At 39.6% G+C, this 72,089-nt stretch overlaps 3 protein-coding genes and 2 long non-coding RNA genes across 5 annotated transcripts; 4 read left to right on the plus strand and 1 right to left on the minus strand.

Annotated features, from left to right (window-relative positions):
* Positions 1–13,670: 13,670 nt before the first annotated feature.
* On the plus strand, positions 13,671–15,308 carry LOC141599591 (uncharacterized). Its single transcript, XR_012523854.1, has 2 exons — positions 13,671–13,781; positions 14,091–15,308. It is a non-coding gene; the product is annotated as an uncharacterized LOC141599591 (long non-coding RNA).
* A 3,868-nt stretch (positions 15,309–19,176) lies between these two features.
* Positions 19,177–22,050, minus strand: LOC141602595 (uncharacterized). The gene is made up of 4 exons (XR_012524547.1): positions 20,588–22,050; positions 20,204–20,353; positions 19,978–20,080; positions 19,177–19,456 (listed from the first exon to the last, which is right to left on the minus strand). It is a non-coding gene; the product is annotated as an uncharacterized LOC141602595 (long non-coding RNA).
* Positions 22,051–23,010: 960 nt separating this feature from the next.
* Positions 23,011–24,228, plus strand: LOC141600870 (F-box protein CPR1-like). The gene has a single exon (XM_074421128.1). The coding sequence runs from the start codon at positions 23,011–23,013 to the stop codon at positions 24,226–24,228; it is 1,218 nt and encodes a 405-aa protein (XP_074277229.1).
* Positions 24,229–28,692: 4,464 nt separating this feature from the next.
* Positions 28,693–29,910, plus strand: LOC141600871 (F-box protein CPR1-like). The gene has a single exon (XM_074421129.1). It carries the CDS (start codon positions 28,693–28,695, stop codon positions 29,908–29,910), a length of 1,218 nt encoding a protein of 405 aa, XP_074277230.1.
* Positions 29,911–31,768: 1,858 nt separating this feature from the next.
* Positions 31,769–32,839, plus strand: LOC141602596 (uncharacterized). The gene has a single exon (XM_074422798.1). The coding sequence runs from the start codon at positions 31,908–31,910 to the stop codon at positions 32,676–32,678; it is 771 nt and encodes a 256-aa protein (XP_074278899.1). The 5' UTR covers positions 31,769–31,907; the 3' UTR covers positions 32,679–32,839.
* Positions 32,840–72,089: the final 39,250 nt, after the last annotated feature.

Here is a 72,089-nt window from a genome sequence, read left to right on the forward strand (position 1 = left end):
CCAAAATCTTCATCTTTCTAAACTTTCAAGAGCTTCCTTTTCTTCCAATCTTCAGAGTCTTTGATCCGGCGAGTGTTTTTCTTCGAGGTAAACAAACAAATTTTTCTTTTATCTTGCTAGTATTTTGTTGTGACCATGTCTTTCGCGATTTGGACCTAGTAAACCTGCGTCGGAGGGCCCTAGGTCTCCTTCTCCTGAAGTTGATCCTCAAATTTTGGAGGAATGGGAGGATGATGATTCTTATGGTGATTTTGGTGATGATTTCGGTGATGATGCGGAAAGTGCTCGTCCCAAAGAGAGGAGGCAGTACGTTATGGATCACGGTGACGTCTGTAAGGCAAGCGTTGACCGAGATTGGACCCATAAGTTGGCCAGTTGTTCTGGTGAGAAGTTTTTTGAGGGCCACTTTTTCTTTGGCAGGGGATACAAGATTGTCATCCCTGAGGAGGGTCAGGCCGTCTGTTGCCCTCCACCGGGCCATACCGGTGTATATATGCGACATTTGGAGTACGGGCTTCGGTTTCCGCTGAACGAGTACGTCATGGCTATCATCAAAGCCATGAACGTCGATGTGGCCCAACTGCATCCGTTGGCCGTGAGGACGATAGTCGGCTTTGTGTGGCTTTGCCTTTTCAAGGGGGAGGCCCCGACGGTGAATTTATTCCGCCGGCTGCATTATCTCCAGCCGTCAATCTCTGGCCGCGTTGGTTGGTACAGTGTGCACATGGAGAAGGGTTATGTCTCTGTTGACAAACTTACTTCTTGCAAAGACTGGAGAGATTGGTGGGTGTACGTTAAGGTGCCGGATGACTACCATCGCCCATTGCCAAGACCAAGTTAACTTGCGGTGTGAGACTAAGGTGGAACATGACAGATGGGTCTCCCGGAAAAAACTCAAGATGGATGCCAGCAGGGTCCCTCTTAAGGAGGATGAGAGGCTGGCGATGAGGCTCTTTGAGGCGGACAAGAGTGGGGTGCCGAAAAGATGGATTCCCCCAACGCAGATCATTCTTCAGGATGAGCCGCTCTGCCATGTCGGCCTCATACCGGCCCTAGCACGGGGTGAGTGGGGTCGGTATGAGGCCCATCACCATTGTCAATGTTTCTGTTCTTCGAACTTCGATTTAATTCCTCTATTTAATTCTTGCTTTGTTTCCTTCGCAGACCACTTTGGACCGGATTTGTCTGAGGATATCCTCCGGAGAATGGGGCTGCACAAAGACAAAACCGTTGCTAACTTGCATCCCAAGGCTCGACCCACGACCACGGACGTCGCCGAATGATCTTATGGACCAAAGAACAAACGCTTGAATGTGGTGGAGGCCGGGCGAAGGTTGTTAGTAATATGCCGCGCCATACGCGAAAAATAAATCCTTCGGCGATGATGGCGTCGACATCGGCTCCGCCTTCCACCTCCCCTGTTCAGAAGGAGACGGTGGAAGTCGTTTATATCTCCAATGGCGATGATTCCGGCGAGGAGGAGGGGTCTCCCCTTGTCCGTAAAAGAAAGCAGACAGCCTTTACCGCTGCCGTTGCTTCTGCTGCTGACGAGGAAATGCACCCTTCGGCCAAGAAGGCCAAGCACGGTATTGAACTATCCGGTGGCTCAGATTTAGCCGGTTCGTCAGGCGCTGCCGATGACAGGCTTTTCGGCATGCCTATGTATGTTGATACTGATGCCTCCCCTTTTTTTAAAAAAAATTTTTGTAGATCCACCGCTGTCGGCCACCGCTCTTGTTGAGCAGCAGACGGAGGAGAAACCTGCGCAGGCTGGTGATCATAACGTCGCTACTGACTCTTCATCCCAGAAGGTTTCCCTTTCCCGTCCGCAAGCTGGTGATCATAACGTCGCTACTGACTCTTCATCTCAGCTTGTGGCGGAAGGCGCGAGGTTGATTAAGAGACTGGCGAGGTGGAACGAGCTGACCGGCGCTCGTATCATGGAGCAGGAGAAGGCCGCGGCTCAATCCGCTTTTGAGCTTAATGCCACTAAGAAGGTGGCCACGAAGGCGAAGCTGGATCTTCTCAATGAGCAGAGGCTTCGGGGGGAGGCCGAGAAGGCGCTCTTGGCTGAGAGAAAGCTCAGGGAGGACGCTGAAAAGGAGGTCCTTGCTGAGAGGGCCAAGGCCGAGACTTCTGCGGCCGAAGTTGAAACTCTGCTGGCGAAGTGTGGCCTCGTTCAGAGGCACGCCGACCTCTATCTCCAGCAGAGGAATGAATTCAGGGAACGGTTTCAGATCCAGGGGAAGGTGATTCGGAGCAAGGAGGCCATCATCAGGCAAAAGGAGGACGACATTGAGATGCTCCAAACCAAAATGCTCCCTGACATGTGCTCCGATTCGGGATCCGGCCGAAGTTTTGCCAGGTAAGTAATTGAGGAGCTCTTCCCTCTTGAAGGTTCCTTTCCGTGGGGCAAATTCGACGAGCTGTTTGACGACAAGCTCGAAGCTAAGGAGAAGGCCGTGGAGGAGAGGGTCAAGGAGACGGTGAGGGTGAAGATAGAGCAGGAGGCGGCCAAGGAGGCAGCAGCCCTTGCTGAGAGGGCGAAGACGGCCAATGAGGAGGCCAAGAGAATGAGGGAAGCTGAGGCTGCCGAGGCAAAGGCTGAGGCTGCCAGGAAAGCCGCTGGGTTACCCACCGAGGGAGACGCTGCTACCGCTGCTGATGGCGAGCAGCAACAGACATAGGGAGATGATGTCTGTACCCTTTTGCCTTTTCGTCTTTGTATTTTGTACAACTTTGGCGGGTTTTCCTTTGGCTGACCCTTATGGGGACGGCCGTCGTTTGTATTTCTTGTAATTTGTTTGAACATATTTAATAAGAGCTCGTTTCTTCTGCCTCCGGCTTGGCCGAGGTCTTTACCTCATTCCCTTTTTCTTGTGCTAATAGTTGAGCATCTCAATCTGTACCTAACGTTTCACTTTGCCTCTGGCTCGGCCGAGGTCTTTTCTCATCCTTGTCTGATTTTTTTTTATGTTATTAATTGGGCGTCTCCTCTGTTTCCGCCTTGGCTTGGTCGAGGCAGTCTTAGAGTGCGTTCCTCAACCGTGCAACGCTTCTAAGGCGTTTTGATCGCTTTGCGAGTATCAACTGCGATGGTCGTGACCGTCGAGGTGTTTATTTCCTGAGGGTGATTGCCATTCTTGCCGGTGTGACGGTGTCAGTCGGCGAGTGCTCCTTGTTACTGACTGCCGCTCTTGTCGGTGTGACAGTGTGAGCCGGCGTCTATTTCTTGATAGCGTCTAACGTGGCGTCTACCACTTGGAGTGACTGCGACGGCGTCTACCTCTTGGGGTGACTGCCGTGGCGTCTACTACTTGGGGTGACTGCGACGGCGCCTATTTCTTGGAGGAGACTGCCGCTCTTGTCGGTGTGACAGTGTGAGCCGGCGTCTGCTGCTTCCTAGTGACTATGGGGAAAATGAACGTTTTGATGGAAGGCTTGGACGATTTTTCATTAGATAAAAAAAATGCGTCGGGGTGCCCACAGCTGTTTTGGACACCTCCGCCGTTACACAGAGTTTCCCCGAGATTACCAGTGTCCTAACAGTTTATCAAAGGCACACCCTCCCGGTCAGCCGCTAGCTACATCCATGAGGTCGCCCTCCTGTTGTAAGGATAGACTTTTCCCTTTCTCTGATTTCTTTGCTACTTTGAGGGATTGCATGTTGCATCATCTGGCAGCTATCTGGACGTTGACCACTTCGTCATTCTCGTCTTTGGAGACGAGCTTATGCGCTTCCCCCCGGTCCGAGACATACATCAGTGTTAGGGCCCGGATGGACATCACTGCGTCAGCCTCGCTCAGGGTGATTCGGCCTATGAGAACGTTGTAGGCGGACGAGCCGTCGATGACCACGAACTCGGCTAGGACATTTTTAGCCGCATTCTTTTCGCCGAACGTTACCGCGGGAGTCTGATTGATCCTAGTGGTACCAGGCCGGCCCCAGAGAAGCTGTATAGTGGGTTGGTGCAGGGGCTCAAGTCCTTGAATTTCAGGCCGAGACTGAGGAAGCACTCCCTGAACATGATGTTCGTGTACGCGCCTGTGTCAATCAGGCACCTTTTGACCAGGTGGTTGGATATGTCCAAGTTGACTACAAGTGGGTCGCTGTGAGGAGCGATGACTCCTTCGTAGTCCTTCCTTCCAATGGTTATATCGGGGATGTTGGAAGTGGGGATCGCTGTGTTGGGCACAAAGTTGATGGCCTGGTATAGCTCGTTCAGGTGCCGTTTGTGCCCATGAGCGAACCCTCCGTTCTCGTTGCCCCCGATGACAACATGGATCACTCATATCCGTTCGAAGACGGATTTCTTACCTGAACTGTCGGCGTCAGTCTTTTGGCCTTTGGCAACATACTTGCCGAGGCTCCCTTTCCGGATCAGCTCTTCAATGGCATTCTTTAGATGCCGGCAGTCATTGGTTAGATGGCCGGTGTGGCCGTGGTACTCACATTACTGGCTCGTGTCACCGTCGCTTTTTGGCTTGGGGGGTCTTTCCCACTTCTGGCCCTCGTTTTTGCTCAGGGCGAAGACCTCGGCGGCTGATACGACGAGAGGGGTTTTGTCACTATACCGCCTCTGGTGGTACGTTCCTGAACTCCACCCGGCGCCCGCCGAGTCCTGTTTCCTGGTGGATCTGTCCGACCGTGACCTATTATTCTCACGGCGTCTTTCATCGGACCGTGACCCGTTGTTGTCACGGCGTCTTTCGTCCGGGTTGTCCTCCCGGCGGCTTTTCTTTTCTGAGTGCTCGGCCTCGCTGGGGCCTACCCAGGTCTTGTGATAGTCCTCTACCTTGATGGCTTGGTCGGCCAACTTTCTGGCGGCGTCCAAACCCAGGCCTCCGCACTTGATGAGCTCATTTTTTAAATCTCCCCTTGGGAGGCCCTTCATCAGTGCGAAGGCCGCCAGTTCGGGATTGATTTCCCGAATCTGCTGGACCTTTCCGTCGAACCTCTTCACATAGCTTCGTAGAGTCTCGCCTCCCTCCTGTTTGATAGTTAGGAGGTCCGATGTCTCTACGGCCCTTCTCTTGTTGCAAGAGTACTGGGCTAGAAAGGCGTCCCTTAGGTCGGCGTAATAGTATACCGAGCCGTCGGGAAGCCCCTTGTACCAACTTTGAGCCATTCCATGCAGAGTTGTTGGGAAAACTCGGCACCAGACCTCATCGGGCTGCTCCCATACCGACATGTAAGACTCGAAAGCCTCGGCGTGGTCGTGGTCTACTGGATCGCTATCTCCCTTGTATGATAGAGGTGGCAACTTGAGCTTAGTTGGCACCTGGACTTCTAGGACGTAGGCGCTGGGGGGCTGTCTGACCACGTGTCGAATGACACGCGGCGATCGGCTCCTCGCATTCCTAATCCGGCTCCTCTCCTCGTAGCGGGAAGGACTCCTTCTTCGGCTTGGACTTCTCCTCCAACTCTGTTGAGTCGGACTCCTCTGGCTCCTTTGGGGTAAGCCTCGTTCGTGCGGCGGGGACGCTGTCCTCCCACGAGTGCGGGAAGGACTTAGGTCTACCGCGCCCACTTTGGGCTCCCCCGGCGTCTTGACTGGGTCAGCTTCTCCTAGTGCTCCGTTCAAATTTCTCGGAGTCACGTTTTGGGCCCTGGTCTCCTGGACGGTTTCCGCCGCTCTTGTCGGCGTGACGGTGTGAGGGCGACATCGATTAGGTCCAGGAGCATTTTCGGTTTGCTACGTCAACCACATGTCCCATGATGGTGACTGGTTGGTCGGGCGGCGCGTGTCGGGTATTATTGGCATCCCGAACTCTGGTTGGATTACTCCGCCGGTGGAGGGCTGCACGACTCCAGAATTGTTGAAAGTATCATCTTGGTAGAATGCGGTTTCGTCGGTCACGACTACGTCTTGTTGTTTCGACACCTTCTTAGCTTTTTGGATGGGTTTTTGTTGTTTTTTTTTTTTTTTTTTTTTGGGAATGAATGTGACTAGCTTCTAGTGTCTTTCCCCACAGACGGCGCCAATTGTTCTGGGTGTAATTCCAGAGCAAGTATCGTTACCACACGTGGCTTGTAGAATAATGTCTTGAGTTGAACCCTTCTTGCCTTTATCGTTCCTCTCGGCCTCTCCTGCAACGATGAACGAACTGAGGGCTTGGTTTTGTGCCAAGCGTACTCACTCCGACGCTCAAGTTAGTAAACTTAAAGGATTAAGTTGTGTTACTTGGCTAGGTATGTATTGTAGAGAGATAAGGAAGATATTACCAGATGAATAGTGTACTTAGGTTAAGTTGTGGGATCCTTTCCTCAATGAAGGTTGAGGAGTATTTATAGGCTTTCACCTTTTGTCACGTAGTGGCCAAGTGGCCAAGTGGCTAGCAGGTGGAAAGACTGGTCTACCCCTCGGCCGAGGGACCTATGGAAGGCCGGCGGGCCATGTTGACTCGCCGCCGAGGGGTCTTGGATATGAGTACGGGGGTATGTGTCCCGGCTGGCAGGTTGTCACGCCGAGACCCAAGCTAACAGGCCGATGGGCTGCATCGGCTAGGCTGTCTAAGTCGTTGACTTGCTGTGGATATCTTTGACCTTGTTCAATATGTTGACTTGGTCAGCGGTGCAGAATATGCCCCATCAGTTGTATTAATTGGGACGTTGCTCCCCCTTTCGTTCTTCGCCTTTGTACTAGTGACTTTGTAGCGGCTATCGAACCGCTCCCCCCGCCCCCCCCCCCCCCCCCAATCAGTTGTATTAATTGGGACGTTGCTCCCCCTTTCGTTCTTCGCCTTTGTACTAGTGACTTTGTAGCGGCTATCGAACCGCTCCCCCCCCCCCCGCCCCCCCGCTCCCCCGATTTCTGTGTACTTTTGTTCTCTTGATTTTATTTATGCACTTCTTTCTTCCAAAAAAAAAACTGAATGGGCCGCTTTCCATCCTAGTGAAATAGCATTGACAATTCAGAAATCATGTGGCAGCGAGACTCCCATACAGGGTCGTTCAAAAGGAGACGTAACAGATTTAAGCATATTCTAGCAGTTCGTTTAAGACAAATTTTGAATAGACAAAAAGAACATGATGAGTCACATTGAGTAAATTTTAATGAATTATACAAAAAAGAACATAATGAGTCACTTAATCTTCCGGCCATCAACTACTACGCCAACAACTTTTTGCTGCATATAACTATGCACATAAATAATTATAGCTAAACATCTAGCCCTAAGAGTCCTAACCGAGGGCTGATACCATCCCTGATTATTTTGATCTTTAAGTTAGGTAGATAGGTTTAAGTTAGATATGCCTTATGAATGTGGTTATAATTAATGGTTCTTGTGTAAGCCAACACTTATTATCAGATTTTTGGACAACTTTGTGCCTTCATATGCTATACTGTTAGAAATAAGCTAACTGTTCTCGGCTGATTACAGACTTAATAGCATGCAGTTGTTGGAGATCAAAGACTGTCAAGTGTCAACCCTCGGACATGACATGAAACTTAGACAATTCATTTTAGACGACAACATATTTTTTTTTTTTCGGAACAGTGTCCGTTGCTTGAACAAGCACCCTTGTTAAATATTTATAATAGAGTCTGAGTAACATATGTTAAGAAATAACATCAGAGTGACATTTGGTAGAATAGAATGTAGAAATTTCTTTTAGTAAACACTGCTCCTTTTTCTTTTTACCATTGTAGCATATCAGTAACAGAGTTGAGGTACCTGAGCTGCTAAAAATCGTGGTACTTGAGCTCCCGAAGCCCGAGATGCCTGAATTATCTAAGTTTGAGGCACCAAAGCTATCAACGTCTGAAGTCTGAACTACCTAAGTTTGATGTGCCTGAAATGCCCAAGCCAACATCGCCTGAAATGCCTAAGCCCGAAGTGCCCGAACTCCCTATGCCCGAAGTTCATGAGCTTCCCAAGCCATAAGGAAATCGCCACTAATTCAATTCCCCAACTGTACAGAATTTGTTTCAAACATTAGGTATGGAATGGAATGGATTCTAACTCCAAGGAGGTATGGAGTTAGAACCCTATACCTGTTTAAAGTTGTTTGGTTCAATCCGGGAATGAGAATAATAATGTGTGGGATGGAATGTTGGAAGTTGGAGAAAGAGGGAGAAAGATGGGTATGAGATTCCAGGGGGTTGGAATGGAGTTAGAATCCATCAGGTATCTAACTCCATTCCAAAATGCTCCAACCAAATATTGGAATGGCTTGAATCCATTCCAAATTTCCAATCCATTCCAAAAGCTCCAACCAAACACCCCCTTAATTCCTCATTTTGTTGTAATCTAAATAGTACAAAAAATAGGTTTTTTAAAGGCTTTTTATTAGTCCCTATTTGTTAGGAGCAACATTTTTTCTTTTTTTTTCTTTTTTTTTCTTTTGCATAGTAGTAGGGCCATTAACTACCAATACATTTAATTAATTGAAGCAATAGTCAAATGCAGATTAAAAATGTGACATATGAAAGGAGTTACAGTGAATATTTTAATAACATGACTATCCCCATTTAATACGTACTCGTAAAAATTAACATGCCAAAATTTTACTTTTTTTTTTTTTTTAAAACATTGAATAGTTTACATATAATTTTCTATTTATAAAAAACATAACATTTAAAACATTACTATTGGCTACTTGAATTTTAGAAAAAAAAAATCCAATAGGTCATGTACCATCCATCAGACGTGGGTTTTAAGATGATTTAATTTCTCCAATCAATACACCAATATTCTCATATTACTATGTCTCTTCCATTTAACCCATCATCAAATATGCCTGAATGAATCCGCATAGAATTTGTATAATACTCCGTAATTCAAATAAAATTTGTACTCGATTCCAGTCACAAAACATATTCAGTCTATAAAAATATTTTCTATATAAATAAAATTAAAATTTGTATTTCGTTTATTAAATAAAGGGCATTTTATTAGATTTATACTCGGTATAAAAAACCCACCATTAAAATTTAGTATATTTGATTATTTTCTTTTCTAAAATCAACGAAAAATTTGTTCTGACCAAAAATTTTACAAAATCAAAAAACAACACTGCACTTAGATAAACCAAAAAGACCTACATGCAACAGATCTGAGCATTTTTGTTATAAAAAAAACCTTAATTTCATGCAAAACTAGTTTTAATCCCGTGCAAAAATTGTACGAGGTTACTTGTTAAACACTTGTTATTATTAAATTATGTATGGAGAAAATGTAGAAATATTAAAATTCAAATATACAAAAGTATACTCCCTCCAATTCACAATAAACCTCTCATTTCATTTTGGCACAAAAATTAAAGAAACACACTACCCCACCATACAATTAAATTTGGACCACACAAATACACTATCCCACCATACAATTAAATTTGGACTACACAAACACTTACCAAAAAAGGAAATAGGGATGTTATTGTGAATAACTGAAAAAGGAAATAGGGAGGTTTATTGTGAATTGGAGGGAGTAGTAAGTAAGAATATCAATTGACAATATTGAATATAGTAAAGAAAATAACATTAATACAGTCGTTATTACATGAGACGGTTTTACACGGTAAGACGATTTCGTTGTATATAAAAATAACTTACTTATTAGTGTTAGATAAATAGTTTATTTGTAGAAATGAACCGTCTCACTGGGTGATCCGTCTTACTCTATAATTCGTGTCAATCTAAATAAGTTCAATAACAAATTATTGGCTCAAAATCTAAATATGATTAAAATAGGCTTAAACAACCTCAAACTAACCCATTAAAATCCCAGTACATATCGCCAAAGGCCCCACCTTTACCTAATGAGTAGTAAATTAGTAATGTTAACCTAACATACTTCGCACGCCTTTTTCTCCCTCGCTCTCCATCAGTCACCGTCATTATATCACTCCCTCAAACTCATTCTCTCACTTCCGTCTCAACTTTTATCTCTCGTAAATCTCATGGATTCATAGTCCCTATAATTTCTCTCTATAATCCTCATTCTTTAAACAATATATCATCTCCTTACTCGATAATGTTTACCCAATTGTCAATCTCTCTTACTCTCAGCTATGTTTGTTTCATTTTTTGTTCATGTTTCTGTGATTTTTTTCTATTCAATTTCTCATAGATTTGATGGTTATTTTCTTAAAAGTTGATTTTTTATTTTTTATAAAATTATTAGTGAATATCATAGATCTAATGAATATTGTTTTTTTAAATAAAATTACTCAATATAAGTAAGTATGTGTTTTTAAATAAAATTCTTTATTTTTATTTAGTTGCCTATAATATGTTTAAATTGTTTTTTTCATATATTTAAAACTTATTTTCGTTAATTTAAAAAAATCCCATATTTTGAATGTAATCTTCCCCTTTTTTGAAGTTTTTTTTTTTATTTTATTTTGACAAAACAATAGAGTATTTCTAAGAACGGAAATCAAATCTATTAAATTTAAATGACTTGGATATTTTCTGAAGAATAGTTATCAATTAAATTCCTAAATCTTATTTTTATATAAGTTTTTTATGCTTTAATGGCATGTTTTTCCTATACTGAGTTACATGATTTTTAAATAGAATTTTTTGAAATAAATTGTTAAATTTAGCTTCCGGATTTTTTTGAAGATTTTAAAACAATTTTTTCAAAAAAAAAAAAGTAATTTTTAGATGTTAAATATTTGTAATCACTTTTTTGAGATCATTTAAAAGAATTAGATTATAATAATTCAAATTAGATTAGCTTAGATTATACGGAGTATTAATACATTGATTTTATTATAAAAAACCGTGCAAAATAAACTCAAAATAGTTTTCTTCGGAGTAATTTTTCAGATTTGAATTGGGTGGAGGAGATGAGAGGAGAGAGGGTAATTAAATGGTGTATAGAACATGGTGGGAAGCCTTGAAAAAACCTGGCTTTTATATTAGATAGATTTCATCTTTTTTAAAAGATCTTAAGGTTAAATTTATCAATTATTTAAAGAATACTTATACATGACTTTACATCAATTACTTTCTAAATTAAATTTCTTCATGTCGATTGAACGCTAAAATTGAACGGCTTATGAACTTTTGTGGATTAGAAGAGGGATAATTGTGAGAGAGGGAGATTGAGACAGGATTATAAATAAAATAAGACGATTTGGTTTATGAAAGATTGAGTGAGATCTGAGAGAGAGAAGTGATGAGCAAAATGTGAGAGAGTTAGGGTTAAAACTTAAAAGTAGGAGGATTAATTAATAATGTCTTATATGTAAAGGGTTAATTGGAGGGTTTGAGCCCAAAAATATAATATGAGGGTGAATTGGGCGGTTTGGTTGATTGGGTCCATTGTCCACAAATTCCATTTAACTTTTAATTTTTCTTTTGCGGGTTTTCAGATTTTTTTCTTTTCATATTTTAAACTTTAGTTTTTAGGTGTTAAACAATGTTAACTGCGTGTTTATATTCCCGTCTCGAAGATGAGTTAAGTATTTGGTGTAAGTTTACGTAAACCGCCAAAACTGATCCAACCCGTATAACCTGATCTATATCCGACATGACACCCGAACTCAAGACTCAAGCTTGACACGAACTCAAATTCCCCGATCAAATATAACCCAACCCGAATGTTTATTGCTGCACATTGATTATTATCCGTTTAATTCGATAATAGTGGAACCGAAAATTACCTGAAACAAAAATGACCAGCCCCAACCCGACTCAAACTCTTGCAAACCCAATATTGACCCGACCCAAACCCAAGTCGATTGACCTATTTGCTAGGTCTAAATTTAAGTGGCAAATTTTTGCAAATTCTATTACAACCCGTGTATTTTTTGCACGGGTTTAAAACTAGTTTTGGTATGAAATCCCACTTAGTTCCTTATTTTGTTGTACATAATTCCTTAGTTAATAATTATTATTATACTTATTGTCATCTCATATAAGAAGAAATATGAGACATGTAAAAATAGCTCGTAAGTTGAGAAAATACTTTAAATTTATGGGATAATCTACATGGTTAGAAGGGGATAGTGGACCGGGTTGGGGGATCGAGTCAGGCTAGAGGTTGGGTCAGGCTGTAGGGGAGAAGCCTTGAGCCCACACCATGAGCCAATGGTGGACCGGCTCAAATGGGTCCAGCTATGAAAATGTTGGCCCTGAACCAGCCCAATAAGGGTTACGCTAGTAGGCCCGCATGGCCTGGTGGTAGAAAGTAGAAGCTTATAACCTGCACAAAATCTCATTGAAGACGGACGATATTCGTCACAAGCTTGTGACGGATACCATTTCCTCTCACAAAAGGTGAGTGCGAAGCACATGGGGGGCGCCCCACCTTGTCCCCTCTCCCTTTTTGTGAGAGGTCACAAGCTTGTGACGGGATTAAACCGTCACAAGCAAGACTAGCTGTATAACCTGAGCCTGACCCTATTGATTTTCACAAAATCTCATTGAAGACGGCGATATCCGTCACAAGCTTGTGACAGATACCGTTTTCTCTCACAAAATACCCATTGAGAGGTGGGTGGGAAGCACATGGGGGTGCCCCACCTTATCCCCTCTCCCTTTTTGTGAGCACAAAATCTCATTGAAGACGAGCGATATCCGTCACAAGCTTGTGACAAATACCGCTTCCTCTCACAAAATACCCATTGAGAGGTGAGTGGGAAGCATATGGAGGGTGCCCCACCTTGTCCCCTCTACCTTTTTGTGAGAGGTCACAAGCTTGTGATGAGATTAGCCGGTCACAAGCAAGACTAGCTGTTTTGTGAGAGGTTTTCACCTTGTGACTTTGATTGATTTTTTGGGTTTCTAAGGGGGTACTCTTCTTTTTCCACTAAAAATCTTTGACGGCTTATAATTCATGGTCATGAGTTCAGAACGCAAGGATTTTAGTTTTTCAAATCGATCGTCTTTACAAGATTTTTGAGTTGAAAAAAAAAAATACTGTTGCCTTCTCAATTTGTTGCAAGAGTAATGGTCGGTCAAACGTTTTTAACCAAATAAACTTTAACTGACTATTTCTCATGGTTACGAGTTCATAAGTAAGGATTTTTTTTTCAAGTTGATTGTCTTATGAGATCTTTTGTTTGGAAAAACAATTGCCGTTTTAAGAACCCGTGGCCAAAAATTATAGTACGATCTCAAAGACTGAAACAACAAATGAGAAGGAAAGAAAAAAAAAAGGGATATTCTATATACAGATCCTCAATTTTTTGATTTTTATAGATGCATTTTCTACACTTTTTAAAACATACATGTGACCCCTAATTGTTGTTATTATGACTAATTGTACCCCTAAACTTTATTTTCCGTCAATTAACTCGCTTTTTTTAGGCGTTAATTGATTACTTGACGCTGCAGAACAAGCTTCGTCATTTATCATCTCATGACATAGCGACTTATTAGCTCAATATCCATCTTTGGAAGTGATAATTTGGCATGGGATCAATAAATTTTCCGTCAAAATTTTTTTAGCCCATATATATCAATAAATATTAGGATCGAGATGGATATTGAGCCTAATAGAGTCCATATGTCATGGGATAATAAATGATGTTTCTAATTACGCGTCAAGTCATCATCGATTAATGCCTAAAATTGAGTTTAATAGACGGAAAATAAAGTTTAGGGGTGTACTTAGTGATAATGAAAACAATTAGGGTTACTACATGATGTTTTAAAAAGTCAGAGGCATCACGTAGAAAAATGAAAAGTTTGAGTGCACTATGTAATATTAGGACTCAACCCGAAAAAATAGGAGGAAGTAACATATTTGTTACCGTCTTTCGCACTACTACTCTCTTTGTCCATTTCCATCAACAGTCAGCTCCGAACACTCCCAAACAGGTAAACTCTCCTCTTCTTTTATCTTTAATTTCAAACCCACGCCCCTAATTTACTTAATTTCCTACAAAAATGTGGGATATTTTACCTACTGAAAGCAGCACCAACATTTTACACAGATTGCCTGTGAAAACCCTAATTAAATGCACTATTTTGTCCAAATCATTCCTCTCTTTAATTACTAGTCATGATTTTATCTCCGATCACATTGCACAACACACCAATTCTCACTTGTTACTTCGTTATTTTACCCACGATAAACAAGAAATGTACCGTTTTGACGCTGACGATGACACTTTTTCGGGCTTCCAGACTCAAGGATTGCTTGTCCCTTTCCTTAATTATCCTGATATGTGGTTTACTGTGGCGGGTTGTGTAAACGGTGTTCTTTGCTTGGTTAATGACTTTCAAATAGAGGGTACTCTTATTATACTTTGGAACCCCTCTATTTGAAAGTTTGTTCACGTTCCTCGCCCTATTATGGTGTATGAAACATATGGTCCATATAAGTCTGTTTGTGGCTTCGGTTTTGATCCTATTTTGGATGATTACAAGGTGGTTAGACTCGTAAAACTTAGTGGTTATGAGGTGAGCTCCGAAACGCAAGTTGAGGTCTATAGTTTGAAATTTGGGAGCTGGAGGGTTATCGGTGTTGGTCCTTGCTACTCAATTAAACAGTACAGCTGCAGGTATACCCCTCGTTTCATTAATGGTTCTGTTTATTGGCTTGGCACGCCTTATAGGAGTCCAAAGCCTCAAACTGTGCTCCTCAAATTTGATATGTCTACAGAGAGTTTTGAGACCATACAACTGCCTAGTATTTTACAAGACACCGGGTTAATATTTGGAGGGACCTTGGACTTTTTTATCCATGAGTGTAAGGGAAATTTGACTTTGATTAAACGGGACTACGATGGTGAAATTAAGACTTGTAGTGCATGGCTTATGAAAGAAGATGGGGTCGTTATATCTTGGACGAAGATGTTTGATTTCAATATTGCTGAGTTACATCCATATGGCATGCCAAGGACTCTTGGTTTTAAAAAGAATGGGGAATTTATCATGGTGAGTGGTGGTCATAATATTTCTGCCAGACGCGGAAGTGAAACTGTCATCGTTTCAACTGATCTAGTAACACACTGTATGACAACACTAAGCGAAATGCGCGTAGATTGTTACTCATTTCATTTGTCTACTTATGTAGAGAGCATGGTATTGTTTAAGGAAGGAAAAGGAATTGAACAACAAACCACCCAGTTGGATTTGTTACAACTAAGAAAACATGATGATTTGATAGGGAAAAGAAACCCAGAGGAATGCATTACATAGTATAGGTAGGCTGAGTTTGCTTTTGGCGTCGGAAGTTACTCAAAATCGTTTAGTGTGGTGTTATGTTCAGCTTTGCGCCTTTGGGAAGGTCCTCCTCGTCTGGTTAGCTTTTGGCAAGATAACTTTCTCAAAATTGTTTAATCCTTTTGAAGACTTGAATGTAATCACACTATCAAACTTATGCTTTTACTCTACTTCTAACCGAAATATTAGTTCAATTGTTTGCTAACGACTTCAAGTTAAGTTTCTGTTTAAATTCAAGTTCCTTATTATTGCTATTTCCTAATTATTGTTGTCCGTCATTAGAAGCCTGATCAACAAATACATGTTTGCGTGGAACCCGAGAACTCCGCTGGAATATGATAGACTACCCGGTTATTCAAAGTACGAAGTAGTTATCTATTTTACTATAGTAAAGAACAGTTATTGCTCATTATTGGTTCAGTGTCTGAGTGTCTCCCATTTAGGCATTTAGCTTGTTTCCGCTAGCATTTTAGTGAGATTAGTTGTGTTTGATGTAGATACGGTATACATTAGTAGATGCCTATCTATTTTCTTGATAAATTTGTGGACATAATTATTCAGATTGTGTATGGGAACTTGTAGTGCTTGACGCAATTCTCATTGGGTCGTTCAGAAACGTCTTTGTGGTATTAACACAATGGTAAGGTCATGTATATCCGAGCCCCTTATTTGGCGTTGACGGGAGCTTTTAAGGAACTGAGTTAATATTATCGTATGCTGTTGTGGAATTTAAGTCAAGTTATGCAAGATTTCTATTATACCTTTCTTGGGCACTTGGGTAAAACAATTTACAGAAGTCTTTATGTTTACTGTCCGCTGTAATCGAATCTGAATGGAGTTGGTGCACGTCTTAAGTCCCTGTGACGATGGAGTCTGGTATATGGATTTTGTAGGCCAATACTCCTGAACTCTATTCTTCCATGGTTAAATACCTTTTGACAATTTTTATATTATGTGGCTATCTCCATAGAAAATTAACGAAATCCAAACCATTACGCTGTTTAAATACCTTTTGACAATTTTTATATTATGGATTTTGGATGCTTTGAAATTGTTAAGTGTATACTGCATTGCCAGGTGTTTTATTTTTTCAAGTTTAGATAGGAAGTTGAGCAATGTACAAACCTACTTCTCACCAAACTCCTTAATATAACATCTATAAATACACTTCATAATTTCAGGTTTATTAGCAACACATTCTCTACTTATACAACCTTAATCAACTCCCCTTCAAATTTGTATAACTGTTTTTTCGATTATGGCCACACGTTCCCATTTCATGTTACTAATGTTTGTAGTCATTTCCTGCTTATCAAGCAGTATTACAAACGTTGTGGCAGCTCGTCGTCTTATAGACGCTCCCGAACTGCCCAAACCTGAATTGCCTGAGCTCCCCAAAGTAGAAGTACCCGAGTTACCTAAGCCCGAGGTTCCTGAATTGCCAAAACCCGAAATTCCCGAGCTTCCCAAGCCAGTAGTCCCTGAGCTGCCTAAGCCACAAGTGCCCGAGGTTCCTAAGCCAAAGGTCCCTGAATTACCCAAGCTCAAAGTACCCGAGGTCCCTGAACTGCCTAAGCCAGAAGTGCCAGAGCTTCCTAAACCCGAGGTCCATGAATTACCCAAGCCTGTAGTGCCAGAGCTCCCTAAGCCCGAGGTCCCAGAGCTTCCCAATCCAGAAGTGCCTGTGCTCCCCAAGCCCACGGTTCCTGAATTACCAAAGCCAGAGGTGCCTGAACTACCAAAGCCGGAGATTCCAGAACTGCCCAAACCTGTTGTGCCGGAGCACCCTGCTAAGCCTTGAAATTGAGCATCTGTACAAGATGGTTGTTATATATGTGACCAGCTAGTTTATTATGATGCTGCAATCCCATAGTTAGCTCGCCTTTGGATTGTATTTGATCTTCCAAGGGCTACTATATATACAGTATACTTGCTATTCTCCATACTTGTATGTGTGTGGATATATCTACCATTGTGCTAGTTGTTTTTGCATTTTTTTTTCTAATAATATGATTGCCATGTTTATATATTTGAGTTGTATTTGCACGATCAGTAGATCTTACACTCTTAAGACCGTCTTAAGTTAAGATCTCTCACAAACCTTCCTTTAATTTTGTTTTATTTAAATCGATTGTGAGTGCGTCTTAACTTACAACGGTCTTAATCAAGAATTTGTACTGCATGATATTTGCTAGGGCGCATTATACAAAAGTATGATAGAGCGTGCTTCTATATTAATTTATTACTGAAAACGTTCACGAAACAATCTGAAGTTTTGAATTACTGTTACTATTAGTAGTCTACTAATGAGGAAGATACAGCTATACAGGAAAGTAATTTACTAAAACAAGTGATCATTTATAATTTTATACGGAGTACTTAATACGAGTAGATAATTTAAAATCGTTATACAAAGTACTTCCCATGTTTCATTTTTGTCCATCCTTACATGTACCATCCAGTTGCTTACCGAGAGACACTGCGAAGCAGATGGTCTGATCTAAATTATAGAAGTACGAAGATCCATATATGTATGCTTCTTATATTATGTCTAGTAGTATGAAAGTACATCTACCATCTAGGTAGCACCAAAATGGACATGGACACGGACACGACACGGACACGTGACACGACATCCCATGAAATTTAGGACACGGGACACGTTATTTAAATTTAATAAAATATATATTTTGTAGTTATATATGTGTGATTTTATTTTTGAAAAAGTATTTGATATTAAATTTAAATAAATGAAGGTAAAATTTGACGTTAAATATAACTTATTCTCATTTCTAAAACCAAAAACCAACTTATAATCAATCTATTTCGACATCTCATTACTTGTCTAAAGAACATCATTTGCCCACCAAATTCAACCATATAACAATTCACGCCATTTACCTTAAATTCAACTTTCCGTTTGAAGGTGTGTTCAAATACCATAGACACGGCTCAAAATACCATGGACACGCGTCGGACACGTGCCCAAATAAAAGATGAAAGTTAGACACGACTTTACAGGTGTTCGACACGTTTTGACGTGTGTCCGACGAGTGTCGTGTCCGACACGGGTGACCGACACGGCGATTAGGAGGAGTGTCCGTGCAACCTAGTCTACCATTACATTTCTCATTACAAGTTACCGAGTATTTGGAAAGTATTAATCCCCACTTGCATTTTGTGAGAGGGCCACTGTCCGTCTACCGTTTTAGACGGATAGTGTCCAATAAGACTGATTGATTAACTTATTCAAGTACTCCGTAGAAAATTAGCTAATTTTAACAAGATGATGATGCGTTCATCCATGGTTTGTACCCAATGGCAACAGACGGAAAATATTGGTGTGGAATGAAGCAAGTCTATGTGTCATGTTTTGTAATGTAGATAAAGATGTTAAACCATCTACAGTACTACCTATGTTATCATTTATCAACCTTTTTCTAACTAGTTGGTGGTCCGCACCCTAACGGGTGCGGCATTCTGTTGGGTTACATTATCATTCATTTCCGATTGTATTAATGTGAATGAGTGCTAATGATAAAAGGTTCAGTTACTATGAGGTCCAACTAATTGGGTACAACACCTTCACCCGAGCACTCTAGTAGCGGTTGGAACATAATGTTAAAAGAAATGGGGGTAGTATTAATAAATCCGACTCGATCCATCATCTTACTCACGTATTTCATCTATTTCATCGTTTTAAAGTTTCAAACTCTTCTTGTTGATTGTTTATGATTAAAGTACAAGTGCAAGCAATTGACTTTTCTTTTTTAGATATAATCCCTTAAAACTCTTATTAAGATGAACCCTCCTCCAAAGTTGTTACATAACAATTGAACTTTTAGGACATCTACCTTCTTGCAAACAAAATCTGGATAAGTCATTAAAAGGTATAAAAACCCATAATTTGAAGTCGAACTTCATATTGTACTCGCATAAATGGACAAGTTATAGAAAGTTGTCCGTCTCTTTATATTCCAAGTATTATTACAAGACTTCTCCTCGATAGCCAAATGTTGGTTCCCCAATGGATTACAAACCTAGAGAAGATCCAAAGTAACCAAGACTTTGAGAATGATAAAAAAATGTTTACAAAGCTTATATTATACTCACATAAATGGACAAGTAGAGCACTCCATCAAACAACTTTATTACAAATAAAAGAGGGAATTAGTAATTAACATAGTCATCTCAAATTTGGTCGCCTTTCAAGATTCGATCTTCGTAGGAGTTTAGCTGTGGGGGTAGCGGCGGTGTTTAGACGATGGTGACTGGAGTCTTCAAGTTCACAATCTTCATAATAAGATCCATCTTCATGATTGTACCTGTTTAGGAAAATGTAGATTAGATAAAAAATGATATGGAAAACTCTGTTAGAGATAAAACTTTCTTAAAGTACAGAGTGTGTTCCTATTATTAACCGTGACACTAAGCAATGAGATTAATAATATTTCAAAATAAAGGAAAAAAAACGAATAGGTTTTCTTTTGTTTTTTTTTTAAAACCATGACTGACAATGTGTTTTCCCCCCATGAACACATTCAAAACAATCCTTTGCACTGTTCACTCTAGAAACGTTGCTTGGATTGCATTTCTATTGGCTACCATAAAAAGAAATCAATGAACTACTTATGGGATGTCTCAGAAGTTACCATGTGAACCTCAAATCTAAACTTTTAATTTTGGTGACGACTTTAAAAATAAACTAATGAACTTAAAAATGTAGGCTAAGTCTATCATACTTCTCTTCCTTAATGATTCAAAGCCTAAATCCGCCTCGTTTTCATTCAAAAAATTATACCATATATTTATACGATGAAGGCTAAGAATATTGCTGATTTAGTACCTTTTATCGTTCACTAATTGCCACAGTCTAGTTAATATGCCAAGTTCTTGTACAGGAGGTCCTGAAGCTTGCCTGACCATTCTATTGACAGAAGGTCCCACTTCTGCATCATTTTAAAATCAGTTATCGCAGTAAAGTATAGATTTTTCGACACATAGTTGATATATGTAGAAGCATGTTTTCTCCAGAACACCATTGATTTTAACAGTAAACACTGATTTCTCACCTGATCTTCAAAGATCAGAAGGGGTGGCAGCGCTGCTATCGTCTATTGACTGAACTTCTGAACATTATAAAGTTATGGAACTTCTGAACATTATAAAGTTCCATAACTTCATCACATCTTCGCGCTTGCCATTTGTTGAAGAGCTCAAGTCTGGACAAACAAATAGATTGGTTTTCAGGGGGGGGGGGGGGGGAAAGAAAGAAAGATGACTAACAACCTTATAAAACACAATTACAGAAGGCAGCATGCTTGTTACCAAACCGTAATATAGCATGTTTCAGGCGTTGGTTGGAAGGTTTAACTTATTGGTACAAGTATTGAGAGGTTTATGTGCAAATATTGTATTGCTGTAGAAAAAGGTCAGCGTAAAAAAAGCGATTATACCTGAACCGAATGCGCTTGAGATCATTAACACCCCTGAGGAACGGAAACGAAAGTGATAAAGCACACCAGGCTCAGCCTGAGAAACCCACTTCTTAGCCTCATCCTCCATGAAAACCATTGATTCCGTCCTCCCACTCATTGACACTGGCATCGCCTCCGCACTACTCGACAGCCCCATCCCCTACCCTTTAACCATAACCCTACTGTCCAGCTCCTTCCCCCTACATCCTTCTTGTCACTGCAGCCTGGAATCTGCCCTATGATTACTATAATGGAACTCCCTGACAAAACTAAAACGCCTCCATTAGACTCCTCGTAACTCCGTAGGTTGTCATTTCCCCCCACACAAGGTTTGCAGTTCTTATATGCTCAGATGCTCTAAATGCCAGCCCTTTAATCTGTAATTTCAGTAAAGAATTGGCTTTTACTCTTCCTTTTCTGCCAATGTCATTACTACTACAACATTAATCCAATGTCTCGAAGGCTCTTGCAAATGACGTGGTAAGAGGGGTCAGATATACACAACATTTACCCAGTATAATGACAGGAAGACTATTTCCAAACGACCCGTGATAAAAATTGTTCACTATTTCGTGGTAAAAAGGAGCGAAATATTCACTTTCAATTCACAAATAAAAAGCAAGACATATTTGTCTAAAACGATCATAGACTTACAACAGAGTGTCGTTATACTAAAATGAACAATATGGCACCAAAGGAGGCCGACTTAAGCCTAAGACCATCTCATATGAGATTTTGCACCCCACATGACCTTAAGTCTTAACTACACACTTACTTGATTTAGACATTCCTTAAACAATTCAAAAACACACTGTTCAGGCATTTTGTGATTCTTGCCTTATTTTTAGTTGCAGGTTTCAAGTTTTAAAAAGTTTTCTGTTGTCAGTATAACATTAGGAAATGGGTAACTAATTTGAGTGTGGGAGTGAGTGTGCATGAAGGGTGAAGGTATGCTATTTATAGGGACACACAACATACACATGTCCACAAAAGTTTAAAATGCTATCCGGAGGTGCAAGTCATTATTTATTTACCCTCGAAGACAAATCCATATTTGAAGCCCTGTTTCTACACCTACCTAAGCCTGTGACTTTGGCAGTTTATTTCACACACCACAATCACCTTAACTGGTGATTTGACCAATTTAGTCTGAACTCTCATAGATATATATTCCACATAATTTGCTTCTAAGATTAATTCAACCTCATGCGGTTTATACGTGTCCTGCTATTTTCAGGGGTTATGATGCAACTGAGTTCGGGCTAACTTGAGCTACTGTGCGAAAGGCTAAAAACCTCAAAAGATTTAGGAAATTCTTACAGGTGCATTATGGTTATACTTCTGTGTAGTTTTAACATTGAGTTAGTTTGCATAGAACAATCGTCATCAACAGAAGTACTACATTTAAAAACTGATTAATTCTACACACATTTATAGAACTATGTTTTAGGCGGGAAAAATTGGAGTTTCGCCTATTCATTTAGTAAATAGGGGATTGAATGAGTGGTTTGGATGAAGGTTGAGTAACAATGGGAATGAGCGGCTCAGATTCATCAAAACACTATTCCCGACTGTTCATAAGGGGTGCACTGTTCATAAGAGAACCAAAAGGAGTACTTTGCACATTTTTTAGTAGTTAAGGATTAAGGATTAAGGATATAGGTAGTGAGTAGACCTGTTAAATGCAACATTGCAACCCGACCCGACTTGAAAAGGCCGATTCGAGATTTGAAATTGACCCGAACTACACCACCTGAATGTGACCCAAAATCTTAATTGACCTTGTCCCACCCGAGCTTTCTTGACCCGTATTTGACCCGACTGGAAATGACCCGTAACTCTATTGACCCAAAAAGACTTGAAATGTATTCTTCTCTCTTATTCATTAACCCGAAAATGACCCGACCCAAAATAACTCGGACCGCTTGACCCGAAACAGGCCCAAAATGGAAATTACCTGACCCGACCAAAATTAATCCGAAATCAATAAAAGGCCCGAATTGGCCTGACCCGAACCCGACATGATTGACCCATTTACCAGGTCTAACAGTGAGTGAAAGTCTACGCATAGCCGCGTACGGATCCCAATGTCATTGAAGCAGGACGGGATGGGGGGGAAGGCTTCACTGTACCCACACCCGTTCCCCACGACCCACCGCGGACGAAACTTTTGGAATCCACACCCGAAAAATATTCTAGACCAAGTCCGGCAACATGACCCGAATCAAAGTCACCTATATGTTGCCAACAGTCATTCGCAGTCTCGCACTTTTGCTCTGAATGCTCTCAACTTCTCAAGACTCCCAACTTCTCAAGTCCCAAGCAGTAAGTTCTCCTCATCTTCAATCTTTAATTTACTTCCTTTATTTTCCAAACCCACACCCTTTTAATTTCCTGCAAAAATGTGGGATAATTTGCCTACTGAAATCAGCACTGATATATTACACAGATTACCTGTAAAAACCCTAATTAAATGCACTACTTTATCTAAATCATTCCTCTCTTTAATTACTAGTCGTGATTTTATCTCCGATCACATTCCACAACACACCAATTCCCACTTGTTACTTCGTTATTTTACGCAAAACAATCAAGAAAAGTATCATTTTGAACCTGACAATGACACTTTTTCCGGCTTCCAAAACCAAGGCTTGCTTGTCCCTTTCCTCAATTATCCTAATGAGTGGTTTACTGTGGCGGGTTGTGTAAACGGTGTTCTATGCTTGGTTAATGATTATCGCACTGAGGGTACTCTTATTATACTTTGGAATCCATCTATAAGGAAGTTTGTTCACGTTCCTCGCCCTATATTCGTATTTGAAAAATATGGTGGCTATGAGTCTGCTTGTGGGTTTGGGTTTGATTCTATTTCGGATGATTACAAGGTGGTTCGAGTTGTAGACCTGGGTCCTGAATTTCAGGCCACACAAATTGAGGTTTATAGTTTGAAATCTGGGTGCTGGAGGGTTATCGGTGTTGGTCCTTGCTACTCAATTAAACTGGTCTACTGTGGTGGTTATACCTCATGTTTTCTTAATGGTTCCGTTCATTGGGTTGGTTCGCGTTTTGTGAGTCCAAATGATGAAAATGTGATCCTCAAATTTGATATGTCTACGGAGTGTTTTGAGATCATACAACTGCCAAGAATTTTACAAGAGACCAAGGCAAAATTTTCACGGATCTTGGACTTGTTTATCCATGAGTGTAACGGAATGTTGACTTTGATTAAGTGGAACTACAATGATGCAATTCAGACTTGTAGCATATGGCTTATGAAAGAATATGGAGTTGTTAAATCTTGGACGAAGACTTTTGATCTCGATATTGGTAACTTACGTCCACGTGAAATGCCAAAGGCTTTTGGTTTTAGAAAATATGGGGAAGTTATCATGGTGAATTTTGGTGGTGCTATTTTTACCCTAGAGAAGAACTTGGTTGTTTCAATTGATCGAGTAACACACAGTGAGACAACATTAAGAGAGATAATTGCAGATCACTCATATTATTTGTCTACTTATGTAGAGAGCATGGTTTTGTTTAAGGAAGGAATAGGAATTGAAGACCAAACCACGCAGTTGGATTTGTTACTAAGAAACCAGGATGATTTGATGGGTAAATAAATCCCAGAGGAAGAATTAGAGGAATGCATTACATGTATACTTATGTTGAGTTCGCATGGTCATCCTCATGCTTGTCAGCTTTTTTTTGCTGTGGTTAAGTTCAGTTTTGCATAGGTTCTCCCCGTCTGGTCAGCTTTTGGCGAGCTAACTTTCTTGAAATCGTTTACTATGGTGTTCTGGTCGAACCGCATCAGATGTTTAATCCCTTTGAAGACTTGAATTTAATCAAACTATCAAACTTATGCTTTTACTCTACTTTTAAGTTTTAACCCAGTGGTATTGTTAGCGCAGTTGTTTGCTACGACTTCTAATTAATTTTTGTTTAAATTCAAGTTCCTACCTATTGTTGTCCATCATTAGAAGCCAGCTCGCGCGCGAGGTGGTAACCGAGTCTAACAATTAACTGGTGCAAGTTTGCATGGAACCTGACTGGCTGACAATATCGTCTACCTGGTTTGTCCAATGAAGCCTTTTCTTTGTTCAATATGTGGTTTTTTCTTAACCAAAATTTTTCGGTGTTGGATGTGCTTCTGCTAGTGAAGTAGTGCTGTCATGGGTGAAGAAGAGAATATTACTTTTTTTTCAAGCTAAGTTTGTTTCCATATGTAGATAAGACTAATTTCTCATTTCTCAGCCATCTTAATTAGGATAGTAAAATTGTGTTCAAATCACCCGTATATGTACCTATGCTACTCGTATTTATAACTCCTGGAAAACAGCCGATGATGATAGGGCACGAAAGTGATTTGGTATTTCTAAATTTGCTTATAACCCATGGAGCTCCGGAAATGTACAGCTCGATACATTCAGTAAAACTTATTTTCGAACCCAAAGCTCAAATGCCTACGATTCTAAGAACCCCCGTGTTTGCACTCAATTATTAGAATCCGTCTCACTTTCCTCTTTTACAGGATATTTCACCCAAAAAACGATCCTTGTATGTCCCTGTCCCCCACAAAACAATTTTACAGAAGTCTTTATGTTTACTGTCACCTATACATACTCGAATCTGAATGGAGTTGGTGCACATTGTAAGTCCTTGTGACGATGGAGTCTGGTATACGGATTTTATTGGCTAACCATCACGATTTTTTTTCTGTTAAATGTAGTTATCATTTGACTATAAGCTATAACCATGTCAAAAGCAGTACCAAAAACACATTAAAGTAAAGAATTAAGAGCGAAAACGGAACCCGAAGAAGTAGAAAAACTAAAACAGAACGATGATCTAAAAAGGATGACATAAGACAGACAGTTTCAGAAATAGCCCGGACAGTTCTTAAAAGTTCAAACCATCTAAGGTTAGATAGGGATCATAGGAGGGAAGTCAGATGCACACATAATAATATCGTATATCTCAATGGGGTTTTACTTATTTCTTCTTATGTGCTAAAAATTGCAGAATCCGTGAGTTCAATGGACAGCTCTATACCCTCATATGCTATACTATCGGAAATTAGCTAATTGTTCTTTAGAGACTGCTAATTTTTGTCAATCCAACTCTATTTATAATTCTCTGACAAAAAAAAAAAAAATCTATTTATTATTCTCCCACTTGTATCCAACTATCGACCCTCAGGAGTCAGGAAATGACATGAAACTTATAATCGAGTCTGAGCTAGTGCCGAGTAAGGTATACTCGTATTAGAAATATGATCAGAGTAACATACTAACATTTGGTAGAATAGAATGTAGAGATGTATTTCAGTAAACACCGCTCCTTTTTCTTTTTACCATTGTTGCATACTTGCATATCACTAACAGAGGTAAACTCAGAGACAGTAACCAAAAGATTTTCAAAATCTGATGGAAGTTAAAATGTTGTTTGATGCTTGGAAATTGTTGGTGCATACTGCATACTGCATTGCCAGGTGTTTCATTTTTTCAAGTTTAGATAGGAAGTTGAGCAATGTTAAATTGTTGGTGCATACTGCATACTGCATACTGCATTGCCAGGTGTTTCATGCTTAGAAATTGTTGGTGCATACTGCATACTGGTTGGATTATTATTATTTAAGTTAAAAGGTTGGGTTATTTCTAGAAGAAATATCAAAGGTTGAGTTATTTTTGTTAAATTTGCCTTTTTTATATTATGTGGCTATCTCCATAGAAAATTAAAGAAATCCAAACCATTCAAAACTCGGTTTCAATCTTTCCTATGTGTCGAAAACCCGAGTATATATTTGGTGATTTGTGACAGAAAAAAATAAACTAAGACGCCAACTACATCCATGCTTGTAATCTTTCTCCATTTTGAATGTTCATTGGACAACTCGGTGCCTTCATATGCTAGTGCTTTTGGAAATTAGCTAATATCTCTGTGTTGATTATAGTCTTAATTGCAGTTGCTGCAGTTTACAGACTGCTAATCTTTCATCTTTGTCAGTCCAACTCTATATATTATTCTCCTACTTGCATCGGACTGTCGACCCTCGGACATAAATTTATCCATAACATAAGGGTGTTTGTCACCTGAACAAGCACCTGTGTTAGATGCTTATAATAGAGGCTGAGTAACATATGTTAAGAAATAAAATCAGAGTAACATTTGTTAGAGCAGAATGTAGAAGTGTGTTTTACTTGACACCGCTGTGTTTTCTTTTTACCATTTTAGCATATCAGTATGACCGTAACAGAGGAAAACTCAGAGACGTTAAGCCAAAGGTTTCCGAAATATTATGGAAGTTAAAATGTTGTTTGATGCTTAGAAACCGTTGGTGCATACTGCATTGCCAGGTGTTTCATTTTTTTCAAGTTTAGATAGGATGTTGAACAATGTACAACCTACTTCTCACCAAACTCCTTAGTATAACATCTATAAATACACTTCATAATTACAACTTTATTTGCAACATATTCTCTCTACTTATACAAGCTTAATCAATTCCCCTTCGTACTATAGCTATTTTTTCGATTATGGCTACACGTTCCCATTTCATGTTACTAATGTTTGTAGTCATTTCCTGCTTATCAAGCAGTATTACAAACGTTGTGGCAGCTCGTCGTTTTCTAGACGCTCCCGAACTGCCCAAACCTGAATTGCCTGAACTCCCCAAAGTAGAAGTACCCGAGCTACCTAAGCCCGATGTTCCTGAATTGCCTAAACCCGAAATTCCTCAGCTTCCCAAGCCACAAGTGCCAGAGCTTCCTAAGCCAGAGGTTCATGAGCTTCCCAAGCCAGTAGTCCCTGAGCTGCCTAAGCCACAAGTGCCCGAGGTTCCTAAGCCAAATGTCCCTGAATTACCCAAGCTCAAAGTACCGGAGGTCCCTGAAGTGCCTAAGCCAGAAGTGCCTGAGCTTCCTAAACCTGAGGTCCATGAATTACCCAAGCCTGTAGTGCCAGAGCTCCCTAAGCCTGAGGTCCCAGAGCTTCCCAAACCAGAAGTGCCTGAGCTCCCCAAGCCCACGGCTCTTGAATTACCAAAGCCGGAGATTCCAGAACTGCCCAAACCTATTGTGCCTGAGCACCCTGCTAAGCCATGAAATTGAGCATCCGTACACGATGGTTGTTATATATGTGACCAGCTAGTTTATTATGATGCTGCAATCCATAGTTAGCTCGCCTTTGGATTGTATTTGATCTTCCAAGGGCTAGTATATAGAGTATACTTGTTATGCTCCATACTTGTGTGTGTGTGATATATCTACCATTGTACTTGTTTTTGCATTTTTTTTCCTAATCATATCATTGCCGTGTTTATATATTTGTGTTGTATTGCACGATCAGTAGGTGTAGGTCTTACACTCTTAAGACCGTCTTATGTTAAGGTCGCTCATAAACCTCCCTTTATTTTTTTTTTTATTTTTTTTTGTAATGTAGATAAAGATGTTAAACCATCTACAATGCTACCTATGTTACCAACCTTTTTCTAATACAGGTGAGCAAAGTGAGTAAACCTGACAAATGCAACCCGATTTAATTGACCCAACTTGAAAAGGCTGACCCAAGATTTAAAATTGATCCGAACTACATCACCTGAATGTGACCTAAAATCCTAAATTGACTCGGTCCGACCCGAACATAACCCGAGTTTTCTTGACCCGTAACTAGCCCGATTGAAAATGACCCGTAACTTTAATTGATCCGAAAAGACTTGAAATGGACTCTTCCCTCTTATTCATTGACCCGAAAATGACCCGACCCGATCAAAATTAATCCGAAATCAATGAAAGACGGGATGCGGGGGAAGGGTTCTCTGTACCCGCACCCGTACTCCACGACCTGCTGCGGACGAAACTTTTGGAATCCACATCCGAAAAATATTCTAGACCAAGTCCGGCAACATGACCCGAATCAAAGTTACATATATGTTGCCAACAGTCATTCGCAGTCTCGCACTTTTGCCCTGAATGCTCTCAACTTCTCAAGACTCCCAAATCCCAAGCAGTAAGTTCTCCTCATCCTCAATCTTTAATTTACTTCCTTTATTTTCCAACCTTTCTCCCTTTTAATTTCCTGCAAATATGTGGGATAATTTGCCTACTGAAATCAGTAATAACATCTTACACAGATTGCCTGTGAAAACCCTAATTAAATGCACAACTTTGTCCAAATCATTCCTCTCTTTAATCACCAGTCGTGATTTTATCTCCACCCAAATTGCACAACACACCAATTCCCACTTGTTACTTCGTTATTTTACGCAAAACAATCAAGAAAAGTATCATTTTGAACCTGACAATGACACTTTTTCCGGCTTCCGAAACCAAGGCTTGCTTGTCCCTTTCCTTAATTATCCTAATGAGTGGTTTACTGTGGTGGGTTGTGTAAACGGTGTTCTTTGCTTAGTTAATGATTTTTTCACTGAGGGTACTCTTATTATACTTTGGAACCCCTCTATAAGGAAGTTTGTTCACGTTCCTCGGCCTATATACGTATTTCAAAAATATGGTGGCTATGAGTCTGCTTGTGGGTTTGGGTTTGATTCTATTTCGGATGATTACAAGGTTGTTCGAGTCGTAGACCTGGGTCCTAGCTATCGCGAAACACAAATTGAGGTTTATAGTTTGAAATCTGGGTGCTGGAGGGTTATCGGTGTTGGTCCTTGCTACTCAATTAAACTGGTCTACTGTGGTGGTTATACCTCATGTTTTCTTAATGGTTCCGTTCATTGGGTTGGTTCGTGTTTTGTGAGTCCAAATGTTGAAAATGTGATCCTCAAATTTGATATGTCTACAGAGTGTTTTGAGATCATACAACTGCCTAGAATTTTACAAGAGACCAAGGCAAAATTTTCACGGATCTTGGACTTGTTTATCCATGAGTGTAACGGAATGTTGACTTTGATTAAGTGGAACTACAATGATGCAATTCAGACTTGTAGCATATGGCTTATGAAAAAATATGGAGTTGTTAAATCCTGGACGAAGACTTTTGATCTCGATATTGGTAACTTACGTCCATGTGAAATGCCAAACGCTTTTGGTTTTAGAAAATATGGGGAAGTTATCATGGTGAATTGTGTTGGTGCTATTTTTACCTTAGAGAAGAACTTGGTTGTTTCAATTGATCGAGTAACACACGGTGAGACAACATTAAGAGAGAGAATTGCAGATCACTCATATTATTTGTCTACTTATGTAGAGAGCATGGTATTGTTTAAGGAAGGAAAAGCAATTGAAGAACAAACCACGCAGTTGGATTTGTTACTAAGAAACCAGGATGATTTGATGGGTAAATAAATCCCAGAGGAAGAATTAGAGGAATGCATTACATGTATACTTATGTTGAGTTAGCATGGTCATCCTCATGCTTGTCGGCTTTTTTTTTGCTGTGGTTAAGTTCAGTTTTGCGTAGGTTCTCCCCGTCTGGTCAGCTTTTGGCGAGCTAACTTTCTTGAAATCGTTTACTATGGTGTTCTGGTCGAACCGCATCAGATGTTTAATCCCTTTGAAGACTTGAATGTAATCAAACTATCAAACTTATGCTTTTACTCTACTTTTAAGTTTTAACCCAGTGGGATTGTTAGCGCAGTTGTTTGCTACGACTTCTAAATTAATTTTTGTTTAAATTCAAGTTTGCATAGAACCTGACAGGCTGACAATATCGTCTACCTGGTTTGTCCAAAATTTTTCGGTGTTGGATGTGCTTCTACTACTGAAGTAGGGCTGTCATGGGTGAAGAAGAGAATATTACTTTTTTTTTTTCAAGCTAGGTTTGTTTCCATATGTAGATAAGAGACGTAATTTCTCATTTCTCAGCCATCTAAATTAGGATAGTAAAATTGTTTTCAAATCACCCGTATATGTACCTATGAATCTATGATACTCGTATTTATAACTCCTGGAAAACAGCCGATGATGATAGGGCACGAACGTGATTTGGTATTTCTAAATTGGCTTATGACCCATGGAGCTCCGGAAATGTACAGCTAGATACATTCAGTAAAACTTATTTTCGAACCCAAAGCTCAAATGCCTACGATTCTAAGAACCCCCCGTGTTTGCACTCAATTATTAGAACCCGTCTCACTTTCCTCTTTTACAGGATATTTCACCCAAAAAACGATCCTTGTATGTCCCTGTCCCCCACAAAACAATTTTACAGAAGTCTTTATGTTTACTGTCACCTATACATAATCTGAATGGAGTTGGTGCACATTGTAAGTCCTTGTATACGGATTTTATTGGCTAACCATCAGGTTGCTGTTTTTTTTTTTCCTGTGTTAAATGTAGTTATCATTTGACTATAAGCTATAAACATGTCAAAAACAGTACCAAAAGCACATTAAATAAAGAATTAAGAGCGAAAACGGAACCCGAAGAAGTAGAAAAACTAAAACAGAACGATGATCTAAAAAGGATGAATTCCAAACCATCCAACAAGCAATTTCAATTTCAAGAATTCATTCTACTTTGATCGCCTTCTCCTGCTAATGGTCCGCCTTCTTTACAAAATACCTTCCATATTGACTTAAAAGTTCCCATCTACGGTTAGATAGGGATCGTAGGAGGGAAGTCAAATGCACACAATCTTTCCTGTGTCGAAAACACAAGACTCGAAGAGTATATATATGGATTACTCCTGATAACATAACAAAAAAATTCAAGACACCAACTGCATTTGTGAGCACTTTCTCCAAGTGCTACTCTCTTTGACTCGTCAGTCGTCAAGCTCTTCTTTGTGTTTGTTTAACTAAGAGAAATTTCAAGAAACTTAAAGAAAATCATGAGTATATAGAATATTTTTTAATCAACTATTCCAACTGATTCAAAAGAATGTCACTACCATGTAACGATAATAATATCGTATGAGTATCTCAATGGCTTTTACTTAAGACGGAATAAGGAATTAAGGAGGTAAAATTTTGCAACTTATTTCAATCTTAAGGTTAGTTACATAATAATATGGTATATCTCAATGGGGTTTTACTTATTTCTTCTTATATGCCAAAAATTGCAGAATCCGTGAAATTTTCAAAATATGATGGAAGTTAAAATGTTGTTTGATGCTTAGAAATTGTTGGTGCATATTGGATAGTGGATACTGCATTGCCAGGTGTTTTATTTTTTCAAGTTTAGATAGAAAGTTGAGCAATGTACAAACCTACTTCTCACCAAACTCCTTAATATAACATCTATAAATACACTTCATAATTTCAGGTTTATTAGCAACACATTCTCTACTTATACAACCTTAATCAACTCCCCTTCAAATTTGTATAACTGTTTTTTCGATTATGGCCACACGTTCCCATTTCATGTTACTAATGTTTGTAGTTATATCCTGCTTATCAAGCAGTATTACAAACATTGTAGCAGCTCGTCGCCTTTTAGACGCTCCTCAACTGCCAAAGATCACAGTGCCCGAGCTTCCTAAGCCTGAGATGCCTCAACTGCCAAGAGTAACAGTACCCGAGCTTCCTAAACCAAAGTTACCCGAACTGCCTAAGTTCGAGGTACCTGAACTGCCAAAAATTGCGGTACCTGAGCTCCCAAAGCCCGAGATGCATGACTTACCTAAGTTGGAGGCACCAAAGCTGTCAATGTCTGAACTTCCTAAGCTTGATGTGCCTGAAATACCCAAGCCAACGTTGCCCGAGCTACCTAAGCCCGAGGTTCCTGAATTGCCTAAACCCGAAATTCCTGAGCTTCCCAAGCCAGAAGTCCCCGACCTCCCTAAGCCCGACGTTCATGAGCTTCCCAAGCCAGTAGTCGCTGAGCTACCGAAGCCACAAGTGCCCGAGGTTCCTGAATTGCCCAAGCTCAAAGTACCCGGGGTCCATAAGCCTGAGGTCCCTGAATTGCCTAAGCCAGAAGTGCATGAACTTCCTAAACCCGAGGTCCCTGAATTACCCAAGCCTGTAATGCCAGAGCTCCCTAAGCCCAAGGTCCCAGAGCTTCCCAAACCAGAGGTGCCTGAGCTCCCTAAGCCCGAAGTTCATGAATTACCAAAGCCGGAGATTCCAGAACTACCCAAACCTGAGCACCCTGCTAAGCCATATATTTGAGCATCCGTAGACTATGGAATTCATGATACTGCAATCCCGTAACTAGCTGGAATTTGGATTTCCAAGGGCCAGTATATACTTGCTATACTTGTATGTGTGTGATAGATATATGTACCATTGTACTTGTTTTTGCGTTTTTAATTATAGCCCTGGTTTATATAGTTGTGTTGCATTATCAGTAGGTCTTACTTAAGACCGTCTTAAGTTAAGACCTCTAACAAACGTCTTTTATTTTTGTCTTATTTAAATTGATTGTGAGTACGTCTTAATTTACTACCAGCCTTAACCAAGAATTTGTATTGCACTCTATATGTTACGGCCTATAAAATACAAAAGTACGATAAAGCGTGCTTCTATATATTAATTGCTGAAAACATCCATGAAACAATCAGGCGTTCTGAATTACTATCGACTATCGTAGTAGTTTACTAATGAAGAAGATAAATTAAAGTAATTTACTAAAACAAGTGATCATTTATGCAAACTATTTAATATGAGAGGATAATTGAAAAGCTAAATACAGAGTACTTCCCATGTGTAACACACTTAGGGAAATCAATTCCGAGAATGTATTACAATTAGCAAAATCAAACAAAGGAATTCCTAGAAATGAGAAAAGAATTCGATTGATTGATCAATGTTGAAGAACAAATTACAGAGAATTGTAACTGTCTTAACTGAATATTACAGAGAGAATTATGAGAGGATTTTAGTGTAAGAATTAAGCTAAATGAATTATGAGCATGAGCCTATTATTTATATAACAACGTTGGCGGGAAAAGTTGTTAGAGCTAGCTGCCAGGTTGTTAACAGCTTTGTTGCTGATGACGTGGCCTAGTAACAGAATTTCTGTTACAAACCACCCCCCTTAACAAAAAACTTGTCCTCAAGTTTAAGTAATTTGAAAATCTGGGAATCTCTTCTCAATATCTTCATAAGGCTCCCAGGTAGCATCTGCTTGTGAACCATTAGACCACTGAATGAGTAAGTAGACCACTGCCTGATTACCCTTCTTCACCATCTTCCTTTCTAGCACCGCCACAGGTTCTGCTCGAATTAACCCATTCTCATCCAAAATTGGGAGTGCATTTCCATGATGTTTCTTGAGTTGGGAAACATGGAAGACTGGGTGAACTCTGGACTGGGAAGGGAGCTTCAATTTGTAAGCAACCTCTCCAATCCTTCCCAATACCTCAAAAGGACCAAAAATACTTAGGGGCCAGTTTATTACATGCCCTGTAGACTACTGACTGCTGTCTGTAAGGCTGTAGCTTGACATAAACCAAATCACCAATGTTAAACTCTCTGTCAGTCCTATGCCTGTCACTTTGATTTTTCATCCTTGACTGAGCCCTTATCAAATGGAATTTAAGCATGGCAATGCATTCTTCTCTAGCTTTTAGGCTCCTGTCCACAGCAGCAACAGGGCTATCACCACTCACATAAGGCATATGTAGGTGAGGTGGTTGTCCATATACCACTTTATAAGGAGTAAATTCTGTAACAGAATGGAAGTTAGTGTTGTACCACCACTCTGCCAAGGGAACCCAATTTGCCCATTCCTTAGGTCTCTCACCACTCATGCATCTAAGGTAGGTCTCTAGGCATTTGTTCACTACTTCAGTCTGTCCATCAGTCTGTGGATGATAAGCAGTAGACATAAGAAGCTCCACATGTTGTAATTTGAATAATTTCTGCCAGAATTTACTCAGAAATATCTTATCCCTGTCACTGATGATTGTTTGAGGTTTCCCATGTAACCTGAAAATTTGATCAAAGTACACCTTTGCCACGGTAGTTGCATCAAATGGGTGGGATAGCAGTAAGAAATGAGCATACTTACTTAACCTATCCACCACCATTAACACTGTGTCCTTCCCTTGAGACTTAGGTAACCCCTCTACAAAATCCATGGATATGTTCACCCATACTGACTGCCTCAGGAATGGGTAAGGGTTGTAACAGGCCTGCTGGGGCTTGTAATAATGGCTTGTTTGGCTGGCACACCACACATTCTCTGATGAAATTCCTGATGTCTTTCTTCATATGCTTCCAATAAAAAAGAGAACTTAGCCTCTTATATGTTCCATGTACACCAGAATGTCCCCCAAATGAAGAGGAATGCATTAATGTGATCAATTCTTGCCTCAAGTCAGAATTAGGACCCACAACCAGTTTGCCCTTCCTAGTAAATTGTTCATTATTCCACTGGTATTTACTAGTAGTAGCTGTTCCATTAATCAATTATTGGATCACCTCTGCACATTCAGGATCTTGCCAACTCAGTTGCACCTTTTGAAGTAAATCAGACCTGACCTGAGTCACCATTGTAGTCATAAGTTCAGCTCCAGAAATCCTTGAAAGTGCATCAGCTACAATGTTCTCCTTACCCTTCCTGTACATCACTTCATAATCTAATCCAAGCAATTTTAGTAAGCATTTGCTCTGAAAAGGACCAGTAATTTTTTGTTCCAAAAGATATTTTAAGCTAAAGTGATCAGTCTTGATCACAAAATGTCTTCCTACCAAGTATGGCCTCCATTTCTCCACAGCCAACACCACTTCTAGCAACTCCTTCTCATAAGTAGATAGGGCTTTGTGTTTCATAGATAAAGCCTTGCTAAGGTAGGCTACTGGGTGTCCTTCCTGAGTTAATACTGCCCCAATCCCCATATCAGAGGCATCTGTTTCTATTACAAAGTCCCTGGTGAAGTCAGGTAGCACCAATACAGAAGCTTGGCTCATAGCTTCCTGCAACTGTTTAAAGGCAAAAGTAGCCTCTTCAGTCCATTTAAATCCTTCTTTCTTTAGTAGATTTGTCAAGGGTTTGCTGATAATGCCATAGCCCTTGACAAATTTTCTGTAGTACCCTGTAAGTCCTAAAAATCCTCTCAACTCCTTAACAGTCTTTGGGAGTGGCCAATCCATCACCCCTCTGATTTTGGCAGGGTCAGTAGCAACTCCAACAGCAGAGATAACATGACCCAAATAATCCACTTGGGGTACTCCAAATGAGCACTTGCTTTTTTTAGCAAATAAGTTGTGCTGCCTTAAAACTCCAAGAGCTATCTTCAAATGAATGACATGATCTTCTAGAGTAGGACTGTAGATCAATATGTCATAAAAAAATACCAATATAAATTTCCTAAGATAGGCTCTGAAAATTGAATTCATCAAGCTTTGAAATGTTGATGGGGCATTGGTGAGACCAAATGGCATAACCAAGAACTCATAATGCCCTTCATGGGTCCTAAAGGCAGTTTTCTGTATATCTTCATCAGCCATTGTAATTTGCCAGTATCCAGCTCTCAAATCAATTTTGTAGAAAACGACAGACCCATGCAGCTCATCTAATAGCTCATCAATTATTGGAATTGGAAACTTATCTTTAATTGTGCGCTTGTTCAATTCTCTATAATCCACACATAATCTCCAGGTTCCATCCTTCTTTTCGACCAACACCACAGGAGAAGAATAAGGAGATTGGCTATGCTGTACTACTCCACTATCCAACATTTCCTTTGTGATCTGTTTAATTGCATCCTTCTGAATAACAGGATACCTGTATGGCCTGACATTGATGGGAATGGTACCAGGGGTCAGGTGTATCCTATGGTCATGATCTCTATGTGGAGGCAATGACTTAGGCTCCTCAAATACATCTCTATAGTCATGCAACACCAGCTCAATGGCCTCAGGGGTCTGCTGCCCAGTTTCCTTAACAACAGAAGCATCAGGAGAAGTGACACTTAAGGCAAATAATTGCCCCTTGCTGCTATTCTTAAAGATTTTCCTCCCATTGATCCACTGTAACTCTCCTTTTTGTATGCCCCTCAACACCACTCTCCTGCCCTTATACCTGAACTCCATCCTTAACTGATGGAAATCCCAACTTACAGGGCCAAGAGATGCTAGCCACTGTATACCCAGAACCATCTCACACCCTCCCAAGGGTACAATCATTACATCAGCACTGAACTCATTCCCTAACAATTGCCATTTAAAATCCTTACAGATTTTAGTTGTGATTATGGTGTCTCCATTTGCCACAGAGACTTGCAGAGGGTAGGTATTTGTGGTTCTACAACCCAATCTCCTGGCCACCTCCGCATCCAAGAAGTTGTGAGTGCTTCCTGTGTCAATCGGGATATGAACTGATTGTGTTCTCACCCTCCCTGTGACCCTCATGGTTTGGAACGAATTGTTTCCTGCCATAGCATTTAGGGAAATCAAGGGTTGCTCCTCCATCACACTCTCCTCTAATTCACCTTCACCTTCAATGACCTGTAAGTCATTTTCCTCCCCACCTTCACTTTCCTCAAAGCATTCATCACTGTTCTCAATAGGAACAATCTGGATCTTGTACAATTTTCCCTTGCATACATGCCCAGGTGTATATTGTTCATCACAATGAAAACACAAATTTTTCCTTCTTCTTTCTTCCACATCAGCAGGCAAGGGTGGTCTGTTTCTTGGGGTATAGTTTGGTTTTGGGACAAAATTTGGGGTGTTCTGTCTATTAAAAGTTTGGGGATTTCTTGTGAAGTTGTTATTGTAATGGTTATTTTGGGAATTTTTATGGTAAGAATGAGATGAAGAAGAGTATGGTTTATGATTGGGTTTCTCTAAAATGGGTTTATGCAAATATTTTGTAGCATTCATAGCCTCTTCCTGCAACCTAGCATACTCAACTGCCTGTGCTATATTTATGGGTTTAAATGCCTTCACAAATGGTTTAGTAGCAGCTCTCAAGCCACCCACAAAGCTGTCAAGGAAATACTGATCGGGTAATAAAGAATTTCTTTGAAGCATCAAACCCCTCAAATGTTCAAAATTATCCAGGTATTCATCAATTGACCCAGATTGGTGAAGTTTATTGAACTCTTCTACCACATTACTGTCAATTTCTTCCCTAAATCGAGCACACAAATCAGTCTTAAAATCATCCCAATCAACATTCCTCCTTACAGCTAGATAACTATGCACCCACAATTCTGCCTTTCCATTCATATACAAAGACGCTAGATCAATTTTCTGATGTTCTGGAATTTTACACAGCTCAAAATATCTAGCACATTTCTTTAGCCACATTCTAGGGTTCGTACCATCAAACACAGGAAATTCAACTTTAGGATTAAAACCTAAATTGCGATTAGGGTTTATACCTGCGTTGGGAACTGTAGTATCATTAATTTGGGGATTTTCTGCTGCTTTGTCCTGAAACAATTGCAAGATCGTTGCCATTTGATCTTCAATTGATTTTATTCGCTCTTCCATTGTTGCAGATAATTGAGCAATTATAAGGCGAGCCAGCTTTAATTGGTCTTACCCAGAATCTTGATACTCAACCCAGAAAACAATCAACCCAGAAATTCGAGCTTCGAAACCCTAATTTTAATGGCGGAACTAGCGTGATATTCAGGACCGAAGTCTCTGATACCAACTGTAACACACTTAAGGAAATCAATTCCGAGAATGTATTACAACTAGCAAAATCAAACAAAGGAATTCCTAGAAATGAGAAAAGAATTCGATTGATTGATCAATGTTGAAGAACAAATTACAGAGAATTGTAACTGTCTTAACTGAATATTACAGAGAGAATTATGAGAGGATTTTAGTGTAAGAATTAAGCTAAATGAATTATGAGCATGAGCCTATTATTTATATAACAACTTTGGCGGGAAAAGTTGTTAGAGCTAGCTGCCAGGTTGTTAACAGCTTTGTTGCTGATGACGTGGCCTAGTAACAGAATTTCTATTACACCATGTTTCATTTTTGTCCATGCTTTACATGTATGTGTTTCTTACCACACATGGGAAATCAGAGAATGGGCAATGGGTACATCACTTCTTGGCGTAGGGAAATCAGCAACAGGTGGAAAATATTGGTGTGAAATAGTAATGTCTAATGAGTGCAAGTCTGTCATGGTTTCTAATGTTACAAAGAATTGTATATAAAGAGGTTCAACCATCTACTACATATGTTACGAGTGGAAGTCTATGCATAGAAATTCGAATGTCATTAGGGCGGGATGGAAGAGATACTCCCTCTTCATGTTAATGAAATATTTACATATGCTTTATATATAAAAAAAAAGTATAAAAAAGATGGATTACTTTTAATATTATTAAAAGATAAGTAGAGATTAAAGCATATCCAAAAAAGAGTGTAACAAGTAGTAAAAAAAATGTTAAACAAATCTCTCTCTATAACCCCTCCCTAAAAACCCTACCCTCCATCAATCAAATATGAGGTTCTATCGACAATTGATCGATGGTAAGCCCCCTAAATAGCTTTATTTATCAATTCTTAGTATGAAACTTTATGAATTAATCAATAAAAGTCTCCCTTTTGGTGAGATTAGTTTGTACGTCTCTATTTTCGGAGTTTTTTCAGTCATTGTCTTTCAAGGTTTTATTTATATTGGTAATATAGATAAGAGCGCCTTGGTCGTTCCTCATACGGTGAAAATGTGGAAAATCAGTTTCATAGTGGATCGTTATATTATACATATGCTGTTGGTTTGTTGGTGTGGACGCGGGCCCACGGGAGCGCTTGGGAAACAAGCGTTTGCATTTATGGAGTCGCCACCAATTTATTGTGGAAAATTGGAAAACGTTTGAATACCTCGTGTCATGTCAAGACACAAAGTAATGACATGAACACCAATAACTTATTACCCTTAGTATTCTATGTCTAGAATGACTCTCGTGGATGCCAATGAACACGGATGTTCACAGAGATCTGGAGTAAGGGGTGAGGGTACGTATTAGGAAGCTCTTTTGATCGAACACCTAATCCCGCCCGCCTCGATAGCGGCATCTACTAATGATTAGGGAAGTTATCTATACTCGATATATTGTCGATTATATGCATGCAATGCAACATCCAACGTTTTAATCCTAGCATGTGAGAATTAATACTAAGTCGGTGAAACACGTAATTAAACATGCAATTGAGTCGAAGTAGGGTTTAAGATCGATTACATGTGACAGCATACAAGCAATGCGATAAAAGAAATATAATAAAAATACAATGAAGAAAATTACAATAATTACATTGGATTAAATGATTTATGTCGAAAATAATTTCAAAACGGATAATTTTAGAAAAGAATAAATAAATAAATTAACAAACAGGAATTAGGGTGATAATACGAATAATAGTTAATTAATACGTAAACTAATGAACTAGGTCGGTCGAGGCAAAACGGGAGTTCAGAGACAGAAATCAACCAGGAACAGGCGCAGCAGAGCCGCATCCCTTGGAAGAGGCGCAACACTTGCTGCGTCCGTTCCTTGGCTCAGTTCTGGCTGTGAAGCCGGAATTGCAAATTGTTAATATTCGTCGGTGATTTTAATGCTTGATTATATTATTTGACTCGGATGAAAATGATTAGCAGGTTATTTACATGTGATTAAGGGTCATAAAAATAATAAACATGAAACAAAACTAATTAGGACTAATTAACTACTAATTACAAGAGTAATGGATTATTAACAAAACAAACTAAATTATTTAGGTTAATCAGATTATTAGTGATGAATTAACGATGGCGACGATAAACAATAGATGTAAATATATCAACAATGAATTCCAGAGACTCAATATTGATGAATCGAATCCCTAAAACCCGAATTGATTTTAATGACGAAAACCTGCAAATATGAATTACTTGGGATTTAAGTCGGGAATTAAAAGATGAATTAATTACTAATGATTGATTAATGATATGTCAGATTATTATGCTTAAATTATTATGTCAAAGAATCAAAGAACAAACGAACTAAAAGAGACGAATTGACAAAAGACGAAGGAAGAAGAAAGGAAGCAGGAACTGCGGCAGCCTCACGAAGAGGCGCAGCAGGTGTTGTGTCCCTTCGAAGAGGCGCAGCAGTTGCTGCGTCCTTTCTCGACGATCATCTTCTGGTAATTCGTAAAAAAAGATTTAAAGCATGGTTTTATAAATTGGTTTTAAGAATACTTTCGACATAAACCTTACAATATGATTACAATAGTAAAGAACAATATTAAAATAGGGATTTACACCCTCAGACTTACATGTTTGACGAAACGAGATGAACTAAGTATACGTTTAGTGATGCTCGACTCGAATGTAGACGAAAGTGCCCTCTAGGAGGAAAGAAACAAAGTTGATTAATTGTGGAGTTGGTCAAATTGGTCGGTCATGCAAAACGAGGCTGGTACTCAGAAGGATCCGAGCTTACGTGGTCGAAAGCTTAAGCACGTAGACGCCAAAAAGTAAGAACGTGGTCTAGAATGTAAAGGGAGAAGAGAAGGGCGGACACTCGCGTGAGAAATATGTGAGACCGAAGGTCTCAATTTATACTAATCACGGAATTAGAGTTTAGGAAAGGAGAGAAAGATTCGAAAACAACCGACTTAGGTTAAACACGGAAACTTGGACAAAAAGAAAACCTTGAGGAAAAGGCGCAGCAGGTGTTGCGTCCTTTGGAAGAGGCGCAGCACTTGCTGCGTCCTTTCCTCAGCGGGTTCCTCCTGCGCAAGAAAGCGCGTTTGACAGCCTGTCGTATTTTAGGCATAACTTTCTCTAAAAGACTCGGATTAAGGTAATTTCGGTGTCGTTGGAAAGTTAAAAGAAATATCTAGAACTTTCTGTGAAATAGGCCTGACCCAAAAAAGTCGATATCACCTCGTAAAACGGGCCTAAAGGTCGGGTTGTCATTTTAAGTAAATGAAATGCACATTTTGTAATGTAAACTTTTAGTTAGCCTAATGAAGTGACATGAGACTCAAAATGAGATATAATCTCAACATTTTATGACATACTAACCTTAGGTAGACAAGCACATTGACTCGGGATTTGACGGTTTTAGGAAATGAAGACAGTTTTTGACCGGGACTCCAAATGTACTCTAATTACTGCCAAATCGAACCTAATGACACCTAGATGACGGCAATGAGGTAGACACAAGTGTTTGAACGATCACTTGACGATAAACTTACGAATTGTCATAAATCGTTCCGTGTACCAAACATGCGGCCCAATCATCACGGGGTGGCTTGCGGGAGGTGCAGAAATGAGGTATCTACAGAGCCCCCACTTTGACTGAAGCTTGGACAAGGCGAAAGTCAAAGTATAGCCATCAGGTCAATCGAAGATTACAACCTGACGACTATGGTGACGCGAGGCGGCTCAAGGGGTCTGAGCAAAGGACTGTCGTCGGGAACATTTTAGAGTCTATCGACTATCGGGGAGGGTCGTTTAAAGTCCATTAGACTACGTAAGGAGGCTCGCCAGCCATAAGAAGAGACCATACCTGAGACTTCTTCCTCGAGATGCTTCTGGAGTTGCGTAGAAGCTAAGGGTAAGCGTAGGATCTAAGGGTAAGACCTAAAAGATATATAAGGATTGTGCTAGAGTGTGGGACCCTAAAGGAAAGCATCGACGGGAAGGAGGCCAAATATAAGTTCAACTTAAAGGGTAACCAAGGTTTAGGTGTAGGAACTCTAAGAAAAGGTGATCCTAAAGGAATATGATTCTAAAAGGAAAAGGTGATCCTAAAGAATGTGATCCTAAGGGGGTAAAGGTGATCTTAAAGGAATATGATCCTAAAGGGTATAAGTATATGAACTTTAGGGAGTTTGGGAACCTAAAGAGCTAGGTGTATGAACCTGGGTATATGAACCTAAAAGGAAAAGACAGGCTGGTATGAGAACTTAAAGGCTTGTGAACCTAAGAGGATTTGGGATCCTAGGGTTAAGTTTAGGAACTTACTGGGTTACTAATTCTTGTTTTAAACGCGTGCGCTTAAGCTTTCTGAGGTATGAGAACTCCAAAAGGATTTATGGGTTTATGAACCTAAGGTCATTGGTGTGGGAGCTTAAAGGCTTATGAACCTAAAGAAAGCCATTTTGGGATCTAAGAATCTAGGGGTATGAATCCTAACTTTGGGTTTATGAACTTAAGGAAGGAGGCTCCGGTTTGGGAACTTCTAGAGAACGACACCTTTGCCGAACTCTGTGAGGAAACAAAAATGTCAAGGGTAGCAGGACGTAGACGGGAACTGCTGGGGAAGCTGCTTGGGTCGTCTTCAAACAAACTTCGATAAGTCTTGGGGTTGATGTTGATCTCCACGTATTGAGAGGGATGATTGTCTGTCCGTGTACTCTCGTTGGGGAACATAATCGGGAACTGATCTCCATGTCTCAAGAGAGAATGTCTGCCCGTGTACCCTCGCTGGGGGAACATAATCGGGAACTGATCTCCATGTCTCGAAAGGGGCGATTGGCTATCCGTGTACTCTCGCTGGGGGAACAGAATAGAGGTGTGTCGAAACACCTGTCAAAGAATATTCGCTCGTTGTGGTAAGCGAGGTCTTGATAAAGTACTTCTTCTGATACTTACCTGCATGGTTAGTAGCCGCACAAGAATGCAATCTAATATATGCACGTAAGCGATTATTATATGGACCTCGAATGAGGAAACACATAGGCTTTGCAAAAGTCGCAACTTGTTCAAAGAAATTTGTCGTTTGTAATGCGTTATGCATATTCAATGGGCTTTAGACATAGGACTTGTCATGACACATACCTTATACGAACGTGAAATACAGACTTAGGTTGGACTGACGCGACACTAACTTAGATTTGACGCGACACAGGGATGACTTTGACAGACTTTGCTTAAGTATGCACAACCCCTAGCCAAGTGTGAGTGACAATGCGTATTGGTTCCAAAGGTAGAAGAATTGCAAGAATGATGAAGGCATATAAGGGCAAGGCATGAGGCATAGACCATCTGTCTAATAGGACTTATTTCGCCACCGTTTGCTGTAAAAGAGAGCCCTCTTGAGGCACGATAACTTGGAGAATCGATCTAAGACCTTTGTCATTGTCCGAACCGAGTACTAACTTGGCTTAAAATAAGAGAAGAATAAAGGAAGGGTGGCATCTCGGAAGAGAAGCCCCCAGGATGAGAAGATAGCTCTGGAATTTGGTAAAAAGGAGATTGGGCGACAATAAGGAGCCCCCAATATAGAGGTGTTGGTTGTGGAGGGGATGTTAATTGAGGTTGGAAGGTTGAAAATTATGATGGTTGAGATGGTTGTGGTTGAAAGTTGAGATAGTTGTGTCTTTGAGGACTGCCTACGTATTCACGTGAAGTGAAATCAAACTAGATCGTAGTTCTGAGGTTTGGTTAATTTTGTTTGGATGTTGTGGTTGTATCCTTCTTGTGTAAGAAAGGACTGCCTACGTATCCACCTGAATAGGTGAAATCAAACCATGCTCCTAGTTCAAATGTGTGCCTAAGCTATGTTGTTAGGACCTTAAAGTGCATGGGTCACAAGGGTAATATTCCTTTGGTGACTCGAGGAATTGATTTGAGATAACTCCCTTTGATCATAGACCAAAGTGGTATAATTAATTTTGTAAAAATTTCCTTGTCGCGTGAGCACACCTAAAGGTGGACTCTAAGGATGAATATGGGTATGTCCCGTTCTGGGTAGCAAAGTATTTGAAAACTCCGTGTTTGGGTCAAGGTAAAACTGGATTGGATATTTGGAATGTGGAGCTCGGTAATAAGAGGCTTTTATGAACAAATCTCTGGAGCTTTGATTTTGTGGAGTTAAGGATTGATGGGGTTATGGCTTGTAATGTGGCTTGGAAATGGAGTCTCTTGGCTTGATGTAGCCTGAGCACAAGGTAGTTTAATTGACGTGGGATCAAGTTTCCATGTCTTGGCCTTAAAGGATGGGTATATTGTTGGAATATGTGTCCTCCGACAATAATGCGATCACAACTGTTGATCATGATGATCACATGTTTAAGTCTCATTTTAAAGAATACAATTGAGAAGTAATTTTTACTGTCAACTGGTCCACACATATCGGTAATGATTGGCTGACTAGAGTTTGACATTACTGTCGTGAGACGGTGGTGACCAGTTGATCTCCTTAGGTCATACCTAAAGGGTAACACTCTTAATTGATCATTTAATTGATCGTATGACGATACGGGTCAATTAAATTACTTAAAATTGACGGACGATTTTGGAAGTAATATTTACGTGTCTCATTGAAATTTGATTAAATAAGATACGGTCTAAGTAATCGAATTGTTTTACGACTTAGATGAAATTATTGTTTAAGGAAACAATTGCATTTGAATGAATAAATTATTATAAATACAAGATGTTGTGATTTATAATTGGTAAATTATTTTGGTACAAGTAATTATGAATTACTAAGTCGATTTTGTATATGACGTATTTTATTAATACGTTGATTTTTAATATGATAAAAATACATAACAATTTCATGTGACATATGACATGTGACAAATTGACAAATTTGACAAAGATAAAATGGAATCCATTTTATCTATTATGACCGAAATATTGGAGAGGATTAGGAAAATATTAGGTTAATTATATTAGTGGTAAATATAATCATGTTTGCCTAATACTAGCCATGCATGCCTACTTGTTCTTGTGAAGGCAACCTTGTGCATGCATTGGCTCCTTCTCTTCCCCTCTTCCACCCGGTTTTTGAGAAGAAAAATACCTTGGTTTTTCTTCTTATTTTTACCTAATATACACTATGATATTCACTAGTGTAATTCATTCATTCATTATCTAAAATTAGAGTTTTAGAAAGATAAAAACCTTCCTCCTCCTCCCTCTCTCTTAACCGAAACATAGAGAGACCAAATAATATTTTTGGGTCAATTTTACACTAAATTAATATTGTTCTAGTAATCATAATATTAATTTGATTAAGAGTTTGCCTTGGGTATTATTCCTTGGGAGGGATTCTACACTTGAATCCTAGTTCATCCATTAAGGAGAGCTCAAGAACAAGAGAGTAGGAGAGCTCTCTTGTGCCCTTAAGATCCGAAAAAGCATTGTAAGAATGAAGATTTCTTCCTTATTATTCTTATAGTTTGCATGCATAAGATCACCTTTTAATTTTATGACTAAATTAAAATTATAACATATATGAATATGTTAGTAAAGAGATCTAGATTTCTAACAAGTGGTATCAGAGCCTTGGTTGTTTGCATGCAAATCGGTTATAGTTTTTCCGAGTTATACGATTAACATATAAAACTTGTAAATTTGTGTTATTATGATATATCACGAAATAAATTTATGCATGTTAAAGTTTCTGGTCCTAAAATGTTTTTAGGATATTTTGGTTAATTTATGAATTTTTATTGTTCATCTTATATAATAATGGCATTAAAAATATGATTTTATGATTAAAATGTCATTTTCGGACTAAAATTAGCTAAACTTCGAATTTTCCAGTGATTTTTGGATATGTTATCACATATATTATTTTGAGATGACCTGTAAATTGTCATAATTTTTGGAGTTCTTATGTTCGAAATATGGATTTTTCATGATAAAAATCGAATTTAAATGAAAAATAGGTTAATATGAGATAAATTTCGAATCTGGTCATAGACATTTAGTATGTTGTCACATACAATTTTACAAGATGTGTGTAAAATAACAGGCTATACTGAAGTCTTTATGCATGATTTATGGATTTTTGATGAAAAATAGCATAAATAGTGTCTTAATTAGTGAATAATTGCTAAAACATACTCCATGACTAAGGAAAAACATTACATATTGCATTTTATTATCTTTTTCAGATCTAAAATTGAAAAGTTGATGAATATAATTTTTCTCATGTTTTTATGTTTTTATTGATAAATCCGATAAACCGCAACATAGTTTTTCCGATAATTTTACGAAATTTTAACCTAAGTTTTTGAATATTATGAGTGTCATGGTATTTTTCCAGAATGTTCATAAGTTTAAATTTCAAATTTTAGATTTATTTGGAATTTTTGTGATTTAATTGAAGTTTATGACATTTTTATTGTTTTTTAGGTCCATTAATGAATAATTTTAAGAAATATGAGTTAATTATAGTCAAATAGTTAGTGAAGACTAATTTTGAGTCCAAAGAGGTTAGGGTAATTAACTTGTGCATAAATATGAATTTATGTAATTTTTGTGATTATAAAACGTTGAATCACGCAAATCCGTAAAAACCGTGTAATATACGATATTGGCTCCTTAAAGGCGATTTAGCATAAAATTGGGCATGTTCATACATATTATAATGCTGCATTTTTTTTATGATTGTCATAATTTTATTTTATGTAATTTTTGAATTATGTAATTTTTACTTAGTATGGCCTTAGTTTTTATTGGTATTACCCGAAATGTATGGGAATATCAATTCGGTTGTAATTTATTGTGATCTCGTATCACCGTCTTGTAATTTAATAGATTTATTTTATTTTAGTTACAAATGTATAATAGGAAATTATGTAATTTGTTATGTAATTTATTAATTCCGGAGTTCCTTGAAGACGGTGTCACTAAAGAAGGCGATACATAAAGACGGTGTTACCTCGAGATGCGTGCCAATAACCGAAGTTCAAGGGACCAATGGAGTTGGTTTCCGAATATGTAATAGTTAATTAGATTTTCTATTTTAGGAAGGCCATACTAGGATTTATTTTTATGTTTTTGCATTTTATTTATATGTCGCATGCATCGCTAAATCGCCATAACTAAAATATGCATTATCATTTAATCGAGTATATCGACCGTGTCAATTAGAATTATCGTAGTTCACCGCTTTAGTTCACTTAAAACGTGATAGATAATAAATTGACATGACCTCTCGCTAAAACAATCAATTGAGACATAGCCTTACCAAATAGTAGAAACCATTAAAACCTATTTCGCGAGGGAGTGCACTCGGCCCTACCGGGGTACAAACCTTGTTACGTAGGGGAAGTGGGTGATAAATGTCTATCCACCGAATTCATGTTAATGAGAGGTATTTCGGCACACCGTGCCCTAAGTTGATATGGGTTTGGATTATGGACACATTTATTCGAAATTTGGGTTGTACTCAACGAAAGTATTCACGACGATTTCCGGATGTATTTCGGGCTAGAGATAAATATTAATGTAAATTTTATCGACCAAGAGTTCTAAAAGTAGAATCGATTAAGAGGTTAATCCACCGAATTATGTTAATAAAGGGTATTTCGGCACACCGTGCCCTAAGTTAATATGAATTTGGGTCTTGGAATCATTTATAATAGTTGGGTAGAGGTCACTATATAAATGTTCATATCTTGTTAATTTAATTACAAGTATGATTTAAAAAGACAAAATGTTAATATTTCCTTTTCCTCCATATTTGTAGTTCATTACAATGAATCCATCAAACGCTACCGCACCAATAACTATTGAGTCATACCACAATGTTTTTGACGACGTTTGCTCCAACAATGATTTCGACACTACTAGAGAACTTCATTTTGGGATAGGTTCGGATGGAAACCTTAACTTCATCACTTCTACTAGACCACCTACTACTACTAGATCTCGTGTGAGCCCGTCTTAGGAAGACTACCTCATACAATCTATAGGGTCTTTGTCTCTGGAAGATAAAGATGCCAAAACTAGTGGGAGCTCAAGCAATCAAGTTCTTGCTTCAAAGGGCAAAAAGTTCAAGAAGAAGGGAAAAAAAGTGAAAAACTTCAAGCAAGTTAATGATGAGTGCCATTATTGCTATGGCATGGGACATTGGCTTAGGAATTGTCCCATATATTTGCGAAATATAAGGGAAGGAATCATTGTTCCAAAAGGTAAAATTCCTAAGGAAATTTATATTATTGATATAAATTATACTTCCACTACGACATGGGTACTGGATACCGGTTGTGGTTCTCACCTTTGTAATCATTTACAGGGTTTAAGAGACATGAAGAGGCTTAGCAAAGGAGATGTGGATCTACGCCTTGGAAATGGAGCTCGAGTAGCGGCCGAATCCAAAGGAACTTATGTATTAGGTTTGCCTAATGGATTTGAGTTGTATTTACATAATTGTTTTTATGTGCCTACACTCTCTAAAAACATTATTTCTATCGCTATGCTAGACATGGATGAATTTTGTTTTGTCATTAAGAACAATCGCTGTACTATTTCAAGGAATGATTTAGTTATAGGCCAAGCTTCTTCCATCAATGACATTTACATTTTAGAGACCTCAAGTCCAATTAATGATATCTATAACATTCAATCAAAGAAACTCAAATCAAGTGACCCAAATGAATCGTTCATTTGGCATTGTCGATTAGGTCACATAAACGAGAATCGCATTAAAAGATTAATTTCAAGTAATGTGATTACACCATTTGATTATCAATCATATGGTACATGCGAATATTGCCTACTTGGCAAAATGACTCGTAATCTTTTTAGTGGTAAAGGGACACGAGCTAGTGAACTATTAGGACTCATACATACCGATGTGTGTGGACCAATGAGTATCACCGCTCGTGGAAATTATGACTACTTCATAACCTTCACCGATGACTTGAGTAGATATGGGTATATCTATTTGATGAAACATAAAAGTGAAGCGTTTGAGAAATTCAAAGAATTTCAAAACGAAGTAGAGAACCAATTGAACAAAAGGATTAAGGCACTACGATCCGATCGTGGTGGAGAGTATCTTAGCCTTGAATTTGATTCACACTTGAAAGGTTGTGGTATTATATCACAACTTACTCCACCCGGAACACCACGACTCAATGGTGTTGCCGAAAGGAGGAATCGAACCCTACTTGATATGGTTCGATCCATGATGAGTCAAATTGTAGATACCTCGTTTCTGCACCTCCCGCAAACCACCCGGTGATGATTGGGCCGCATGTTTGGTACGCGGAACGATTTGTGATAGTTCGTAAGTTTATCGTCAAGTGATCGCTCAAACACTTGTGTCTACCTCATGGTCGTCATCTAGGTGTCATTACGGTCGTTTTGGCAGTAATTAGAGTTCATTTGGAGTCCGGGTCAAAAAGCGTCTTCATTTCTTAAAACCGTCAAATCCCGAGTCAAAGCAATGTCCTTGTCTACCTAAGGTTAGGATGTCATAAAATGTTGAGATTATATCTCATTTTGAGTCTCATGTCACTTCTTTGGTCTAAACTAACAGTTTACATTACAAAATGTGCATTTCATTTAGTTAAAATGACAACCCGAACTTTAGGCCCGTTTTACGAGGTGATAACGACTTTTTTGGGTCAGGCCTATTTCACAGAAAGTTCTAGATCTTTCTTTTAGCTTTCCAACGCCACTGAAATCACCTTAATCCGAGTCTTGTAGAGAAAGTTATGCCTAAAATACGACAGGCTGTCAAACGCTCTTTCTTGCGCAGGAGGAACCCGCTGAGGAAAGGACGCAGCAGGTGCTGCGCCTCTTCCAAGGGACGCAGCTCTGCTGTGCCTTTTCCTCAAGGTTTTATTTTTGTCCAAGTTTCCGTGTTTAACCTAAGTCGGTTATTTCCGGATCTTTCTCTCCGAAACTTTAATTCCGTGATTAGTATAAATAGGAGCCTTTGTTCCTCATATTTCTCACGCGAGTGTCCGCCCTTCTCTTCTCCCTTTGCATTCTAGACCTTTGTTCTTACTTTTTGGCGTCTACGTGCTTGAACATTCGACCACGTAAGCTCGGATCCTTCTGAGTACCAGCCTCGTTTGCATGACCGACCAATTTGACCAACTCCACATGAATCAACTTAATTAATCTAATCGTTTTCCTCTTACGAGGGCACTTTCATATTTGCATTATAGTTCGAGTCGAGCATCGCTAATCGATAACTTAGTCCTTCTCGTTTCGTCAAACATGTAAGTCTGAGGGTGTAAATCTCTCTTTTATTTATTGTTATTTACTTTTTGTATCATCATAATGTAAGGTTTACGTCGAAAATACCTCTTAAAACCGATTTATAAAACCGTGCTTTAAAACTTCTTTTTACGGATTTCCAGAAGACGAACCGTCGAGAAAGGACGCAGCAACTCCTGCACCTCTTCGAAGGAGCGCAGTTCCTGCTGCGCCTCTTCGTGAGGCTGCCGCAGTTCCTGCTTCCTTTCTTCTTCCTTCGTCCTCTGTAATTCGTTCAAGTTTTTATTTGTTTTCGTTTACTCTTTAATTCTTTGACACGATCATCTAATAATCACATGTAATATATTATCATCATTAGTATTTAATTCATCTCATTAATTTCCTACTTAAATCCCAAATAACCAATATTTGCGGGTTTTCGTCATTAAACTCAATTCGGGTTTTAGAGGTTCGATTTACCCATATTGAATCTCTGGAATTCATCATTGATATATTTGCATCTGTTTATTTATTGTCACCATCATATATTCGTCATTAATCCATCGTATTTAGCCTAATTAGTTTAATTTGTTAATTAATCATGTAGTTAATTCGTATTAATCAACTTCATCCATATTCGTCTCATCCGTGTTTTGTTGTTTTATGACCCTTAAATCACATGTAAATAACCTATTAATCACTTTCATCCGAGTAAATAATTTAATCAATCATTAAATTTACCAACGAGTATTAACAACACGCAATTCCGGCTTCACAGCCAGAATTCAGGTCAGGAACAGACGCAGCAACTGCTGCGCCTATTCCAAGGGATGCAGCTCTGCTGCGCCTATTCCGGGTTGAATTCTGTCTCTGAACTCCGTTGTTGCTTGACCTAGTTTAATTAGTCTACGTATAATTAACTATTAATCGTATTATCACCTGCTGATTTGTTCGTTAATTTATTCCTTTATTCGTTTTCTCAAATTATCCGTTTTAAAGGTATTTTCGACATAAATTGCCTAACCCGATGTAATTATCGTAATTTTCATTATTGTAATTTTATTTATTTGTATTTATCGTATTTCTTGCATCATTTGTATGTTTTCACATATAATCGATCCTAAATCTCAACTTCGACCCAATTGTTTGCTAATTACGTGTCAACCGACTTAGCCTAATTCTCACATGTTAGGATTAAAACTTGGATGTTGCATTGCATGCATATAACCGACGATATATCGAGTATAAATGATGTCCCTAATCATTAGTAGAGGCCGCTATCGAGGCGGGCGGGATTAGGTGTTTGATCAAAAGAGCTTCCTAATACGTACCCTCACCCCTTACTCCAGATATATGTGAACACCCGTGTTCATTGGCATCCACGAGAGTCATTCTAGACATAGAATGCTAAGGGTAACGATTGCTTAGTGTTCATGTCTTTACTTTGTGTCTAGACATTACACGAGGTATTCGAACGGTTCCAATTTCCCATAAAAATTGGTGGCGACTCCATACAAAAATGCAAACGCTTGTTTCTCTTCTCTTCTAAGCGCCCCCGTGGGCACCCCCGCTGTCCACAATTTGGCGACTCCGCTGGGGATAATACACTTACGTGTAGCCAAAAGGGTTAAACTTGAACAAGGTTAGGGAATAGTTTGTACAAGACAATCGTCGGTTTTCATAACTCGGTCTTCCTAGACCGTTTTATTCGGCCTTTCTAGGCCCAACCCAACCCATTCGACCAATCGTCCCGTCTAAACGGTCCTAATTCTTATTTGGGCCTAAGGATGGATAGCGATTGACGTCATCCATACAATGATGCTTACTCTTGTTTGTGTCAAGGGCCTTCACTACTTGAGGAAATGGACTAGGAATCGGCCTTACTCTTGTTTGGTACGAGCCTCTCCACAGACTTCGGGTTTGATGGTTCGGTATGGCAACCCACCTTTTAAACCAAAACCTTTTTAAATGCACTCAGCATCCCGTTATAATGCCTGTATAAATGCTTGTACCATACGTGATCACCATTTTCTAAACGAAACCATGACGATTTTTGTAAAAATCAAAACCCTTTTTTAAATAAAAATTTCGAAAAAGGCCTTTGATTAGCGCAAAACCCAGTCAAAACTCTGTCCGTATATCGAGTCAAACTTCGGGCCTCAAACCCATTTCAAAATCCGTGTAAAAAAAAAAAAAGTCAAACAAAAAAAAAAACAAAAAACAAAGTCCGAAAAAAAAGAAGAAAAAAACAAAAAAAAAACAAAAACAAAAAACCAAAAATGTTTTAATCAAAATATTTTCAAACATGTAAATGTAAGTATGTAAATTCAATTGGGCTAAGTTAGAGTCAAAGTTCAAAACGACTAGGTCCTGGTCGGAACTCTGTCAAGTCATAAACCCGTCTTCCTTTACATTTTGGGTCTTTCCAAAATTTAAGTCAAGTCCTAAGGCGTCACGCCGTCATTTTGGACCCCCTACCCCAATTCAATTAGGAGCTAAACATTTCCACACCTAGTCTCACACACTCGAGGCTAACACATCGAGTCGTTCCCATATCCGTTTATTGAATTCTCCTAGTGCACGTTTGGGACACACATACCCGAACCTCGAGTCAAGTCTGTCTTAAACAACACAAATTAGAATTAACACATGTCGCCAATCCCGTCAATCAAGTCAACCACGTAAATGTCACTCTGTCAAAGTCAACACTCGAGTCTAAAGGTCAAGGTCAAGCACCGTGAATTCAAACACGAGAAGTCGCTCACGACATTTCATGAATTCACAAGTCAAGTTTGTCATCTTATCCCTTCCTTTGTTTGTTGCCTTAGTATGCGTGATCCCATGTCAAATCAAGTTATAATGCGCATCATTTTCTTCTCGGTAGGAATTCTGCAACTTCCAATGAAAGTGTTCAAGAACGTTTATCTGTCGAAGTCGAGGGACTAAGTGCTGCAGTCATTAAGCTTCAGGCCACCGTTGAAGACTTGAGAACTCGTGTCACCAATATGGAAGACAAGATAGACATGATAAAACCTTTACCATCCTCTCATACCCCAAGGCCAGGTTATAGCTTCAACACAACTCACCCATCTAAGAAGGGCAATGAAGACAAGGGGGTTAACCTCTTGGAAACTCTACCCAGAAGGCCGGGATGAGCTCATAGGGAATTCCTTGACCTCGGAATCACATATGAAGTAGCTCTACAAAGACTAGTTTCCCAAGGGAAACTTCATCCAATTGGTCCAACCCCGGACCCTGAAAAGATACTGCCTAGATGGAAGGGCAATTCATATTGTCAGTACCATCGAGACAGGGGACACGATACGGAGGAATGCTTTTGTCTAAAGCATATTATTCAAGATATGATCGAAGATGGCAAGCTTCCAATGCCACCATTTGTGGAGCAATTCGATGGGACCGACCCTCTTGGGTCTAACATCACTAAATACGATGAAGGATCGTTCCTAGAGTTTTCTCATCTTCTCGATCCTCGTGATGACAAAGAAATCAAAGCGCCGAAGGAGGACGATGTCCAAAGTGGAATGCTCATGCTTTCCAAGATAGAGGGAGCTATTGATACTCTAAACTCTCGGCTTTCCCACATGGGGAATCAATTTGCTGAAATGGATAAGAAGCTTAAGACCCAGTCTTTCAAGATGAAGAATGTCCAGACAAACCCTCAACCTCATGGTCTCGAGGAGAAAGCAAAAAGTGAGCGATCTATTCCTAGTTCCTCTCATCCAGGAGTCAAAGTCAAAGGCAACCTCATGGAGCCTTCCTCAAAGGAATTAAACAACTCTCCCAGTTCATTTACAAATCTAGAAATACCTTATGCCCTAGCCTTGAACCAATTATCCACTCTAGGTCTTCTTCAACCAATAGGACCTACACCAGATCCAGAAAAGAAATCTAAATTGTGGGATGACAATTCATATTGTCAATACCATAGGGGTAGGGGTCATGGTACCGAAAATTGTTATAAGCTCAAGCATGTTATACAAGACGGGATTGAGGATGGTAGGATTTCTATCTCACTCCTAAAATGTTTGGGTACAGAAGTTAAGCGATCTTATAGGGAGTTCAATATCACAGATGATCAAAAATATGAAAGATCCACCAATCATTTGGTTAAAAGAAGAAAAATAGATTCACAAATGCCCGATCAGTCGAAGGAGGCGACATTGGTTGAGGGCGTTATTGACTGTCTACACCCAGTTTACGCCTCTCATTTGAAAGGTGGCATCAAAACCGTTGAAAACTTATCGGGAGAGATTGTTCGTATCAATGAAGTCATTCAAAAAGGTTCACCGTCCACATCTAAACCCAACAATCAAACAATCCGCATTACCGACGTAAAGTTTATAGAACCTTCACCGGAAAGAGGAACTCGGCATTCAAGGTCATACTACAATTTAGGCATACCTTATACGGTAGCCTTTAAAAGACTCTTTGCCAAAGGACTGATCCAACAAATCGGTCCAACCCCAGATCCTAGGTACGAGAGGAGAGGTTGCTTCTGGGACGGTTCTCAATATTGCTTATTCTATAGGGGTAATGGACACGACACTGAAGAATGCTCCAAACTCAAATATACCATCCACTATATGCTCGATCACGGCAAGATATCTTTATCGACCCTCGATCCGTTAAGAGAACAGAATGACCCTCATGGGTGTCCTACTCTTCAAAGACAGGAAGGTCTCTTGGGCCTTTACCCTTCTAGTATTCCCAATGATGAGGACGAAGTGTCCAAATGGATGAATGCTCAAAGCCGGATGTCGAGGCCAGTTGCTGGAAGAGAAAATGTTCAAGCATGGGCCGATGATTACGAGTCTAGGTCTAAGATCGAGTCAAAGTCCGGGTCCGAGTCCGAGTCTTAGGCTTTCTTTCCCCAATTGTTCTAGTGTCTTTCTTTGTGTCCATTCCTATTTCTAGTGACAACCTGGGGTCTGTCCCATGAGTCACGCGTCTTTTTGAGTCTATGTTAAATAATACATTTATTATCCATTTCAATAAAAGCACACTTTTCAATCCACATATTCTATCATATCTCTTCCTTTATCCTTTTCCTGTGACAACAAGAATTGGTTTGAGACATTTTTTAAAATGACAACAACAACACATGACAGTCAATGTGAGTACACTTATATGATGTTCCGTTCAAAGTTGTAGGGGACCTGAAACTCCATGTTCTTTTCTTACCTATTTCATGTCTGGCAATAGAAACCTCAATATACCCCAGTTTAGCACGAGCCTATCTCAAGAGATTCTAGGACGAATCCAGACCGTCTCCCTTGTTGACAATCCATGACGGAAGGCAAGCCCATTCCCCACAATAAACAACCCATATTTGCTAAAGACCAACCCGTTCCACACCAAAGGTGCTAGTCTGACTCAAATCCATGGTAGAAAGCAAATCCAAGACGATACGAGCCATGATCAAAGACAAAGGCTCAATCAAGAGAAACCGAGGTCAATATCCAAGGCCACAATTATGCCTGTAATCCAAGACAAACGAGTCAAAAGAAGAAGGCTCAATCAAGCAAGTCAAAGTCAATATCCGAAGTTAAAGTTATCTTCAAAAACCAGAATCAAGTATATGAGCAAAAGCCGAGATATATTCTAGACCAAGAATCTGAGTCTGAATCAAGAACGAGTATGAAATCAAATACGAAATACTACTGAAGTCTATAAAGAATCAAGACATCAATAAAGATGGTCAGCTGGCACCCTCATTTAGCCTTATACATATCACACACCCTAAGTCCTTCTCGAGACCGTTACCAGGGAGATAGTTAGGAATTTTGAGAATCCTCTCAAGCTTGTCAAGTATACCCATCCTTTAGGGCCAAGACATGGAAACTTGAACCCACGTCATTTTAACCTACCTTTATGTGCTCAAGCTACATCAAGCTAAGAGACTCCATTTCCAAGCCACATTATAAGCCATAACTTCATAAAGCCTTAACTCCACAAAATCAAGCTCCAGAGATTTGCTCATCAAAGCCTCTTATTACCGAGCTCCACATTCCAAATATCCAATCCAGTTTCACCTTAACCCAGACGCGGAGTCTTCAAATACTTTGCTACCTAGAACGGGACATACCCATATTCATCCTTAGGGTCCACTTTTAGGCGTTCTCACACGACAAGGAAACTTTTACAAACTTAATTATACCTCTTTGGTCTATGATCAGAGGGAGTTATCTCAAATCGATTCTTCGAGTCACCAATGGAATATACCCTTGTGACCCATGCACTTTAAGGTCCTAACAACATAGCTTAGGCACACACCTGAACTACGATCTGGTTTGATTTCACCTTTTCAGGTGGATACGTAGGCAGTCCTTTCTTACATAAGAAGGATACAACCACAATACCCAAACAAAATTAACCAAACCTCAGAACTACGATCTGGTTTGATTTCACTTCACGTGAATACGCAGGCAGTCTTCAAGGACACAACCATCTCAACCATCACAATTTTCGACCTTCCAACCTCAATTAACATCCCTTCCACAACCAACACCTCTATACTGGGGGCTCCTTATTGTCGCCCAGCCTCCTTTTTACCAAAAGTCCAGAGTCATCTTCTCATCCTGGGGGCTTATCTTCCAAGATGCCACCCTTCCTTTATTCCTCTAAGTCTAGCTAGTACTCGGTCCGGACAATGACAAAGGTCTTAGATCGATTCTCCAAGTCATCGTGCCTCAAGAGGGGTCTCTTTTACAACAAACGGTGGTGAAAGTTGTCCCAGTAGACAAATGATCCATGGCTCATACCTTGCCTTTATATGCCTTCATCATTCTTGCAATTATTCTACCTTTGGAACTGATACGCTTTATCACCCATATTTGGCTAGGGGTTGTGCATGCTTAAGCGAAGTCTGTTAGAGTCATCCCTGTGTCGCATCAGTCTAAGCTAAGTCTACATTTCGCGTCGTGTCCTAGTAGGTCTGTGTCATGTCAAGTCCTATGTCTAAAGCCCATTGAATATACATAACGCATTACAAACGACAAACTTCTTTGAGCAAGTTTTAAACAACTTTTATAAAGAAACGCCTTTTGAAAAGCCTATGTGTTTCCTCATTCGAGGTCCATGTGATAATTGCTTACGTGCATATATTAGATTGCATTCTTGTGTGGCTACTAACCATGCAGGTAAGTATTAGAAGCAGTTCTTTACCAAGACCTCGCTTGTCACAACGAGCGAGTATTTTCCGACAGGTGTTTCGACATGCCTTCATTATATTTCCCCAAGCGAGAGTAAGCGGATAGACAATCTCTCTCAAGACATGGAAATAAATTCCCGATTATGTTCCCCAACGAGAGTTCACGACCGACAGTCATTTCCTCTCGAGACATGGAGATCAACATCTACCCAAGCAGATTTCTCCTCAGCAGTTCCCGCCTGTGTCCTGCTACTTACAATATTTCTTGAAGACTACCCAAGCAGTTTTCTCCTCAACAGTTTCCGCCTGTGTCCTGCTACTTACAATATTTCTCGAAGACTACCCAAGCAGTTTTCTCCTCAGCAGTTTCCGCCTGTGTCCTGCTACTCACAATATTTCTTGTTTCCCTACATTCTTCTGAAGTTTGTTTAAAGACGACCCAAGCAGCTTCCCTAGCAGTTCCTACCTATGTCCTGCTACCCTTGACATTTTTGTTTCCTCACAGAGTTCGGCAAAGGTGTCGTTCTCCAGAAGTTCCCAAACCAAAGCCTCCTTCCTTAGGTTCGTAAACCCGCAGTTAGGATTCTTACCCCTTAGATTCTTAGATCCCAAAATGGCTTCCTTTAGGTTCGTAAACCTTTAAGCTCCCACACCAATGTCCTTAGGTTCCTAAACCCATAAATCCTTTTGGAGTTCTCATACCTCAGAAAGCTTAAACGCACGCTTTTAAAATAAGAATTAGTAACCCAGTAAGTTCCTAAACTTAACCTTAGGATCCCAATTCCTTTAGGTTCACAAGCCTTTAAGTTCCCATACAAGTCGTCCTTTTAGGTTCATATACCCAGGTTCATACACCTAGATCTTTAAGTTCCCAAACTCCCTAGAGTTCATACACTTTTCCTCTTAGGATCATATTCCTTAGGATCACCTTATACCTTTTAGGATCATATTCCTTTAGGATCACCTTTTCTTTTTAGGATCATATTCCTTTAGGATCATCACTTCCTTAGAGTTCCTACACTCAAATCTTGGTTACCCCTTAAGTTGAACTTATATTTGACCTCCTTCCCGACGATGCTTTCCTTTAGGGCCCCACACTCTAGCACAATCCTTATATATCTTTTAGGTCTTACCCTTAGCTCCTACGCTTAACCTTAGCTCCTATGCACCTCCGAAAGCATCTCGAGAAAGAAGTCTCAGGTATGATCTCTTCTTATGGCTGGCGAGCTTCCTTACGTAGTCTAATGGACTTTAAACGACCCTCCCCGATAGTCGACAGACTCTAAAATGTTCTCGACGACAGGTCCTTGGCTCAGACCCCTTGAGCCGCCTCGCGTCGCCATAGTCGTCAGGTTGTAATCTTCGATGGACCTGATGGCTATACTTTGACTTTCGCCTTGTCCAAGCCTCAGTCAAAGTGGGGGCTCTGTAGATACCTCGTTTCTGCACCTCCCGCAAACCACCCGTTGGTGATTGGGCCGCATGTTTGGTACGCGGAACGATTTGTGACAGTTCGTAAGTTTATCGTCAAGTGATCGCTCAAACACTTGTGTCTACCTCATGGTTGTCATCTAGGTGTCATTACGGTCATTTTGGCAGTAATTAGAGTTCATTTGGAGTCCGGGTCAAAAACCGTCTTCATTTCTTAAAACCGTCAAATCCCGAGTCAAAGCAATGTCCTTGTCTACCTAAGGTTAGGATGTCATAAAATGTTGAGATTATATCTCATTTTGAGTCTCATGTCACTTCTTTGGTCTAAACTAAAAGTTTACATTACAAAATGTGCATTTCATTTAGTTAAAATGACAACCCGAACTTTAGGCCCGTTTTACGAGGTGATAACGACTTTTTTGGGTCAGGCCTATTTCACAGAAAGTTCTAGATATTTCTTTTAGCTTTCCAACGCCACCGAAATCACCTAAATCCGAGTCTTGTAGAGAAAGTTATGCCTAAAATACGACAGGCTGTCAAACGCGCTTTCTTGCGCAGGAGGAACCCGCTGAGGAAAGGACGCAGCATGTGCTGCGCCTCTTCAAAGGGACGCAGCTCTGCTGCGCCTTTTCCTCAAGGTTTTCTTTTTGTCCAAGTTTCCGTGTTTAACCTAAGTCGGTTATTTCCGGATCTTTCTCTCCGAAACCCTAATTCCGTGATTAGTATAAATAGGAGCCTTCGTTCCTCATATTTCTCACGCGAGTGTCCGCCCTTCTCTTCTCCCTTTGCATTCTAGACCTTCGTTCTTACTTTTTGGCGTCTACGTGCTTGAACATTCGACCACGTAAGCTCGGATCCTTCTGAGTACCAGCCTCGTTTGCATGATCGACCAATTTGACCAACTCCACATGAATCAACTTAATTAATGTAATCGTTTTCCTCTTACGAGGGCACTTTCATATTTGCATTATAGTTCGAGTCGAGCATCGCTAATCGATAACTTAGTCCTTCTTGTTGCGTCAAACATGTAAGTCTGAGGGTGTAAATCTCTCTTTTATTTATTGTTATTTACTTTTTGTATCATCATAATGTAAGGTTTACGTCGAAAATACCTCTTAAAACCGATTTATAAAACCGTGCTTTAAAACTTCTTTTTACGGATTTCCAGAAGACGAACCGTCGAGAAAGGACGCAGCAACTTCTGCGCCTCTTCAAAGGAGCGCAGTTCCTGCTGCGCTTCTTCGTGAGGCTGCCGCAGTTCCTGCTTCCTTTCTTCTTCCTTCGGCCTCTGTAATTCGTTCAAGTTTTTATTTGTTTTCGTTTGTTCTTTAATTCTTTGACACGATCGTCTATTAATCACATGTAATATATTATCATCATTAGTATTTAATTCATCTCATTAATTTCCGACTTAAATCCCAAATAACCAATATTTGCGGGTTTTCGTCATTAAACTCAATTCGGGTTTTAGAGGTTCGATTTACCCATATTGAATCTCTGGAATTCATCATTGATATATTTGCATCTGTTTATTTATTGTCACCATCATATATTCGTCATTAATCCATCGTATTTAGCCTAATTAGTTTAATTTGTTAATTAATCATGTAATTAATTCGTATTAATCAACTTCATCCATATTCGTCTCATCCGTGTTTTGTTGTTTTATGACCCTTAATCACATGTAAATAACCTATTAATCACTTTCATCGGAGTAAATAATTTAATCAATCATTAAATTTACCAACGAGTATTAACAACACGCAATTCCGGCTGCGCCTATTCCAAGGGATGCAGCTCTGCTGCGCCTATTCCGGGTTGAATTCTGTCTCTGAACTTCGTTGTTGCCTGACCTAGTTTAATTAGTCTACGTATAATTAACTATTAATCGTATTATCACCTGCTGATATGTTCGTTAATTTATTCCTTTATTCGTTTTCTCAAATTATCCGTTTTAAAGGTATTTTCGACATAAATCGCCTAACCCGATGTAATTATCGTAATTTTCATTATTTGTATTTATCGTATTTCTTGCATCATTTGTATGTTTTCACATATAATCGATCCTAAATCTCAACTTCGACCCAATTGTTTGCTAATTACGTGTCAACCGACTTAGCCTAATGCTCACATGTTAGGATTAAAACTTGGATGTTGCATTGCATGCATATAACCGACGATATATCGAGTATAAATGATGTCCCTAATCATTAGTAGAGGCCGCTATCGAGGCGGGCGGGATTAGATGTTCGATCAAAAGAGCTTCCTAATACGTACCCTCACCCCTTACTCCAGATATCTGTGAACACCCGTGTTCATTGGCATCCACGAGAGTCATTCTAGACATAGAATGCTAAGGGTAACGATTGCTTAGTGTTCATGTCTTTACTTTGTGTCTAGACATGACACGAGGTATTCGAACGGTTCCAATTTCCCATAAAAATTGGTGGCGACTCCATACAAAAATGCAAACGCTTGTTTCTCTTCTCTCCCAAGCGCCCCCGTGGGCACCCCCGCTGTCCACACAAACCGAGTTACCAAACTCGTTTTGGGGATTTGCAATTCAAACCGCAATAAAATCTTTGAACGTAAGTCCAACCAAAGCAACTGAAAAGACTCCATATGAGATATGGAGAGAAAAGGTTCCAAATCTATCCCATATGAAAATTTGGGGTTGTGATGCTTATGTCAAAATTAAAAATGATAATAAGTTGGCACCACGATCCGAAAAATGCAATTTTGTAGGATATCCCATGGCCTCACTAGGGTATTACTTCTATAAGCCGCAAGAGAACAAAGTGTTTGTGTCTCGAGATGCTGTCTTCCTAGAAAGTGATTTTATTTCTAGGAGACAGAGTGGGAGAAATTTTGAACTTGATGAAGTTCAAGAGCCACAAACCGAGATAGAGATGCAAGAAGAAGTTCCTTCGTCATCTAACGCGGTTATTCCTCCTCCTCTTAGAAGAACGCGCGGGAGTTATTCGCCATCCCGATCGATATGTGGGACTTATCGAAGAAGATGGAACACTCGATGTGTTGCTTATAGATAGTGACGAGCCCGCCACCTACAAGGCCGCAATCTCTAGTCCAAACTCCTCCTTATGGCTTGAAGCCATGAAGTCCGAAATGGATTCTATGCATGAAAACCAAGTTTGGGACTTGGTAGATTTGCCTAAAGAGGCAAGACCTCTTCAATGCAAATGGATATTCAAAGTCAAGAATGGCATAGAGGGACATGACGATGTCTACAAAGCTAGGCTAGTGGCAAAAGGATTTACCCAAGTCCAAGGTCTCCATTATGATGTGACCTTCACCCCCGTAGCCATGCTAAGATCCATACGGATTTTGTTAGCGATCGCCGCATTTCATGATTATGAAATATGGCAAATGGATGTCAAAACCGCTTTTCTAAATGGGCATTTAGAAGAGGAGGTGTACATGATACAACCCGAAGGTTTTGTTGATTCTAAAAATCCTAACAAAGTGTGCAAACTTAAGAGATCCATTTATGGTCTTAAGCAAGCATCTAGAAGTTGGAATCATCGATTCAATCATGTTATAAAGGAGAATGGTTTCACTCCAAGTGTTGAGGAACCATGTTTATACATGAAATTTAGTGGGAGCAATGTTGTGTTCCTAATCTTGTATGTCGATGACATACTACTCATTGGAAATGATATTCCGATGTTGTCTTCTGTTAAGAAGTGGTTAGGTAACCACTTCCAAATGAAGGATTTAGGAGAAGCACAACGCATATTAGGTATCCGGATCCATAGAAATAGATCCAAGAGGATATTGGCGCTAAGTCAAGAGTCTTATGTTGATAAGATTCTTCGACGGTTCAGCATGGACAAATCCAAAAGGGATTTGGTACCTATGGTAACTGGGACGATATTGAGCAAGACTCAATCTCCCTCCGAACCCCATGATGTTGAACGCATGAAGACGATCCCTTATGCTTCCGCTGTTGGATCAATCATGTACGCCATGATATGCACACGTCCTGATGTCTCGTATACCTTGAGTATGACGAGTAGATATCAAGGAAATCCAGGAGAGAGTCACTGGATAGCCGTCAAGAACATCCTTAAGTACTTGAGAAGAACTAAGGATTCTATCTTAGTGTTTGGAGGAGACACTGAGCTACGTGTTAATGGATACACGGACTCGAGTTTTCAAACGGATAGAGATGACATGAAATAACAAGCTGGTTTCGTTTTCATGCTCAATGGTGGTGCCGTTAGCTGGAGAAGCTTCAAGGAAGCTGTAACCGCGGATTCAACAACGGAGGTTGAGTACATTGCAAAGCATCGAAGTCGCCAAGGAAGTCTGTGTGGATCGTGCAATTCACGGAAGGTCTAAGAGTAGTACCTACCGCCAATGATCCCATCACTCTCTATTGTGATAATAGTGGGACGATCTTCCAAGCTAAGGAGCCAAAGTCTAGTAATAGATCTAGACATGTACTTAGAAAATATCATGTAATAAGAGATTTCATTGAAAGAAAGGAAATTGCGATTTGTAAGGTTGGGACGGATGACAACATAGCCGATCCGCTCACCAAGCCTTTATTGCAGGCCAAGCATGATGGACATGTTGCGTCCATGGGACTTAAACGTGTACCAAGTTTTTGTTAGATTTTGAAATGAAATAAAAAGTGTTGTTTTTGTTCATGTTCATAATCACATTTGTCTTTTATCTTTAATTTATACATTGTTATATCCAATCGGGTTGTAGTGACAATTGAACCCCGTTAAAGTGAACACGGATTAACATAGTATTTGCCCATAGTCACTTGTATGAGGTGACGTCTCGAAGTGACTAGAGTGTGATGCGATTGATGGCAAGTTCAAGTGCCATAGAGTCATGTGAGATGACTAGTCGATCACATAGGCAGGCTATTAGGAACATTTTGTCGGGCCTAATGACCGCTTATAGAGTTCTGGCAAATTTATATAGCCTGGTCGTGGCGCGAGCTACTATAGTATTCAAATGAGTCGATTCTTTTGACTAAAGACTATTCGCCTAAGATGGCACGATTTCAGATTAACTTTGATTTGTGTTACTACGACCTTCGTAAATGGGGTCAAATGGGCATATTTTGGGTTATGATGGCTGTGGCTAGTCGAAGGGAATGAGTGCGATAGGAATTGTCCACCCCTAGTCAGGGTTATAACAATATCTCAGGGCCACTTGAGGAGTAATGAACTGGAAATGCGTGGCCACGCTCGGAATGTATCCATGGTGGATAAATCCGGTCAATCAGTTATTCTCCAGATCGAGGAAACCACTCTCGATATGATCACTTGCAAGTACGACCTGAAAGACACCTTGCATTGAGTGGCAGATAGTAATAGGACAAGAGAATTGGTGACGCACACTTGTCGAGGACAAGTGGGAGATTGTTGGAATATGTGTCCTCCGACAATAATGCGATCACAACTGTTGATCATGATGATCACATGTTTAAGTCTCATTTTAAAGAATACAATTGGGAAGTAATTTTTACTGTCAACTGGTCCACACATATCGGTAATGATTGGCTGACTAGAGTTTGACATTACTGTCGTGAGACGGTGGTGACCAGTTGATCCCCTTAGGTCATACCTAAAGGGTAACACTCATAATTGATCATTTAATTGATCGTATGACGATACGGGTCAATTAAATTACTTAAAATTGACGGACGATTTTGGAAGTAATATTTACGTGTCTCATTGAAATTTGATTAAATAAGATACGGTCTAAGTAATCGAATTGTTTTACTACTTAGATGAAATTATTGTTTAAGGAAACAATTGCATTTGAATGAATAAATTATTATAAATACAAGATGTTGTGATTTATAATTGGTAAATTATTTTGGTACAAGTAATTATGAATTACTAAGTCGATTTTGTATATGACGTATTTTATTAATACGTTGATTTTTAATATGATAAAAATACATAACAATTTCATGTGACATATGACATGTGACAAATTGACAAATTTGACAAAGATAAAATGGAATCCATTTTATCTATTATGACCGAAATATTGGAGAGGATTAGGAAAATATTAGGTTAATTATATTAGTGGTAAACATAATCATGTTTGCCTAATACTAGCCATGCATGCCTACTTGTTCTTGTGAAGGCAACCTTGTGCATGCATTGGCTCCTTCTCTTCCCCTCTTCCACCCGGTTTTTGAGAAGAAAAATACCTTGGTTTTTCTTCTTATTTCTACCTAATATACACTATGATATTCACTAGTGTAATTCATTCATTCATTATCTAAAATTAGAGTTTTAGAAAGATAAAAACCTTCCTCCTCCTCCCTCTCTCTTAACCGAAACATAGAGAGACCAATAATATTTTTGGGCCAATTTTACACTAAATTAATATTGTTCTAGTAATCATAATATTAATTTGATTAAGAGTTTGCCTTGGGTATTATTCATTGGGAGGGATTCTACACTTGAATCCTAGTTCATCCATTAAGGAGAGCTCAAGAACAAGAGAGTAGGAGAACTCTCTTGTGCCCTTAAGATCCGAAAAAGCATTGTAAGAATGAAGATTTCTTCCTTATTTTTCTTATAGTTTGCATGCATAAGATCACCTTTTAATTTTATGACTAAATTAAAATTATAACATATATGAATATGTTAGTAAAGAGATCTAGATTTCTAACATATATTTGACAAGCTTTAGAGGATTCTCAAAATTCTAACTATCTCCCTGGTAACGGTCTCGAGAAGAACTTAGGGTGTGTGATGTGTGGAAGGCTAAGTGAGGGTGCTAGATGACCGTCTTTATTGATGTCTTAATTCTATATAGACTTCAGCATTATTCCACTCAATATTGTTCTTGATTCAGACTCAGATTCTTGGTCTAGAATATATCTCGGCTTTTTGCTCAGATTCATGATTCAGGTTTTTGAAGATGACTTTAACTTTGGATATTGACTTGCTTGATTGAACCTCTTCTTTTGACTCTTTTGTCTTGGGCTATAGGCATAACTACGGCTTTGGATATTGATTTTGGGTATTTCTCTTGATTGAGCCTTTGTCTTTCATCATGGCTCGTATTGTCTTGGATTTTCTTGCTACCATGGATTTGGGTCAGACTAGCACCTTTGGTGTGAAATGGGTTGGTTTTTTTTAGTAAACAGGTTGTTTATTGTGGGGAATGGGCTTGCCTTCCGTCATGGATCATTAACAAGGGAGACGGTTTGGATTCGTCCTAGAATCTCTTGAGATATGCTCGTCCTAAACTAGGGTATAGTGAGGTTTCTATTGCCAGACATAGAATAGGTAAAGAAAGAACACGGAGTTTCGGGTCCTCTACAACTTGGAATGGAACATCATTTAAGCGCACTCACATTGACCTGCCATGCATTGTCGTTATTATTTTTATTCACAAAAAGGTCTCAAATCAATTCTTGTTGTCACAGGAGAAGGATAAAAGATAATATAGGATAGAATATATGGATGAAAAGTGTATTTTTATTGAAATGAGTAATGAATGTACTTAACATAGACTCGAAAGACATGTGACTCGTGGGACAATCCCCAGGTTGTCACTAGAAACGGAAATGGACACGAAGAAAGACACTATGACAAAATTATGGGATAGAAAGCCTAAGACTCGGACTCGGACTTTGACTCGATTTCAGATCTAGACTCGTAATTATCGGCCCACGCTTGAACGTTTACTCATCCAGCAACTGGCTTCGGCATCTGACTTTGAGCATTCACCTATTTGAGCACCTCATCCTCATTATTGGGAACACTGGAAGGATAACAGTCAAGAAGAGTTTCCTGATAAGTGGTGTATGCATGAGGATTGCCTAACCTGTCGTGTGAGTTAAAGGTTGAGAGAGACAATTTCCCGGTTTCAATCATATCTTGGATCACATGCTTGAGCTTATAGCACATCTCAGTATCGTGTCCTTTGCCCCTGTGATACCGGCAATAGACGTTCTTATCCCAGAATTTAGCCTTCTTTTTTGGATCAGGTGTAGGACCGATAGGTTTCAACATTCGTCGTTCTATGATTCTATGAAGGGCATCGGTGTATGTAATACCAATGTTGGTAAATTTCCTAGGGGGTGTATGCTTCTTCTCGGAAGCTTTTGCGAATGACCTTGAAGAGTTGTTAGGTTTCTTTGATGAAGACTCCATGAGGCTGCCTTTGTTGATTTTGATTCCTGGATGAGAAGAACTTGGAACAGATTGCTCGCTTTTTGCTTTCTCCTTAAGACTGTCAAGTTGAGGGTTTGTCTGGACACTTTTCATTTTTAGAGGTTGGGCATCAAGCTTCTTACCCATTTCGACGAACTGGTTTTCTATGTTGGAAAGCCGAGAGTTTAGGCTATCAATAGCTCCTTCTAACTTGGAAAATTTATTATTGAAGGCAATGGAAAGCATGAGCATTTCACTTTGGATATCATCGTCTTCGAGCACGTTGATCTCTTCGTCATCACGAGGATTGAGAAGATGAGAACAGTCTAGGAATGATTCTTCGTCATGTTTAATGATATTAGACCCAAGAGGGTCGATTTTCTTAGATTGCCCGACAGAAGGTGGCTTAGGAAGCTTGCCCTCTTCGATCATATCTTGGATGGTGTGTTTCATGAGAAAACACTCTTCGATATCATGGCCTCTACCTTGGTGATATAAGCAGTATTTGTTGCCCCTCCAGAGGTTCACTTGTTTCTCTAAAGGTGGGTCCGGAGTCGGCCCTATTGGATATATCTTGCCTTGGGCAGAGAGCCTCTTCAAAGCATCGGCATAAGACATGCCTAAATCGGTAAGCACGCTTTGATGCCTCCCAGGTTTCCTTTCAGCTGTTTTCGGCTTTCTAGGACGATGGTTATTGCAAGATGTAAGTTTTGGACGACCTAGACTAGAGGTTTCTCTAGGTGGTGTATTCTTTTCCACCATTCTATTCTCGAGGGTGAGGACGCGAATGCTCAAATTTTCCACTGTAGCTTGAACTCCTAGGACCATGGCATAAACGTCTTGGAGAGACACGGTGATTGTGGCTTGATCTGCTTCGTGACTTTGCTAGCTGACAGAACTTGCTGGATTCCTACTCGACAGAAATGACGCGCATTACAACTCGATTCGACATGGGATCACGCATACTAAGGCAACAAATAAAGGAAGGGACAAGGTGATAAATCTAGACTTGACTTGTGAATTCGTGAAATGTCGTGAGTGACTTCTCGTGTTTGAATTCACGGTGCTTGATTATAATTTTAGACTCGAGTGTTGACTTTGACAGAGTGACATTTATGTGGTTGACCTTATTGACGACACATGTTGATTCTAGACTCGAGGTTTTGTGGACAAGGCCCTCGGGAACTGCGTCCGCGGGATCCACACTAGGCATAATTGACTCGAGGTTCTTTCGAATCGAATTAAGACAAATTAGAGTCGCCACCAAGTTTTTTGGGAACTTGGAACCGTTCAAGTCAACTTTACACCTTTCGTCGAAAAGCATAAAGCCAATCGACTACGAGTGATTAAAGATAAAGACTTGTACCCTATATCACTCGATTTGAATGACTCTCGTAATCCAATGGTATTTAGACGGATCCACAAACCATAGATCTTGAGTAAGGGGTGAGGGTACGTGTTTGGAAGCCCATAAGGACACCTAACCCCGCCCGTCGATAACGGCCTCTACTAAGTCAAGTATCGGATTTCAAACAAGGTCGTAGCTACTGCGATATATGATATGCAAACATCGTTTTAAAACCCTAACATGTGAAGTTTCTATGTCGATTTAGATGCAACTAAACTAACTTTGTCAAAGTTGTAATTTAGCATGTGGGTTGATTGATCTAACAACATACAAAACAAAGCAAACAAGGCTTAGGGGGAATGGGGGAGCCGTTGGGATCTACCCTATTACAACCCAGGCATTTCATGCCGACACAACGAGAAATTAGAGATACAACTCGATCTAAATACAATTGCTATATACGACACCATACACGACACATGGCCATTCGGCCTAGGATAACGTGCACAAAGGGGTGGCCCACGGTTTACATAACTCACGGCCTTGGGTCACTCCTCGTAATGCGTGCTTTCGCTTAATCTTATCGAATTAGACATTGGGTCACACACCAAAGCATGCATTAGCATAAATCGGGCTATGTTGCTTTAAATGACATGTGATTTACTACGCTCTTACATGAATTGGAGCACAACTACCTAACCAAATAAGACTAAGGTTTTTGTAAATCATTTGACTCAACAAAATAGAAAACTAAATACAAGTGAATTACAAGAGACGACTCGATAAGCAAAAGGTAATTACAAAATACAAAACAACGATGAATAAACGATGTAAAGATGAAACAAGAATGACAAAAGGCACGGCCAAGCACACGACCCCAGACATGGCCACCCTAGTTCCTAGGTTAGGTTCATTAGGTTAGATAGATTTGCAAAGCGATATGGGATGTACATTAGAAATTAATGATAAAAGAGGTCATAAAGCTTCGCCTAAAACCGAGTGTTCTACACGGCCTAAAGGGGTCGAATTAGGTCAAGTTCGCTAATTAAGTTAACTCATCGAGTGTTAATAAGAAGGTGCTAATCACGCACTCTTATACTAGCGAGAAATTAGGTGAAAAGAGAGATGCATTCAATTAGGTTATAGAATTGTTGGTCGATTTTAATGCTTGTGTCGAAGCACCCTAACATGTCTAATTAGGTTATTTAATCGATCTAAAGTCGTCTAAATGAATCATATGTTAACAAACAGGGGTCGAACTAACATGCAACGGGTCCTAGGGTAGGTCGAATTGGACGAAACAAGCAAGGGGTCAAAAGCGAGGAACGAAGTTAGGATTCGTTTTATTAATGCCCTACCTTAAACACGAGGATATGTAAATGAGATGGGGGATACGACCGACCGATGTGGCGGATTTCTTTCCCATCTCAAGTCAACGCGGTTGTCCGTGGTGGTACTTTAACTCATACTCGGACTAAACTAGTTTCATAGTTAATGATATCAAACGACAAACAAAACGATAAACAACGTAAAACGAACAATAAAAAAACAAACATAAATGAACGAAATAAAAAGGAGAAGAGGAAGATTTGATGCACCCTCAACCTAAATGAATCGTTGACACCGTCTTGGGTCGTAATCGATGGTAGATTTTATCTCGAGACGCCGTCGTCGACGAAGGAACAAAGCAAACAACACGTTTTTTGCAAATCTGGACAGCAACTTTCAAACTGCAATTTCTCACTCGTTTCACGGTGAAAATTAGATTTAAAAGATGTTTTGAAAACTAGAAAGAGAGTAGAACAAAGATATTAAAACAAACCACGCTCGTTCTGAGTTATTGGGCACGAAAAACGAGCACAAACAGAACTGGACAGACATGAAAAGCCGCCAAAACAGAGTGTATGACACTCTGTTTTTCCAGGGGATTCGTGTACTCTCAAGGTCAATTTGGCTCGTGAATCTTTGTCTAAGATGTATATGGATGTTATATGGTTAATTAGGAACAAGAAACTCGAATTTTAATGGAGATTTGAAGCGGAAACGAATTGTATTTCGAGAGAGACACAAACTGTTTCAGTTTGGATGTCTCGGTTTTGTCGAGGGTTTTTGAGAAGCAATTAGGGTTTGTTTCTGGAGTTTAATGCTTGTGAGTGATGGTAATATGTATGGAGAACTTAGAGGAATGAATGTATGGCATAGGGGGGGGGGTATTTATAAGGAGTTAAAGTAGGGTTTAAGAGAGCAACAAGCAGTCGGGCTCGGTTTGCATAGCTGCTGTCCATCAGCTATTTCGTGGGGTTTTAGGGTTTGTATGGGGGGTTTGCTTGGTGGTTAAGCTAAGGTAATATGGGTAGGATACTAGGGTATGGCTTAGGGTTAATGGGCACGGGTTTAAATGATGTTTGGAGCGGGTTTGAGGCTCGGGTTTGAGCACGCAAAACAGGGGAGGAGGCCGTGTTATTTGCGGGCTGTTTATGGAGTGTTTGGGACGGGAATTGGATGGGTTAAACAAAGGGTTTGGGGTAGGCTTCAGCTAAGAATCGAACACGGGTCATTGGAGAGGAGGTTGGGCCGAAAGTGTGTCGAAAATCGAGCCCAAATCAAGTAGAAAACGAGCTCAAAATCGCGTATAAAATCGTTGTAAAAATCGAGTTCTTCAAATACGGTTTATAAACGATATAAATTGATTTTTCAAGTCAAATAACTAAAGAATGATTTTTCAAATCAAAAATATATTTTATTTTCAATAAAATAAATTTAAGAAAATAAATTCAAATTAAAACAATAAAATGAATTCACTTTTAAAAACAACATTTAATTTAAATATCATTTAAATTAATAAAATACTTCGTCGACAACGCTCATTCTACATCGTAAAACGAGCCCAAATAATGACAATAACAACTAAAGAATACATGTGTCCTATCATCATCGGGTGTTTGTCGGGTTCTCTATAAATTCCAATATCGACGGATACGGGTATCTACAGGTTTGCTTATAGGTGTTAAGAAGACTGCTGTAGTTTAGACTCAAATATGAGGCCCATTGAGACTCGTGTGTTGATCCTCGGAACGTGTGACTCGAGGTGTCGAAAATGTTTAGATCCTAACTGAATTGGGGTAAGGGGTCCAAAATGACGGCGTGACCGCTTAGGACTTGACTTGAATTTTGAAAAGACCCAAAATGTAAAGGAAGACGAGTTTATGACCCGACCGAGTTCCGACTAGGACATAGTCGGTTTGAATTTTGACTCTAACTTAGCCCAATTGAATTTACATATTCACATTTACATGGTTTTAAAAATATTTTGGTTTTTTTTTCTTTTCTTTTTCCTTCTTTTTTTTGGACCTTTTTTTTACGTTTTTTTTGAAATGGGTTTAAGGCCCGAAGTTCGACTCGACATGGAAAGAGTTTTGACTGGTTTTGCGCTAATATTGGCCTATTTCGAAAATTTTACATTTTGAAAGAGGTTTTGATTAGAAAATGGTGATCACATATAATACAAACATATATACAGGCATTATAACGGGATGCTGAGTGCATTTAAAAGGGTTTTGGTTTAAAGGGTGGGTTGCCATAACGAACAATCAAACCCGAA

This window comes from Silene latifolia, chromosome 9, assembly GCF_048544455.1.
Source record: "Silene latifolia isolate original U9 population chromosome 9, ASM4854445v1, whole genome shotgun sequence".
Taxonomy (NCBI): Eukaryota; Viridiplantae; Streptophyta; class Magnoliopsida; order Caryophyllales; family Caryophyllaceae; genus Silene; species Silene latifolia.

Excerpts from the sequence above, each read along its gene's own strand:
- LOC141600870 (XM_074421128.1), top strand. The coding sequence starts at position 23,011 with ATGTGGGATAATTTGCCTACTGAAATCAGCACTGATATATTACACAGA.
- LOC141600871 (XM_074421129.1), top strand. The coding sequence starts at position 28,693 with ATGTGGGATAATTTGCCTACTGAAATCAGTAATAACATCTTACACAGA.
- LOC141602596 (XM_074422798.1), top strand. The coding sequence starts at position 31,908 with ATGGCCACACGTTCCCATTTCATGTTACTAATGTTTGTAGTTATATCC.